We start from the raw sequence: 61,260 nt of genomic DNA on the forward strand, positions 1-61,260 counted from the left end.
AATAAGAATCATCTAAATTTTAATTCTTGAAGATGTTTGTATATATTATTGAATCAGACATACCTTTCTGTCAGTGATATGTACTTTAAACAAATACGCTCCCACAATACTGTTTTCTCCACCTGAAAGAAAAACAGAAACCACAAAGTATCACATTCTTAAATAAACCAGTACTGTATAGATAAATCCCATTTACTTAGACTAATAGAGTTTGATGTAACTGATAGTAATATTGGCAAATAGTTTTATCAGTCAACAGATCAACTGTAGTTTTTCAAAAGCAGTAACTTTACCTTTCTGCTGTACACTCAAACTAGTGATTCAAGTGAATATCATGGCCAAGTTTCTAAAACCTTATTTGAAAAATATGTACATAAAGGAAAAATATATATTGCCAAATAAAATAAATAGTTCCCATATTTGAAGCAAGAATGTTGAATATGAATTATGAATTGGCCCACCAATAAGTGATAAAAGTGTTAACACTTTGGGGTATTTATCCTAATTAAAAATGATTTTTTTAATACTTAGATCTACCTTAATATTTTCCATATTAATATGCCAGGATAGTTATATATGTTCTAACATTTACAAAGATTAGAAACATGGGGTAATAAACAAAATGCAATAGCTTATACAATACCAGACGAAGTTGAAACAGCTCTAAATATTTATTGAAATTTATTTGTCACTACGTTTATTAACATAGATCTAATACAGTTAAATATCGTTAAATATAATTCTGTAGTATGGTAGCCTACGTGGCAACATATGCAGATCGAAAACCGAAAGAATATGGTTGCTATCAATTCCATTGTATTTTTCATTGGTGCACATTGGCTACACCTATCTCACTTTAATAATCAACAAACGATGACCAACTCACTGACAATATATGGTGATATTTAACTTTTGACTATCGACTAGCTTATCATCACCAGAGAGGACAATACCGCAAACACCCCGTTATAGCGCGCGACGAGAGACTCGTTTTACTTTTGCTCGTTTTCATTAGAAAGGAGTCGGACATAGATCTAGTTATCGGAAAATGATGAATTGATTCTTTTTTCGGAAATAATAAAAATACACATGATAAGCACCTTGCTATGATAAACTTTATAGACAGCAGCAACAACCTGACGGTCAACATTTAGGCTACTTCAGTCAGTGCTAATTAGGCCTTTTCGGAAACATCAAGTATGTTTCTGTCTCTTCCCGAAAATACGATTTTTTTCATAACATCATTGATCACTTTAGACTAGGGCTATAACTAGCAGCCTACAGAGAGTCGATCTGAATACTTCCATTGTTTTGATTCCCTCTTTTCGCTGTATAAGAGAAATCTACTTAACCTTTCCCATGGCCTGGATGAGCCACATTGTTGCACAAAAATCAAAGTCAGAAGATTAGTACATGTAAACTTTAAATAGTAATGATTTCAGAAATAACACAGAAGAAATGGCGATAACTGTCAGTGCGGTCAGTAGGCGATGCATAAGTTAGGCCTATTTACAAATCTACACGCTTACGAACGAAACCCGAACATAATATGACGGCCACAAAACGCCACCAGATTGAATTCTGGTCAAAAATATACCGCTTGCCCTTGGCAATTACCCTTGGTATCCATAAAATAATAATATGGAAAAAAGTCTTGGGCCCCCTTCACCTCTATCAACAAGTTCTGTGTATCATATTAATATCAACACTGACGCTCAGTGAAAATGACCGGCGAACTGCATTCTTAACCCTGCCACTTCTGAATAATACGATACATTTAGATCATTTGACGCACTGCATGCACAGAAACATATCAACAAGAGGAGACTATTTTTGAAAAATTAACTTACCTCAATCGAATTCACAGATCATCTGTCCAGTTCCAGTTGCTGCACAATCACTTGCTTGTAATATATTATGTCCAGAGTGAGTTTGAGCTAAGATGGCTGGTGACAACAAATCTTCCGCGACAATGTGACGTCATTCTGACGTCACTTCACGAGGCAACAGGCTAAACTTTTCTGCAGTCGCTCTCACGCCGCAAAAAATACGCGCCAATTGTTTTTAACTGTAATATTGCTTGTGACAACATTTAGTTCGTTAATAGATATATATGTTTAAAAAAAATAACACTAAGAGATGGTAGATCTACAAGTGGTTACCTAAACATCATTTACAAAAAGTACTGTAATGTCCAAAGCACAACGTTGTCACAACGTTAATTTGCAACGTTGTTGTAACGTTGTCACAGATATACGCAATTACGTTCTCGAAATATTAGTATTAAGAGATGAAAATTCAAATGCCGAATATATAGAAAGGTAATGCATTACTAACTTGGTTTTCTGACAAATTCATGTTGATTTTGATAAAGCAGTTCTATTCCTTCTATTCTATTCTATCGAGAAGCAAACTCAATAACGTTTCACCGACGTTTCAGAAACGTAGTTACAAAACGTTGTGTGATGTCCAATGCACAACGTTTTCACAACGTGAATGTGCAACGTTGTTATTACGTTGTGAAATAACGTTGCAGGTCGACGTTAAAATAACGTTGTTACAACGTTATATCACGACGTTACCAATCCACAACCTTTCAACAACGATGGAAGTGCGAATCATGCATGTATGGCGAAAATGTTATTGTCATTGTTTGTTGTTTAATCGCCTCTTACGACAAGCACGGGTTGCTGAAAAGTGAAAACCAAATCTAACATTATTGTAATTTCTGCCAAAATGTAGTTTATTTCGAGTAAACACCTTTGTTTTTACGCTTTTCGCGATGAAGACTATTTGACGTCGCACCAACGTATGAGAAACGTTGTCATCATAACGTTGCATGGCGCCCGATGCACAACGTTTCCACAACGTAATTTTGCTACGTTGTGATTACGTTGTCACATAACGTTGGAGTGACGTGATAATAAGGTGTTTACACAGACTTTAGTTTATTTACGAGATGGAAATCCTGATTCCGAAGATATAGGTAAATAATGAATTACTGCCTTGTTTTTGGCAGAAATTGTGTCGATTTGTATGTAAAACTTTTGTTCATACAATTTTTGTTAAGGCGACAGTTGACGTCGCACCAACGTTTCAGGAACGATGTAACAAGACGTTGGGAAATATTCGATGAACAACGTTTTCACAACGTAAAAATGCAACGTTGTTATTACGTTGTGAAACGACGTTGCACAGTGACGTAATAATAACGTTGTGACAACGTTGTATCACTACGTTACCAATTCACAACTTTACCACAACGTTGTGAAAACGTGGCTATCTATGGTATCTGACCTCGCTTTCGCTCGATCAGCTACCATAGAAAGTCCACTCGTTTCGTAAAAATGGTATCTAACGAGAATTAATGAGTGTAGTATTCTCTATATAGTATATATTTGTTTACGCCGCACTCAGCAATATACAGCATAGGTATATGAATGCCTGCCTGTAAATAAGCGGCTCTGTACCAGACAAACTAGTGATTGATATATGTATTAAATTGCCAACGTCACCGAACCACCGGGGATCTATTTAATCTCTCTTACGACAAACATATATATATAGCTGCATATAGGTTCCTGGGGACCACCCCCTCGGGCGCAGTGATGACTTTACAATACACTATAGGCTGGCCGCATGGAACTGGGTAGGAGAGTGGGTAGTCTGTCTCGCAGTCCCTGAACAATCTTTTCCCCTTTCGCCCAGCCCTTACCGTAATTGTGTGGTCCTATAAAGCAAGTCTAGATTTTCCCCAGGTTCAGGGTCTGTTATCATCTGCAGGCAAACTATTAACTCACTTCAGGGGTCGTGTTACAGAGTAAACACATCAAATTGCCATGACTGGCTGATCGAATCTCCAAACTCACTGGGGCTCCTTTTCAATATAAATGAAGTTGTCACTATCAAAATGATAATTATATTTTCAGAAATTTAGTGTTACAGTCTAGAGAGTGCATGCTGTCAACGATTCTAACCCAGAATCCCCACAGGGTGGGTATAGTGAATATTCATACAAAAACATCGCGTATGTGCGATTAAATACGAGTTTTAGAAACGTTTTTTTTTGTTCGTTTATTATTCTTTAATAACCAGGACGTTTTGACCAAATTTTCTTTATAATGTTGAGGCGGATCAGTTTTGTCTTCCTCAAGGGAGAGCCTGACTCTAAAAATAGTATCAGGGAGACTTTATTGAAAATTGTCGATTATAAAATTAAGAAAGGTAATGATTTAGTTGCTTGAATATTCTTATGCAATGCATGTTGTAAAACGCAATTACCCATGACTTACAGTCATAAAACATATTTGACCTTGACATGTATTTTCAAAATGTCAACACAATGTGACATCATGAAATTAATAATGAGTTATCCTCAAAGAGAGCTCCGCGAACGGACTATCGCTGTGAGGAGCTTGCCAAAGAATGTTTACAAATGGCGCTCAAAACAAATCTGTGGACTTTGGTCTGTGAAGAGACACTTTATAAATCTCTGTATTCATGTGTCAAGCTATGACAGATATGAATCGATTCATTGCATTAACATTCCTTAACATCACCCTTTCATAAACAAAGAACACTTCGCTTTGGCTGACCCACAAGGTTGTATTTAACGAAGTCCAGGATTGCCATGATAGATCTACCGTGAGTCACTGACAAATGAGCGATCACGTGTGTCGTTTTGAGGGTGTGACCTGCGTACTCACATCTGTGTATGTCATGTAAATTTGGCCAACAATGCAGTTTAGCGGGCACAGCTTATAGTTATAGCACTAATTGGCACTAATATAGAAGCTAATCAGGATGCGGGCTGTTGCTCTCGCTTCACTGATCTCGCTGCGATGTTGAGAATTTTCAATATCATTTGTAAACTAATTAGATCCTGCAGCGGCGCCTGTTGTAGCACGTGGCAGTTTATGAAATCATTTTCATTTTCATTATACATTTATTCCGGTTTCAACTGATCTCATGTGATGAATGGATTGTAAATGGAAACTAATAGTTAAGTAATATGCCTATTTTATTTTTTCGCTTCAGTAGTTTTCATTTTGATGCACAGGAATGCTGTTTATTAGGTGTATATTTATTGATGAAGCACTCATCAAAACATCACTGGTCCCAACACAATCTATCCTATGTGGGACTTCATTTGCAAAAAATCAGTGAGATTTGTATTGACAAGGATGGATAGGCCTACAAGTTTTTTTGAGCTGTGAAAGCGTCAAAGGGGGTTCTCCACCTTTCTAATGCATTTTCAAATGCAACCATTTTTCGTCATGATGCCAGTTGTAAGGGATGAGGCGATATGGCGCAATCGGCTCGAGGCGTCAGACGTTAAAGTCATGAGTACGCATGATTTTGTCACAGAAAAGTTTTGGGGTGGGGGGTGGGACTCTAGATCTGTCAGGATAACGAGGATCATAATAAGGAATTGGTAAGGCATAGGCGTGGCTACTGACACCACGAGAGTGAGTCAGCTTTTGAATCATTACTGATGAAGTGTAGTGAGTGAAAGTGGCTTGGGTGGAAATTCCATGAGGGTTTCCTGTAGCCAAAACCACTGACATGAAACTTCATCCTGCTCACTTGATGATTTTGTTAGAAACATAAATGCAACTGAAAGTGTGAAAACAATAAAATAAACAAGAAGATCCTAACAAGTGCATATATTTGCGCTCTTTGTGTCTTCGGCTCAGTAAATTAATGTGATATTCTTTTTGAAGTACCATGTGGAGATCGGGGTGTCCTCAGCACCCTGTTGCTAGTCTTAAGACACCAAAACAACTTATTTTGGTTGTAACAGGCAACTTAAAGGATTGATTGATCAGACTTGGTGACTTGGTTGCTCAGCATATCTCAACAGCTTTGAAGTTACATTGTTGCTTATAGTATCAGTCTTTGGTTTGTCTGGTCCTGACTCAAATAATTTGAGACAGATGCCCTCACACACACTCATTTTGAAGTAGGTATTTTAACTGTATATTTTCTTGACCATTTTTGTGGCTCAAAGTAAAGATGTAATGCTTCAGAATTCAGCACCAGAAAGTTTACATCCTCAAGACAAAAACCTGTGTGACCATGGTTACATTAGTTGGAAAACAATGTGACTCATCAATCTTGACACTAGGGCTGTTACGATTAACTAGCGTATTCCGTAAATCAAACCGTATCCCTTCATGAATTGGATCATCCCAAGGCAAGACAGTTAACTGACGATAAAAGTCCAGTTTCCACCCTTTCCGAACTAGGCTGGGATTATGGAGTTACATTTTGGCTGGGCTAACGAGAGTATGCATAGTCCAAACAAAATCGCGCACTGAAATTGAAATCCGGTTCGTAAACTGTCAGCAGAGTTTGGTCGATTGCAGGATTTGCAAAGCATGTGCATCGCCAACTTGTCAACATATTTTTTTCAAATCTTTTCATGTTTTTAATCAAGGTGCTCATGTGATTTGATGTACTTCGCGAAATAAGAACCGTTTTATCACAAAATTGATCTTGATGGTCGATCAGATCGTCTTGACTGGGCGCCACCATTTTGTTTGAAGCAAATGCATGTGATACGAGAGGTGGAATCTGATTGGTCCATCTGGGAGAGGCATAGAATGGACATAATTCGTAATAGCCACTGGTGGCGCTTCAATCGAGCCAAGGAATTCTAGCCTAGTTCGGCAAGGGTGGAAACTGGACTTGTAAGTCAGTTAACGCTCTTGCCTCGGGAAGATGGAATTGAATTCATCATTCATACTCACTAGAATCGAATATATGCCAAAAGAAATGAAAAAGATTGTGTTTTACTTGAAATTATCTGTTATTTATCAAAGCAAATTATGCAAAATTGAATGTATATTGGTAACTGGCTAAGTGCAGTATAAAAAGTATAATATAGTAATAATAATAATTAACATGGCCAAACCATGTCAAATAAATTATTTTGTTATTGTTATTGTTTAACAGTGGTAAAGCAAATAGTATTTTTAATACACATGTGATACAGTATATCTGTGCAGTCAAAACAAATACAAAACTATGTGCTGAAATTATCTACTAGTCTGGTGGTTAGGGATATATTTCACCGTTTCTCACTGGACAGTAGGCAGGCAGCTATGTGAGACATTGTTGGGGTGCGGTATCAAGCAATGAGCCATCACAGAGCCTGACGACCATCTCCATGTTAGTTGTCTCTTGCAGCAAGCTTGTATCCTGGCTGTCGATTCTGACCCAGATGGGGTTAACATTGTGTTCAAGATTATTGCACTAATACAGCGATATGCATTCACATGCATGTGCGGGCAAACAAGTGCATGTCCGCACTTATCCAAGTCTGGAGTAATGCTACCCCACTGAGATACCATGCCTCGGTTTAACATGGACAGTTTTGAATCAGACAAAATAATTCACCAATATCCAATTTTCCTATGTCTTCGTATGGAATTACTCTATGATAGTGCTGCATTTTCTCCACAAATGTTTAGTGTACCATAGTTTTCACAATATTTTAAAATGCCTATTAGGGCTGGGACGGGTAACTAGGGTACTCAGGTCGGGTGGGTACTGAGTAGGGCCCGGGTCCAACCCGGACTACCCAGACTCATGGTTTGTCATGTGATATATTGTTAAATGCCAAAAATGATCTAGAACTGTTTGGTTACACTACAAGTCACTAATGTTCACATTTCTTTCTGGCTATGCAACCATACCTTCTGACTCTTATATGTTTGAATAAAGTTAAAACTTCAGTCAACTTCAGTGTATGCATGACCAGATTGTTTTATACATGTAGGATAAAACACATCCGAGGGTTGTTAGGATATTTAAAACCCGCATCCCGAGGGATTTTCCAAGGGAAAGGGTTTAAAATATCATAACAGTCCGAGGGGAAGTGTTTTATCTTACTTATAAACCGATTTTGAACCTTAAAACAACATATATCAACATTTTTATGTTTCGAACATACTTTCCATCAACCTTAGGAAACGGGCGTAAAATATCTGTTGCTGGCGTACAGATCTTGAAAAGGACATTCTAAAAAGCAGGGCTTATCAACACCTCTGTAGCCTTGTGGTACACTCACTGGGCTACAGATATGAAGGTTGCGAGTTCGATCCTCGGGAATATAAAGAAAACATTTGTCATTTGATTTTACATTTCATTACATGTTACAACGGAATTTATATTAATAAAATACCCAGGACATTATATAAAATCCCTGGGATATTATAACACATTATATAACAAATATGACTTGAATATCCTATAAAATCCCAGGGGTATTATATAAAATCCCAGGGACATTACAACGTCCCTATTTATAAGATTTAACTCGACTGGAGAACAATAGGATGACGTCACCGGAGGTTTATAAGTGTAGCTAAATACATTTTGTCCAGGGTTACGGTCAAACTATTCCCAATCGGACATTTTGCACCCATCTCTTGAGACCTACAGCAGGTATCCAGATAGGGTCAGGTAATAGTGGGGTGGGTACCCGGGGAGTAAATTTGGACTCGTCCCAGCCCTAATTCCTATATATAATGACAGAAGATGGTACTTAAAAATGTTAAATCGAGGCAACATTAAACACCTTCAACAGGCTCAACGAGATCATGTTGTAGGGATATGTTTTTATACAATGAAGTTTCATGCTCACATTATTAATTTTGATGTTTGCTATTTGAGTTAGATTCTAGAAAGGATGCCTTGCAAGGAGGTCTGAAATTGATGGCAACTAAGAAGCAGGAATGTATATGAAGTTGCTGTAAAACCAACTCTTGATTGATAAATATAAATATGTCCTGTTACTTTGCAGTAAGATGTCTGGAAAATAAAGGATTGAGAGCAGTAGGAATCCAAGTGGAACATGTCGAGGGGCAGTGGTCGTCTGGGTCTGATGGGCGCTCTCCATCGACAGTCCATGTTTGATGATAGGCCCACCGGGTCTGACACAGCCAGTGCCAGTCAAGCCAGACTTGAGAGGGACCTAAAGGTGGCCACTAATACAATATTGTCTTCTTCAGCTGGTTATGTTGTCAGGTGGTTAGGATAATTGATCCCTCTAGGGATTCTGGGTTAGAATAGGTCCCCAGCAACCTATGCTCGTAACGAGAGGCAACCAAATGGACCAGGTGGTCAGACTCAGTGACTTGGTTGACAGCTTGTCCTACCCCAGTGTCATGGATCGTTGCTCACAATATCGACCACTGGACTGTCTGGTTCAGACTTGAGTATATACAGCCTGCCGTCATAGCTGGAATATTGCTGAGTGCAGCGCTAAACAACAAACAAACAAGATAACTGATCTAAGTTTATGTTGGTGGAGAAAGGGGGGATGGGGTAGCCTAGTGGTTAAAGGGTTTCCTCGTCACGCAAAAGACCTGGGTCGATTCCCCACATGGGTACAATGTGTGAAGCTCATTTCTGGTGTCCCCTGCCGTGATATTGCTTGAATATTGCTAAAAGCGGCGTAAAACCATACTCACTCATTTACTTGTTGGAGAAAATGCTCCATCAGTCCATCAATCTCATTAAAATCAGATCTCAGTTCTTGCTAAACAAAGATCTGAGGACATCCCATTACGGGTCATGTCAGAACGACCTTTCATCCGGCCAATCAAAGCGTCGCTTACCAGATCATGAAAGTGACAGTCAGAATGTGTTTTCTAATCATGCAACCTCGAAAATGTTAACATGGGATATTCCAAACGAAAGTTATCACCCCTACGACTGATTCCGTCAAAATTATCATCTATTTCTCGCTTCCGTGGTACAAACATTTGAATGGAGGAGGCATTGCACAGTACATGGGAAGCACTGCCATACAATCTCAACCATATATTACACAATCCAGAATGTTCGTTTGTTCAGTTTTCAAAATTTTAATTGAGACTGTGTCAACATATTTTTCAAGTGTAGTCTGAAATGGAAGTCGCCAGGTTGAAAGGAGTGCTGTAAAGCTCGAGAAAGCTGCTTTCTAATTGGCTGATGTCGACTTCTTGTTAGTCATGCAGTGGTGGGTCAAAGTTCGTGAAAGGTCGTTCTGATGTGACCCGTAATTGGATGTCCTCAGATCTTTGTTTAGCGGCAGCGAGAACTTAGAGATATGATTTTAATGAGATTGTCATATCCATTAAATCTAAATGATGTTTGTGTTGTTATGTATCTTATAGTCATTAATTCCATTCCATCACAATTTTTTCACAGTTGCAATGTTTTGAAAAATGATTTGACAATATGGAATTTTGCCTCACTTCTATTGACAATTTTAAGCAGTCAGTGTTCTTTTGTCAGGAAGCCAAAGATGACAATGTACTTCTCCGAGCACAACTTGAAGAGGCCAGGTGAGTGGTGCATCATTCACAATCTTTCATCAAGGTTTTACTGGATGCACATATAGAATCATATAGATATTATAATGGATGCGAACCGTGAAGATCTTGGGTAGAATAGGTCTTCAGCAACTCAAGCTTGCCGTAAAAGGCGGCTATGCTTGTCGTAAGAGGCGACTAACAGGATCAGGTGGTCACGCTCGCTAACTTGGTTGATGCATGTCATCGTGTCCCAATTGATGCACATCACTCTATCCCAACTGCGTGGATCGATGCTCATGATATCAATCACTGGATTATCTGGTCCAGACTCGATTATTTACAGACTGCCGTAAAAAAGCTGGGATATTGCTGAGTGCAGCGATAAACAACCAAACAAACGATATAATGGATGCAAATAACTTACATTGTGAGTCCTGATTGACGCAAAAAGTATCATTGATGAAAATTGTAGAATCCATGTTACATGTAAGTGACTATTCTGGTAAGATATCTGATCTATTATAGGCTTATGTTTCTGAGCATGTGCAATGTAAATGCAATCAGTAAAATTGTTTGGACCCATGAAGATTCGGGGTAGAATAGGTCTTCAGCAACCCATGCTTGCTGTAAAAAGCAACAGTTTGTCGTAAGAGGCAACCAACGGGATCGGGTGGTCAGGCTTGTTGACTTGGATGATGCATGTCACTCTATCCCAGTTGCGTGGATCGATGCTCATGATGTCAATCACTGATTATTTACAGACAGCTGTCATACCATGCATACAGCTGAAATGCTGCAAAAAAAAAAATTAAAAAAAATAAAATTGTTGGAAATCAAGTGACACATGCCACTTGTCACAAGGCTGGGACCCCCATGTTCTTGCCTTGGACCCCCAAAATGTATTACTGAGCATCCCTTGGATTCAAAAATAGATTGACAGAGTAAATCCCTGTTCATTAAATCATTGTTTAAAGTAACAGGCAGGAGTGGTAAATGTCATAGCCCATAAGCTGTTAAATAAAACATGTTAAACTTTGCATTAAAATCAGACAAGTGCTGAACTGGTGCCTTATGCTTTTCCTGATATTAATAGTTTTTATAGTTTTTGGTTCCATTGCAAAATAATGGACTTCAGGCTAGGGCTTATATATATGTGGAAGATTTCTGGCAGAAATGTCAGTTGAAGGTAGGGTTTGTGTCCAGTGCCCAACTTCTAGACCTTCCAGTATTTATCAAAGGAAATGTATTTGGACATAACCTTAAACAAGGGTAGGTTGGGTTTCATGCAATTCATATGTTTTACCAAGACACAGCCCTTGTCGGGCTGTCGGGTAGCCCAGTGGTTAAAGTGTTTGCTCGTCACGCCGAAGACTAAGGTTCGATTCCTGACATGGGTACAATGTGTGAAGCCCATTTCTGGTGTCCCCTGCCATGATATTGTTGGAATATTGCTAAAAGCGGCATAAAATCACACTCACTCACTCACAGCCCTCGTAGACATGTTTAGAGTGAAGTCTGAGACTGACTGTGATCGTTGTTGGCAGATCTACTCTGGACATGTTGGTGAAGCAGAGTTCCCATGAAAGCTTTGATGAGAGACGAGTCAACCTCCTCAAGTGTCAGCTTATACAGCAGGAGAGACAGGTACTACAGACAGGTGCAACAGACAGGTACTACAGATGGGGAAAACATACAGGTACAACAGACGGGAACAACAGATGAGGAAAACAGACAGGTACAACAAACAGGGAAAACAGACAGATACAACAGACAACAGACAGATGTACAAGAGATGGATATAACACATAGGTACAACAGATGGGTACAACATACAGGTACAACAGACAGGTACAACAGATGGGTACAACATACAGGTACAACAGACAGGTACAACAGATGGGTACAACATACAGGTACAACAGATAGGTGCAACAGACAGGTACAACAGACAGGTACAACAGACAGGTACAACAAACAGGTACAACAGACGGGTAAAGCAGATAGGTACAACAGATGGGTACAACAGACAGGTACAACAGACGGGTAAAGCAGATAGGTACAACAGACGGGTAAAGCAGATAGGTACAACAGACGGGGACAATGGACAGATACAACAAACAGGTACAACAAACGGGTACAACAGACGGGTACAACAAACAGGTACAACAGACGGGTACAACAGGCGGGTTCAACAGTTGGGGAAAACATACAGGTACAACAGACGGGGACAACAGATTTGTCCAAAATAATGTACAATTTGGATTTATGGTGAGGTGCAATAGGAGACAATGTAACACTTGTTGTTGGTTTTGTCCAGATCTTACTCCTCAATGAAGCAGTTGGCAGCCGAGCAGCAACACTAATGGAGGTCGAGAATACCCTGTCCTGGTTGGCTGATAGCTTCAGGTAAACCTACTGATGAAGGTAGAGAATGTCCTGTCCTGGTTGGCTGATAGCTTCAGGTAATATACTGATGGAGGTAGAGTGTGTCCTGTCCTGGCTGGCTGATAGCTTCAGGCAATGTACTGATGGAGGTAGAGAATGTCCTGTCCTTGTTGGCTGATAGCTTCAGGTAATATACTGATGGAGGTAGAGAATGTCCTGTCCTGGTTGGCTGATAGCTTCAGGTAATATACTGATGGAGGTAGAGAATGTCCTGTCCTGGTTGGCTGATAGCTTCAGGTAATGTACTGATGGAGGTAGAGAATGTCCTGTCCTGGTTGGCTGATAGCTTCAGGTAATATACTGATGGAGGTAGAGAATGTCCTGTCATGGCTGGCTGATAGCTTCAGGCAATGTACTGATGGAGGTAGAGAATGTCCTTGTTGGCTGGCTGATAGCTTCAGGCAATGTACTGATGGAGGTAGAGAATGTCCTGTCCTTGTTGGCTGATTGCTTCAGGTAAACCTACTGATGGAGGTAGAGAATGTCCTGTCCTGGTTGGCTGATTGCTTCAGGTAAACCTACTGATGGAGGTAGAGAATGTCCTGTCCTGGCTGGCTGATAGCTTCAGGCAATGTACTGATGGAGGTAGAAAGTGTCCTGTCCTGGTTGGCTGATAGCTTCAGGTAATATACTGATGGAGGTAGAGAATGTCCTGTCCTTGTTGGCTGATTGCTTCAGGTAAACCTACTGATGGAGGTAGAGAATGTCCTGTCCTTGTTGGCTGATTGCTTCAGGTAAACCTACTTATGGAGGTAGAGAATGTCCTGTCCTTGTTGGCTGATTGCTTCAGGTAAACCTACTGATGGAGGTAGAGAATGTCCTGTCCTGGCTGGCTGATAGCTTCAGGCAATGTACTGATGGAGGTAGAAAGTGTCCTGTCCTTGTTGGCTGATTGCTTCAGGTAAACCTACTGATGGAGGTAGAGAATGTCCTGTCCTGGCTGGCTGATAGCTTCAGGCAATGTACTGATGGAGGTAGAGAATGTCCTGTCCTGGTTGGCTGATAGCTTCAGGCAATGTACTGATGGAGGTAGAGAATGTCCTGTCCTGGTTGGCTGATTGCTTCAGGTAAACCTACTGATGGAGGTAGAGAATGTCCTGTCCTTGTTGGCTGATTGCTTCAGGTAAACCTACTGATGGAGGTAGAGAATGTCCTGTCCTGGCTGGCTGATAGCTTCAGGCAATGTACTGATGGAGGTAGAGAATGTCCTGTCCTTGTTGGCTGATTGCTTCAGGTAAACCTACTGATGGAGGTAGAGAATGTCCTGTCCTGGCTGGCTGATAGCTTCAGGCAATGTACTGATGGAGGTAGAGAATGTCCTGTCCTGGCTGGCTGATAGCTTCAGGCAATGTACTGATGGAGGTAGAGAATGTCCTGTCCTGGTTGGCTGATAGCTTCAGGCAATGTACTGATGGAGGTAGAGAATGTCCTGTCCTGGTTGGCTGATAGCTTCAGGCAATGTCCTGATGGAGGTAGAGAATGTTCTGTCCTGGTTGGCTGATAGCTTCAGGTAATATACTGATGGAGGTAGAGAATGTCCTGTCCTTGTTGGCTGATAGCTTCAGGCAATGTACTGATGGAGGTAGAGAATGTCCTGTCCTGGTTGGCTGATAGCTTCAGGCAATGTACTGATGGAGGTAGAGAATGTCCTGTCCTGGTTGGCTGATAGCTTCAGGCAATGTACTGATGGAGGTAGAGAATGTCCTGTCCTTGTTGGCTGATATCGATGGAGGTAGAGAGTGCCCTGTCTGTACTGTTATCATACTGCATTATGCCATTAGCGGCTGTGATGGAGTATAACATATTAGAGTAATCTCCCTTGGCGACCTAGCCGTCCGGACCCCCTGTTTTACCGGATGTAACACCCGTGTATGTATGACAATAAATACAAGACCGAACACAGAATGTCGTTCTCCATTATTTATTCATCGGAGGCAGCAACAGCCTAGGGCTAGTTCAAGTGCTACAAATCATTCCTAAAGCGTGAGAATATTACACTGTCCTGGCTGACTGATAGCTTCAGCCAATGTACTGATGGAGGTAGAGCATGTCTAGAACCTCTATTCCCTCAGGCGTCGTAAGATAATAATTACCTTAACACTTTTCTCTTTTTTCTTACTATGTAATTGGTCTGTTCAGGTCTCACATAGCAGCAGAAGTGAGGGGCACCAATGTTCCAGTGCCACGATCTGACCTTGTCAAGATGGTCGAAACAGCAGAGTCCGCCAGAATCAAACTGTTCAAAAATATCCAGGTATCCATATGGCTTTGAGACAATTGGGTGTCTGATTTTGGACATTTTAACATATAAATGAAGTAGAAATTAGTTGTGTCCTGATTCAAACTCTAAATTAATAAGTCTGTTAAATTTAGCACTAACTGGTTGCTAGCAACAACTGCAATTAATTTTCAGCATGGAACAAGAGAATTTAATATCTAATCTCCACACAAAATCCAACGCCTTACCTCCCCTTCACTGGAATATCAAATGGTCAGTCCTTACCTGGTCAGTTCAGCTAGATGTGAGAAATAAGTGTTTAGTGGTCAGTGAGGTATTACTAGTGTGATTCTGAAGGTGGCGACTAAGCAGCACTTGTCTCAGCATCCAGCTCTGTGAGTGGCTACATATCTCCTGGGAACTGTTGTTAACAAAAACGATATGATGCATGCATAATAAATGTTTTTTGTTTCAGAATTCTTCCCAGGAACACTTGTCAAAGCCGCTTCTGTTGATGAACGACTTCCTCCATCCAGGGCTACAGGAGGACCACACACTGCTGGATGTTGTGTCAGGCAAATTGGAGCACCTCAATCTCAAACGAGTGGTGGGTCTCTGAAAGCATGACTAGAACCTTGGAATGTCCGGTTGTGTCTCGGGCTTTGTAGTGTGTTTACTGTGTCTGAGGAGCACCTCAATCTCAAACGAGTGGTGGGTCTCTGAAAGCATGACTAGAACCTTGGAATGTCCGGTTGTGTCTTGGGGTTTGTTGTGTATTTACTGTGTCAGTTTGTGTATCGTGTGTTTACTGGATGTGGATGTGTATACTTGGTGTGGTTGTATGTTTACTGGCTGGTTGTGTGTTGTGTTTACAGTGTCAGTTTGTGTATCATGTGTTTTCTGGATGTGGTTAAGTGTTCTGATATCCGAGATGTGGCTGTGTTTACTGGCTGTGTTTTGTGTTCACTGGGTGCGGTTCTGTCATGTTTGACTGGATGTGACAGTGGTTCACTGTGTCATGTGTTTACCCGATGCAGTTGTGTGTCAAGTTTAAATGGTTGGGATTGTGTGTTTACTGGATGTGACTGTGTTTTGTGTGTTCACTGGCTGTGGTTGTGTGTCATGTTTTAACGGATCTGGCTGTGTGTTGTGTGTTCACTGGTTGTATGTCATGTGTTCACTGGCTGTGGTTGTGTGTCATGTTTTAACGGATCTGGCTGTGTGTTGTGTGTTCACTGGTTGTATGTCATGTGTGTTCACTGGTTGTATGTCATGTGTTCACTGGTTGTATGTCATGTGTTCACTGGCTGTATGTCATGTGTTTACTGGTTGTATGTCATGTTTTCACTGGTTGTATGTCATGTGTTCACTGGTTTTATGTCATGTGTTCACTGGTTGTATGTCATGTGTTCACTGGTTGTATGTCATGTGTTCACTGGCTGTGGTTGTGTGTCATGTTTTAACGGATCTCGCTGTGTGTTGTGTGTTCACTGGTTGTATGTCATGTGTTTACTGGTTGTATGTCATGTGTTTACTGGTTGTATGTCATGTGTTCACTGGTTGTATGTCATGTGTTCACTGGTTGTATGTCATGTGTTTACTGGTTGTATGTCATGTGTTCACTGGTTGTATGTAATGTGTTCACTGGTTGTATGTCATGTGTTTACTGGTTGTATATCATGAGTTCACTGATTGTATGTCATGTGTTCACTGGTTGTATGTCATGTGTTCACTGGTTGTATGTCGTGTTTACTGGTTGTATATCATGTGTTCACTGGTTGTATGTCATGTGTTCACTGATTGTATGTCATGTGTTCACTGGTTGTATGTCATGTGTTCACTGGTTGTGTGTCATGTTTTAACGGATCTCGCTGTGTGTTTCGTGTTCACTGGTTGTATGTCATGTGTTTACTGGTTGTATGTCATGTGTTCACTGGTTGTATGTCATGTGTTCACTGGTTGTATGTCATGTGTTTACTGGTTGTATGTCATGTGTTCACTGGTTGTATGTCATGTGTTTACTGGTTGTATGTCATGTGTTTACTGGTTGTATGTCATGTGTTCACTGGTTGTATGTCATGTGTTCACTGGTATGTCATGTGTTCACTGGTTGTATGTCATGTGTTCACTGGCTGTGTGTCATGTGTTCACTGGTTGTATGTCATGTGTTCACTGGTTGTATGTCATGTGTTCACTGGTTGTAGGTCATGTGTTTACTGGTTGTATGTCATGTGTTTACTGGTTGTATGTCATGTGTTCACTGGTTGTATGTCATGTGTTCACTGGTTGTATGTCATGTGTTCACTGGTTGTATGTCATGTGTTTACTGGTTGTATGTTATGTGTTCACTGATTGTATGTCATGTGTTTACTGGGTTTGGTTTTGTTGCAGTCTCAGCTGGAGGCCAAATTGAGCAGCCTGTACAAGGAACTGGTCCGGATGCATCATCTAATCTCGGATGACAAATGGACAAGTGAGAGGCTGTGTTCAAGTCACATGACCTCTGCAGTAAAGGAACGACTCAATACGCAAGTGCTCCGATCTTGTGCAATGATGAAAGATTGTGCTGATGACCTCTTGACCCTGTCGCTGCTTGTCCCCAGTGCACCCTGGGTAAGAATGTAAGAAGGATCAAAACATGTTCATTAACATGATCAAATTAATCCTTCACAATGAACCTCTATTGTAGGATTTCTAATTTCAGAGCAATAGCTCCATGTTGTAAGGATCTTTAAATGACAGCATAATCCACTAGTAAAACTATCTTTAGCTTCCTAGTTACTTAAGTTTGTTCAGTTCTTAGTAACCTGATTCACACGAAGCTTTAGTTCCTCAGAGCTGCTTGACCACTGTAGCATGTCTGACACTTTCAGCCAGTTCTGAAGCGACCAGTCTTGAAGGAGGTCAGCGCTGACGAGTTCCTGTCCTGTCTCCCATCTCTGCCTCGTGGCAAGGCACAGGCTGTGCATCGTCTTGTCAACACGCTGCTCAGAGTGTGCAACTACCGGCACCACATCCAGGACAGAGAGGTCAGAAGACATTTTTACAGTGCATCACAGCAACATACTTCTAGGATTGACAAAATGCCATTTCTTGAAGAGCTTTTCTACTTCAGTTTATCTTTTCTTACTGAATTCTTTCTTTAAAGGGACACTGGTTTTGTAAGGAAACCTCTGTAAGCTGATAGACAGTTGATTATCAAGTCCTAGCAGGGTGTAGAGCAATCTCACAGATGAAATCCTTACCTTTTGAACTTGCTGATGGGGTTAACCTCTTTGGTCATGTGGACATGTTCCTGGGCTATCCTTCGTTTGTGCTGTTTCCTTCTGCTGATCCATGTATATGTTCCAGGTGAAAGCTTTGAGAGAGGAAGTGAAGTTCCATCAATCTGTGTATGATCTTCAGTTAGAGTACACCCATTCTCTCCTGGATGCTGTTAGGTACGTAGACTAAATGTAATGGATTGGGTTATCACTCTGGTGACTAAGTTGATTGGATGTCATTGCACCCAAACAGTGTTATCTACCTGAGGAAATGTTGTTAACTGACTATAAAAGATCAGTTTCCATTCTTGCCAAACTAGGGTGGAGAGCCGTGGCTCGCCTGAGTGCCACCAGTGGCTATTTAGAGTTATGTCCCTTCTATGTTCCTCCTGATTCCACCTCTCACATCACTTGCATTTGTTTCAAACAAAATGGCAGCACACAGTCAAGAGGATCTGATCGATAATCAAGATCTATATTTTAATAAAACGGGTCTTTCCTCGCGAAGTGCATCAAATCACTTGAGCACCTTGAAACATGAAAACATTTGGGAAATGTCCAGCTGACAGTACACATGTTTTGCAAATCCTGCATTCGACTGAAATCTGCACATTGAAATCCATGTTGTTTACGAATCTGATGTCTAGTTGCTTGCACGATTTTGATTGGACTATGTATAGACTCATTAGTCCAGCCTAACTGTATCTCCGGAATTCCAGCCTAGTTTTGCAAGGGTGGAAACTGGACTTTTATTGTCGGTTACCACCCTTGTCTTGGGAAGCTGCAACAGCGTGGGATGTTACTCAATCAGTGGTTTGTCTGTTCCAGACTTGATTACTTACAGGCCGTAGTCACATAGCTAGAACATTGCTGTGTGCAGACGAACAATATAGACATACCTTGGGAGTACACCCCTCTCTCCTGCTACTGTCTGTACGTGTTCTTGTATCAGTCACATTGGTGCAGCTGGTTTATGTTGCAGGATCACATCAATGTGGGTGTAAGGTTAGGTAAGACTTGCCCTGGATTGCGTCAGTCAGATATAGCCAGTTTACATCATCCTCTTTCAGATTGTGTTTACTAATGCAGGATAAGTATACAAATATAAAAAAATGTCAAGATTTTACTAGGCTTGTGCAGTCAGGTTTCACAATTTGTGTTGATACTTTTCAGAGAAGGATATCGAGAATTTGAGACATCTGCAAGTGAAGTTATAGTGAAACCACTCACAGGTAAATAATAACAACAGTTCATTCACTTCAGGTGAGTTTAATTTAGGGAGGCAGGATGTTTCATTGAGCAACCCCATGCTTTAAGATTTTGTTTCAATTTAATAAAATATGATTGCCCTACTGCTGTATACCTCCCTATGTACTATATAAAACCTTACACTATATATAACCTCTATAACCTACCTACTGCCATAAACCTACCTAAATACTATATAAAACCTTACACTATATATAACCTCTATAACCTACCTACTGCCATAAACCTACCTAAATACTATATAAAACCTTATACTATATATAGACTCTATAAGCTACCACTGATTTATACATAATACCTATATACTATATAAAATCTTATACCATATATAACCTCTATAACATACCTTTGCTTTAAACCTAACTACAAACTATATAAAACCTTACACTATATGTAGCCTTTATAACCTACCCACTGCTGTAAACCTACCTATATACTATATCAAACCTTACACTCTGTATATAGCCTCTATAACATACCTAGTGCTGTATACCTACCTATGTACTATATAAAACCTTATACTATATATAGACTCTATAACCTACCACTGCTGTATAATACCTATATACTATATCAAACCTTACACTATATATAGCCTCTATAACATACCTAGTGCTGTATACCTACCTATGTACTATATATTGCCTCTACAGTAGTCCTACTTCTGTATGCCTACCATATGAAGTATATTAGTATAAAGGCTACTACTGACATAATTATATAGCAACAAGTGCTGCAGCCTCTATGACATACCTACTGCTGTATATCAACCTTTGTACTGTATATTGCCTCTACAGTAGTCTTACTGCCATATGCCTACTATATGAAGTATACTAGTATAAAGGCTACTACTGACATATATAGCAACAAGTGCTGCAGCAATCAGAATTTGTGATTCATGTGAACAGGGTTATTAATATACCCCGGTATACCTCATATGACATTTTCAGCTGTGCTGGAAGCGTACGCCTTGCTAAAGACCACAACAGATGAAGATGCTCTGAGAACCTTCCTGTCTCTTTTCAAGGAGAATGAGGAACTGGTAGGTAGACTGGACACATTGTAACATGTTTGTATCTGTGTTGACAATGAGGAACTGGTAGGTAGACTGGACACATTGTAACATGTTTGTATCTGTGCTGACAATGAGGAACTGGTACGTAGACTGGACACATTGTAACATGTTTGTATCTGTGTTGACAATGAGGAACTGGTACGTAGACTGGACACATTGTAACATGTTTGTATCTGTGTTGACAATGAGGAACTGGTAGCTAGACTGGACACATTGTAACATGTTTGTATCTGTGCTGACAATGAGGAACTGGTACGTAGACTGGACACATTGTAACATGTTTGTATCTGTGCTGACAATGAGGAACTGGTACGTAGACTGGACACATTGTAACATGTTTGTATCTGTGTTGACAATGAGGAACTGGTACGTAGACTGGACACATTGTAACATGTTTGTATCTGTGCTGACAATGAGGAACTGGTACGTAGACTGGACACATTGTAACATGTTTGTATCTGTGTTGACAATGAGGAACTGGTACGTAGACTGGACACATTGTAACATGTTTGTATCTGTGTTGACAATGAGGAACTGGTAGCTAGACTGGACACATTGTAACATGTTTGTATCTGTGCTGACAATGAGGAACTGGTACGTAGACTGGACACATTGTAACATGTTTGTATCTGTGTTGACAATGAGGAACTGGTACGTAGACTGGACACATTGTAACATGTTTGTATCTGTGTTGACAATGAGGAACTGGTAGCTAGACTGGACACATTGTAACATGTTTGTATCTGTGCTGACAATGAGGAACTGGTACGTAGACTGGACACATTGTAACATGTTTGTATCTGTGCTGACAATGAGGAACTGGTAGGTAGACTGGACACATTGTAACATGTTTGTATCTGTGTTGACAATGAGGAACTGGTACGTAGACTGGACACATTGTAACATGTTTGTATCTGTGCTGACAATGAGGAACTGGTACGTAGACTGGACACATTGTAACATGTTTGTATCTGTGTTGACAATGAGGAACTGGTACGTAGACTGGACACATTGTAACATGTTTGTATCTGTGTTGACAATGAGGAACTGGTAGCTAGACTGGACACATTGTAACATGTTTGTATCTGTGCTGACAATGAGGAACTGGTACGTAGACTGGACACATTGTAACATGTTTGTATCTGTGTTGACAATGAGGAACTGGTAGGTATATTGGACATATTGTAACATGTTTGTATCTGTGTTGACAATGAGGAACTGGTAGGTAGACTGTACACATTGTAACATGTTTGTATCTGTGTTGACAATGAGGAACTGGTAGGTAGACTGGACACATTGTAACATGTTTGTATCTGTGTTGACAATGAGGAACTGGTAGCTAGACTGGACACATTGTAACATGTCTGTATCTGTGTTGACAATGAGGAACTGGTAGGTAGACTGGACACATTGTAACATGTTTGTATCTGTGTTGACAATGAGGAACTGGTACGTAGACTGGACACATTGTAACATGTCTGTATCTGTGTTGACAATGAGGATCTGGTAGGTAGACTGGACATATTGTAACATGTTTGTATCTGTGTTGACAATGAGGAACTGGTAGGTAGACTGGACATATTGTAACATGTTTGTATCTGTGTTGACAATGAGGAACTGGTAGGTAGACTGGACACATTGTAACATGTTTGTATCTGTGTTGACAATGAGGAACTGGTAGGTATATTGGACACATTGTAACATGTTAGTATCTGTGTTGACAATGAGGAACTGGTAGGTATATTGGACACATTGTAACATGTTTGTATCTGTGTTGACAATGAGGAACTGGTAGGTAGACTGGACACATTGTAACATGTTTGTATCTGTGTTGACAATGAGGAACTGGTAGGTAGACTGGACACATTGTAACATGTTTGTATCTGTGCTGACAATGAGGATCTGGTAGGTGTATTGGACACATTGTAACATGTCTGTATCTGTGTTGACAATGAGGAACTGGTAGGTATATTGGACATATTGTAACATGTTTGTATCTGTGTTGACAATGAGGATCTGGTAGGTAGACTGGACACATTGTAACATGTCTCTATCTGTGTTGACAATGAGGATCTGGTAGGTAGACTGGACACATTGTAACATGTTTGTATCTGTGTTGACAATGAGGATCTGGTACGTAGACTGGACACATTGTAACATGTTTGTATCTGTGTTGACAATGAGGATCTGGTAGGTAGACTGGACACATTGTAACATGTTTGTATCTGTGTTGACAATGAGGATCTGGTACGTAGACTGGACACATTGTAACATGTTTGTATCTGTGCTGACAATGAGGAACTGGTAGGTAGACTGGACACATTGTAACATGTTTGTATCTGTGTTGACAATGAGGATCTGGTACGTAGACTGGACACATTGTAACATGTTTGTATCTGTGTTGACAATGAGGATCTGGTAGGTAGACTGTACACATTGTAACATGTTTGTATCTGTGTTGACAATGAGGATCTGGTAGGTAGACTGTACACATTGTAACATGTTAGTATCTGTGTTGACAATGAGGATCTGGTACGTAGACTGGACACATTGTAACATGTTTGTATCTGTGCTGACAATGAGGATCTGGTAGGTAGACTGTACACATTGTAACATGTTAGTATCTGTGTTGACAATGAGGAACTGGTAGGTAGACTGGACACATTGTAACATGTTTGTATCTGTGTTGACAATGAGGAACTGGTAGGTATATTGGACACATTGTAACATGTTTGTATCTGTGTTGACAATGAGGAACTGGTACGTAGACTGGACACATTGTAACATGTTTGTATCTGTGCTGACAATGAGGATCTGGTAGGTAGACTGTACACATTGTAACATGTTAGTATCTGTGTTGACAATGAGGAACTGGTACGTAGACTGGACACATTGTAACATGTTTGTATCTGTGTTGACAATGAGGAACTGGTACGTAGACTGGACACATTGTAACATGTTTGTATCTGTGTTGACAATGAGGATCTGGTACGTAGACTGGACACATTGTAACATGTTTGTATCTGTGTTGACAATGAGGATCTGGTAGGTAGACTGGACATATTGTAACATGTTTGTATCTGTGTTGACAATGAGGAACTGGTAGGTAGACTGGACACATTGTAACATGTTTGTATCTGTGTTGACAATGAGGAACTGGTAGGTAGACTGGACACATTGTAACATGTTTGTATCTGTGTTGACAATGAGGATCTGGTAGGTAGACTGGACACATTGTAACATGTCTGTATCTGTGTTGACAATGAGGAACTGGTAGGTAGACTGGACATATTGTAACATGTTTGTATCTGTGCTGACAATGAGGAACTGGTAGGTAGACTGGACACATTGTAACATGTTTGTATCTGTGTTGACAATGAGGACCTGGTAGGTAGACTGGACACATTGTAACATGTTTGTATCTGTGCTGACAATGAGGAACTGGTAGGTATATTGGACACATTGTAACATGTTTGTATCTGTGTTGACAATGAGGAACTGGTAGGTAGACTGGACACATTGTAACATGTTTGTATCTGTGCTGACAATGAGGAACTGGTAGGTAGACTGTACACATTGTAACATGTTTGTATCTGTGCTGACAATGAGGAACTGGTAGGTAGACTGTACACATTGTAACATGTTTGTATCTGTGTTGACAATGAGGAACTGGTACGTAGACTGGACACATTGTAACATGTTTGTATCTGTGTTGACAATGAGGAACTGGTAGGTAGACTGGACACATTGTAACATGTTTGTATCTGTGCTGACAATGAGGAACTGGTAGGTAGACTGTACACATTGTAACATGTTTGTATCTGTGTTGACAATGAGGAACTGGTACGTAGACTGGACACATTGTAACATGTTTGTATCTGTGTTGACAATGAGGAACTGGTAGGTAGACTGGACACATTGTAACATGTTTGTATCTGTGCTGACAATGAGGAACTGGTAGGTAGACTGTACACATTGTAACATGTTTGTATCTGTGTTGACAATGAGGAACTGGTACGTAGACTGGACACATTGTAACATGTTTGTATCTGTGTTGACAATGAGGAACTGGTAGGTAGACTGTACACATTGTAACATGTTTGTATCTGTGTTGACAATGAGGAACTGGTAGGTAGACTGGACACATTGTAACATGTTTGTATCTGTGCTGACAATGAGGACCTGGTAGGTAGACTGGACACATTGTAACATGTTTGTATCTGTGTTGACAATGAGGAACTGGTAGGTTTATTGGACACATTGTAACATGTTTGTATCTGTGCTGACAATGAGGAACTGGTAGGTAGACTGTACACATTGTAACATGTTTGTATCTGTGTTGACAATGAGGACCTGGTAGGTATATTGGACACATTGTAACATGTTTGTATCTGTGCTGACAATGAGGAACTGGTAGGTAGACTGGACACATTGTAACATGTTTGTATCTGTGTTGACAATGAGGAACTGGTAGGTAGACTGGTCACATTGTAACATGTTTGTATCTGTGTTGACAATGAGGAACTGGTAGGTAGACTGGTCACATTGTAACATGTTTGTATCTGTGTTGACAATGAGGAACTGGTAGGTAGACTGGTCACATTGTAACATGTTTGTATCTGTGTTGACAATGAGGAACTGGTAGGTAGACTGGTCACATTGTAACATGTTTGTATCTGTGTTGACAATGAGGAACTGGTAGGTAGACTGGACACATTGTAACATGTTTGTATCTGTGTTGACAATGAGGAACTGGTAGGTAGACTGGACACATTGTAACATGTTTGTATCTGTGCTGACAATGAGGAACTGGTAGGTAGACTGGACACATTGTAACATGTCTGTATCTGTGTTGACAATGAGGAACTGGTAGGTATATTGGACACATTGTAACATGTTTGTTTCTGTGTTGACAATGAGGAACTGGTAGGTAGACTGGACACATTGTAACATGTTTGTATCTGTGCTGACAATGAGGAACTGGTAGGTAGACTGGTCACATTGTAACATGTTTGTATCTGTGCTGACAATGAGGAACTGGTAGGTAGACTGGACATATTGTAACATGTTTGTATCTGTGCTGACAATGAGGAACTGGTAGGTATATTGGACACATTGTAACATGTTTGTATCTGTGTTGACAATGAGGAACTGGTAGGTAGACTGGACACATTGTAACATGTTTGTATCTGTGTTGACAATGAGGAACTGGTAGGTATATTGGACACATTGTAACATGTTTGTATCTGTGTTGACAATGAGGAACTGGTAGGTAGACTGTACACATTGTAACATGTTTGTATCTGTGCTGACAATGAGGAACTGGTAGGTAGACTGGACACATTGTAACATGTTTGTATCTGTGTTGACAATGAGGAACTGGTAGGTAGACTGGACACATTGTAACATGTTTGTATCTGTGCTGACAATGAGGATCTGGTAGGTATCTGTGTTGACTAGATTGTTTGTTGTTCATGGTTATAAAGCATATTCATCTCTCCAGTTTTCAGATGCAGTAGGGAAACTGTCTTTGGACACCAAGAGCAGCAGAGATGAAAGTAGGTCACCTTATTAAACATCACTCATAGTTATAACTCCCATGTGGATCCCACCTTAAAACAAGTCGGGGCGGTCGGGTAGCCTAATGGTTAAAGCGTTCGCTCGTCACGCCGAAGACCCGGGTTCGATTCCCGACATGGGTACAATGTGTGAAGCCCATTTCTGGTGTCCCCCGCTGTGATATTGCTGGAATATTGCTAAAAGCGGCGTAAAACCATACCCACTCACTCACTCACTTAAAACAAGTCCCCAGAGGCTGGTCGGTAGAGGACACATAATGAATCAGGTTGTCAGACTTGTAGTCTTGGTTCATAGCATGCCATCGTACCTTAACGGCGTGGTAGATGCTCATAATATCAAACACTGGATTGTCTGGTCACGACTTGATTGTTTACAGGTTGCCATCATAACAATCATAAAATGAATATTGCTAAGTGTGGCGTTAAACAACCACACACACTTCTTAGTCTTTCTGCAGTGCTGAAAAGCTATAATGACACATAGATATGCCTGTGCAATACTTCAATGACTCCCTAGTCACCAGATGGGATTCCTTATCAGTTTTGCTGGTTGACGTTATTTGAACAGCCACATGTAAATAGGATGTTTTGAGGTTTTGTCACAATGTGTCTGGTACAAGTATATCTCCTTTTTTGTCATTGGATATTTTTGTGTGAAAGAAACAATGTCAAGGGTCAAGGTGGTGTTCAAGGTCATGCCCAAGGTCATAGCCAGGAAAAATGTTTGCTCGAGAAGCATTCACTGTGGGTCCACGAAACTTGGCACATGTTATCCTTAGGGTGGGCCTGCGGATGGGAGAGGACATGCATATCATTGTTTTGTGATAGTAACATGTTTCTTGTTTAAAATGTGTCATTAGGCTGGAAATGGTGTCATAGGAGCAGAATTTCATATAGTTCTCTTATTTAACTAGTGTTAGGAATGGCCGATACAGGATTTCAGATCTTGTATGAGCACTATTGTCATTAGACTAGAAACGTAGTTAGGTATCTTTATGCTAGACAAGGTACTTTAATTTGATTAGGGTTGTAGTATTCATGTATGTCCCCAAACGAAAGGTAATGGTATCACATTGGAATGAGTCAGTGAGTTTGGTTTTACACCGCTTTTAGCAATATTCCAGCAATATCACAGCAATATTGTACCCATGTCAGGAATCGAACCCGGGTCTCTGTCGTGACGAGCAAACACTTTAACCACCAGGCTAACCGACAGCCCCATATCAGATTGGAAATGCAATGTGGTATGAAAGATTTCTTGGGTCTTCTGGAAATGCTTGACAAGGGGTTCTGAAGGGGTTCAAGGTGGGACTTGAACTTGCGTATACATTTCCAGTTATCCCTGTGATGGTTATTATTTTTTTTCCTTTATATTTGGATTTTGAAAAGGTGACCTTGGCATAGACTATTTTTAGTAATGTTTTCATTCTGAAATGTAAAAAGAAAAAGTGCATACAATTATTTTTTTTCTTTTCAGAAAATGCTTCCCTTACAGCCTTTGGGGAAGATTTCATGACTATGTTGGACCAGCATGTCCTGACTCAACAGAGGAAGCGAGAGAGAGGTGTTCGGGAGAGGCAAGACTTGAAGGTAGAACAGGAGAAGCTAGATGAGGAACTCCGCACACTGCTCAAGGACATTGAATATGAGAAAGAAAATGTGAAAGATATCAGCCATACAAACAACTCCAATTGCCAAACAAGGACAGGTGATGAAAGTGTTAGAGCTTCACCAAAACCTAGCTCAAATATTGGATTACGAAAAAGTAAATCAGACTTGAATATTGAGAAACATGACTCTTCTCCAGAGAAAGACGACTCTTTTGAAAATGAGAAGACAGAAGCTGTGGACGAGAGGGAGGGAATGTCAAGCAGAACCCCCCAGAGTAGGCTGGGCAAGGGGGCCAGGAAACCTCCCCTCAAGCACAACACTGATTCCACACCATCACCCCACAGACCCTCCTACAAACCTCAACTGTATGTGCCAAATAGAACTCTCAAACTCCGCAGGTCAGGCAGCTTAACTCGAATTTCTAACGATACATCGAGTCCTCATGCCAGGCCTGCAGAGGTTGCAGGGAGGGGGGAACAAGAAGGGGAGGACACTCGTGTCTGTAGGGACGAGGGTCAGGACAGGCGCCACTCGGATCTCCCAAAACTCTCACGCTTACCACAGCGGAAAGCTCCATTCAAGTGACCCCATGTTCTGTGGTGCCACGAGAGCTGCATGTTTTATGGTTGTGATATAAGAGGAGGCTCCCACTTGCCTTTTACCAGTAAGACAGCTACATGAACAATTAAACGGAGATGACTTTTTATAATCAGGGATTGCAGGTGTAACTCCATGTGCCTCTCCTACAGGAATCAAGGCAGAGAACCCAAGATGTCCATGATCCTTTTATAACTGGCCATTGGCCACATTGTATTAAGAGGGCATAAGTCAACTACTTGTCAGTAAGAGTGGATGAATTCTTTCACGCATTCCAGTATTTTTGAAGGCGATAGAATATTTCTTGTGTAAATGCAACAACAGATGGCAATACCGATACACAGTTTATGTGCAAGTGTTAGTTTGATTGCTCAATTGTTTATTTACTGCCAACACCAATAAAATACAACGAATTCAAGTGTTGTAGGTTTATGTGATTTCAGCAATGTTAAGGAGATACACTGTAATTTCACAGACAACTTGTACCATACGTCAGAGTAACTTTTGCAGTCATCCATCCATCCATCCATCCCTTGTCTGCATCCATCATCTGCGGGTTAACTCAAACTGTGTGTAGGGATGAACCTAAAGTTAAGTCTTACACCATCATAGGACATTGTTCCTGTGATGACACCTAAATGTGAAAGTCATTTTAAAAAACCCAACTACTAATCAATAACTGGCCTTATGAAGATCACTCTCTAGATCCATTCAGCAATATGATGTCTGGCTTTTGTGTGCTATACTTACAATCCTTGGAGGGATCAGTGGGGTATCTTAGTGGTTAAGTCATTGGATTGTCACGCCGAAGACTACATGTTATTGCACTTATATAACGATGTGCATGCACACTTGTGTGTGTCACATTGTGTGCATCTGCTTGTACTAGTCCGGACTAATGCTGATTTTAAAGTGCTTGTCCACTGAGATACCATGACAGTTTAACATAAATACCCCACTCAGACAGAGACTCCGAGGAACCAGTCCTTGTTTTAGCCCTTAAATACTGAGCGCCAGGCAGGGTACCACCTTTTAACATCTTTATGTTTGAAGTGGCCGGGATAGAAGACCTGACCTTCCGCTCTTCAGGCAGATGCTCTACCACCATACTACAGAGGCAGTCCTTCGTAATATAGAACAAAAGCTGATATGAATTATTCCTTTATTCTTCTCTTCTGCTCCTCTCTACCATAACAACATTTACATATCCACCAACACATGGGAACAACCATTTATCTTTACAAGATGGACGGTTAAAGGCTGGTCTACTGAACTGAAAAACTTTGCTCCAAGTTAGGACAATAAACTTTCAAATATGTAGAAGAAAGAATATATCTGCTAGTCAGTGTAAAAATAAATTATTCAAATCCCACCTTGTCAGTAAATTAAATAAATATCCCATCTCTGCCACCAAACCACCCCTTACTCCACCTCAATAGAACAAATGGTTGGTCCCTAACCTTAAGCTTATGTATGTCTGTCAACCTACATAGGAAGCTAGATGTAAAGCTGGCATGGGTGTCAGCCAAATCTTTATTAAAAAAATCTGATACTTTGACAAAAAAATTCTCACATAAGTTATATGAATGTCAACAAAGATTTTGATTTCATGCATCATTGTTTTCATGACAACACTTCATCTTGGTTTGACTTCAGTTCATCCCTTATCCTGCCAACTCCAGGAAAGAATTTCATTGCCCATAAACTATTGGACTATTCATGTTGGACTATTCATGTTGTCCTTGCAAACGTGGTACTTTAGGACCAGGAATAGCGTTGCTTTCACAGACCTTTTTGATTAAAACAACAACGATTATACTCGGATGGTAAAAGACGTTCCATTTCATGCAAATGATGTGACTTACATTTCAGTGTATCTCACCTCAATTATTGTGTGAGCCACACAAATATCAAGAAACAAACTCATTCTGGACAACACAGCATAGAACACACTTCTTCTGAGAAACAACCAGGACAAAATTCATTTGAACCAAGACAACTGTCAAGCATGTTTGGTAGAAGAACAAAGTAAATCAACATAGTTTTGATTTGTCAAAATGGCTACATTTGTAACCTGGTGACATCTCAAAGGCTTTACATCAGTTGACATCGTGACCAGATCTGGCGCTGTCATGTTCTATCACAGCATAAATAAAGATTACCACATCCTAACAAGCCAACAACAAATCTCGGTATATAAGCAAGCTGATCTACAGATCTTCCTATCTCAGCAGGCTGATCCACTGATCTCGGTTTTGTAAGCTAGCTGATCTACAGATCACGGTATGAAAGCAAGCTGATCTATAGATCTCGGTATGTAAGCACACTGATCTACGGATCTCAGTATGTTAGCAAGCTGATCTACAGATCTTGGTATCTCAGCAGGCTGATCTACGGATATCGGGTATGTAAGCAAGCTGATCTACGGATCTCTGTATGTAAGCAAGCTGATCTACAGATCTCGGTATAGCCATATTGCACAAATAGCCACATCTCATTAAAATCAGATCTTAGTTCTCGCTATCGCTCAACAAAGATCTGAGGACATCCCATTATGGGTCACGTCAGAACGACCTTACATCCGACCAATCAAAGCGTCGCTTATCAGATCATGAAAGTGATGGTCGGAATGTGTTTTCTAATCATGCAACCTTGAAAACGTTAACACAGGGTATTCCTAACGACAGCTACGGCCAGTACGAATGATTCCATCAAAATTATTGTCTATCTCTCGCTTCCATGGGATAAACGTTTGAACGAAGGAGGCATTGCACAGTACGTGAGAAGCACTGCCATACAATCTCAACCATATATTAGACATTCCGGAATGTTCGTTTGTTCAGTTTTCAAAATTTTAATCGAGAACTGTGTCAACATATATTTTCAAGCATAGTCTGAAATGGAAGTCGCCAGGTTGAAACGAGTGCCGTAAAGCTCGAGAAAGCTGCTTTCTAATTGGCTGATGTCAACTTCTTTTTAGTCATTTCAGCGGTCGGTCAAACTTCACGAAAGGTCGTTCTGACGTGACCCGTAATGGGATGTCCTCAGATCTTTATTTAGCAGTAGCGATAACTCCGATCTGATTGTAATGAGATTGAAGCAAATCACAGATCACCAAAACATTGCCATATTGTCACAGATTGCAAAACCTGTGCCCTGACTATATGGTGTTTATATATTTGGGGAATCTGACATTACCGGGAGCTTGGTAAGCATGACGCCTACACATGCACACTCTACTGTGCACTGTGCGCCTTCTGGCCACATCCTCCATTATCCAGGGTACTGTATCTCCATTCTATTACAACACTATTTCATATGTCCAGTCTATCCTGAAACCATTTGTGAATTATGGCCGCAAATGGGTACTCTAGGTATTGATTATTGATCCAGGTTTAATCTTTAGGAAACATTAAGACATTACAGGAACATAATCAGATTTATGTACAAGGTAATAATATATTACTTCTCAGATCATTATATACAGGCTGTATACTCAACAATCATACATAGTTACACCTGCATACTGCCAGGTGGACAACATGAACAATGTCTGTGGTGGTACAGTTACTTCTTGCTCACTTATACAGCTCACCACAGAATACTTCATTGCAAATTGTAGGTGGATTTCCATCTAACCTGCAGTTAAGTTCTGATGGAAGGTCTCCAGTCCTGCAAGGGACGTTCAGTCCTGCACAAGTGTGTGTTCAGTCCTGCAAGTGTGTTTAGTCCTGCAAGTGTGTTTAGTCCTGCAAGTACAAGTGTGTTCAGTCCTGCAAGTGTGTGTTTAGTCCTGCAAGTGTGTTCAGTCCTGCAAGTGTGTTCAGTCCTGCAAGTGTGTGTTCAGTCCTGCAAGTGTGTGTTCAGTCCTGCAAGTGTGTGTTCAGTCCTGCAAGTGTGTGTTCAGTCCTGCAAGTGTGTTTAGTCCTGCAAGTGTGTGTTCAGTCCTGCAAGTGTGTTCAGTCCTGCAAGTGTGTTTAGTCCTGCAAGTACAAGTGTGTTCAGTCCTGCAAGTGTGTGTTCAGTCCTGCAAGTGTGTTCAGTCCTGCAAGTGTGTGTTTAGTCCTGCAAGTGTGTTCAGTCCTGCAAGTGTGTGTTTAGTCCTGCAAGTGTGTTCAGTCCTGCAAGTGTGTGTTCAGTCCTGCAAGTGTGTGTTCAGTCCTGCAAGTGTGTGTTCAGTCCTGCAAGTGTGTGTTCAGTCCTGCAAGTGTGTTTAGTCCTGCAAGTACAAGTGTGTTTAGTCCTGCAAGTGTGTTCAGTCCTGCAAGTACAAGTGTGTTCAGTCCTGCAAGTGTGTTCAGTCCTGCAAGTGTGTGTTCAGTCCTGCAAGTGTGTGTTCAGTCCTGCAAGTGTGTGTTCAGCCCTGCAAGTGTGTTTAGTCCTGCAAGTACAAGTGTGTTTAGTCCTGCAAGTGTGTTCAGTCCTGCAAGTACAAGTGTGTTCAGTCCTGCAAGTGTGTTCAGTCCTGCAAGTGTGTGTTCAGTCCTGCAAGTGTGTTCAGTCCTGCAAGTGTGTGTTCAGTCCTGCAAGTGTGTTTAGTCCTGCAAGTACAAGTGTGTTTAGTCCTGCAAGTACAAGTGTGTTTAGTCCTGCAAGTGTGTGTTTAGTCCTGCAAGTACAAGTGTGATCAGTCCTGCAAGTGTGTGTTCAGTCCAATATTCAGTATCATCAGGAAGCAAGAACACTGAGCAGACATATACCACAAGAATCAGTATCACAGAAAACAAATCCTCGGCTCATACCTAGCTCATACCTATATATACCTGGAGTGCAGACTATGTTTGTTTACTGCAGCATGACCCTCCAGGCAGAGCCTAGGTTACGCAATGTGACAGCTTACGTCAGGGATGAGGCAGGTTATGCCAGGTATCTGGTTGTCCAAGAATGGGTCAGTAGGGAGGAACCCAAGATCCAACCAGACTAATAATGAGAGCTGGGTACCTTGTGAATAGTCCTTCTACCTAGATGTGCACAGTTGGTCGGAGAGGTCACAGTCAACTCCCTTTTGATAGGTACAACTTCCTTCATAGCACATTCAGTTCAGTGCACAAACATGTATTCCTCATTTTACTCATAACAACAGCAGGGTCATAAAAATCAATCTAAAGTTACAATTTCATTTTCAGTTCCATATCCTGACCATGACTTGATTTGAACTTTCTCCCTGAGGAACGATGTCACATCTTCTAACAGGAAATCTTTTGACTTTGACATCTGTTGACAGCTTTTTCCATTCAGGTCCATGGGTGAGATGATACTGTGACAGAGGCAACTAAGGCTGGTACTTGGAGGTAGCTGAAGGACAACAGGATGACATAATTAGACTGGGGAAACATACTAAGGATGGTTCTTGGAGGTAGCTGAAGGACAACAGGATGACATAATTAGACTGGGGAAACATACTAAGGATTGTACTTGGAGGTGGCTGAAGGCCAATAGGATGACATCATGAGACTGGGGAAACATACTAAGGATGGTACTTGGAGGTAGCTGAAGGGCAATAGGATGACATCATTAGACTGGGGAAACATACTAAGGATTGGTACTTGGAGGTAGCTGAAGGACAATAGGATGATATCATTAGACTGGGGAAACATACAAAGGATGGTACTTGGAGGTAGCTGAAGGACAATAGGATGACATCATTAGACTGGGGAACATACTAAGGCTGGTACTTGGAGGTAGCTGAAGGACAATAGGATGACATCATGAAACTGGGGAAACATACTAAGGTTGGTACTTGGAGGTGGCTGAAGGACAATAGGATGACATCATTAGACTGGGGAAACATACTAAGGATGGTACTTGGAGGTGGCTGAAGGACAATAGGATGACATCATTTGACTGGGGAAACATACTAAGGCTGGTACTTGGAGGTGGCTGAAGGACAATAGGATGACATCATTAGACTGGGGAAACATACTAAGGATTGGTACTTGGAGGTAGCTGAAGGACAATAGGATGATATCATTAGACTGGGGAAACATACTAAGGATGGTACTTGGAGGTAGCTGAAGGACAATAGGATGACATCATTAGACTGGGGAAACATACTAAGGATGGTACTTGGAGGTGGCTGAAGGACAATAGGATGACATCATTAGACTGGGGAAACATACTAAGGATTGGTACTTGGAGGTAGCTGAAGGACAATAGGATGACATCATTAGACTGGGGAAACATACTAAGGCTGGTACTTGGAGGTGGCTGAAGGACAATAGGATGACATCATTAGACTGGGGAAACATACTAAGGATGGTACTTGGAGGTGGCTGAAGGACAATAGGATGACATCATTAGACTGGGGAAACATACTAAGGATGGTACTTGGAGGTAGCTGAAGGACAATAGGATGATATCATTAGACTGGGGAAACATACTAAGGATGGTACTTGGAGGTAGCTGAAGGACAATAGGATGACATCATTAGACTGGGGAAACATACTAAGGCTGGTACTTGGAGGTGGCTGAAGGACAATAGGATGACATCATTAGACTGGGGAAACATACTAAGGATGGTACTTGGAGGTGGCTGAAGGACAATAGGATGACATCATTAGACTGGGGAAACATACTAAGGATGGTACTTGGAGGTAGCTGAAGGACAATAGGATGACATCATTAGACTGGGGAAACATACTAAGGATGGTACTTGGAGGTAGCTGAAGGACAATAGGATGACATCATTAGACTGGGAAACATACTAAGGCTGGTACTTGGAGGTAGCTGAAGGACAATAGGATGACATCATTAGACTGGGGAAACATACTAAGGCTGGTACTTGGAGGTAGCTGAAGGACAATAGGATGACATCATTAGACTGGGAAACATACTAAGGCTGGTACTTGGAGGTAGCTGAAGGACAATAGGATGACATCATTAGACTGGGAAACATACTAAGGCTGGTACTTGGAGGTAGCTGAAGGACAATAGGATGACATCATTAGACTGGGAAACATACTAAGGATGGTACTTGGAGGTAGCTGAAGGACAATAGGATGACATCATTAGACTGGGAAACATACTAAGGCTGGTACTTGGAGGTAGCTGAAGGACAATAGGATGACATCATTAGACTGGGGAAACATACTAAGGATGGTACTTGGAGGTAGCTGAAGGACAATAGGATGATATCATTAGACTGGGGAAACATGCTGAGGATGGTACTTGGAGGTAGCTGAAGGACAATAGGATGACATCATTAGACTGGGAAACATACTAAGGCTGGTACTTGGAGGTAGCTGAAGGACAATAGGATGACATCATTAGACTGGGGAAACATACTAGCGCTAGTACTTGGAGGTGGCTGAAGGACAATAGGATGACATCATTAGACTGGGGAAACATGCTGAGGATGGTACTTGGAGGTAGCTGAAGGACAATAGGATGACACCATTAGACTGGGAAACATACTAAGGCTGGTACTTGGAGGTAGCTGAAGGACAATAGGATGACACCATTAGACTGGGAAACATACTAAGGCTGGTACTTGGAGGTAGCTGAAGGACAATAGGATGATATCATTAGACTGGGAAACATACTAAGGCTGGTACTTGGAGGTAGCTGAAGGACAATAGGATGACATCATTAGACTGGGGAAACATACTGAGGATGGTACTTGGAGGTAGCTGAAGGACAATAGGATGACACCATTAGACTGGGAAACATACTAAGGATGGTACTTGGAGGTGGCTGAAGGACAATAGGATGACACCACTAGACTGGGAAACATACTAAGGATGGTACTTGGAGGTAGCTGAAGGACAATAGGATGACATCATTAGACTGGGGAAACATACTAAGGTTAGTACTTGGAGGTGGCTGAAGGACAATAGGATGACATCATTAGACTGGGGAAACATACTACGGATGGTACTTGGAGGTAGCTGAAGGACAATAGGATGACATCATTAGACTGGGGAAACATACTAAGGCTAGTACTTGGAGGTGGCTGAAGGACAATAGGATGACATCATTAGACTGGGGAAACATACTAAGGATGGTACTTGGAGGTAGCTGAAGGACAATAGGATGACACCATTAGACTGGGGAAACATACTAAGGATGGCACTTTGAGGTGGCTGAAGGACAATAGGATGACATCCTAATTTGTCAATCTTAGACCCGATCATTGCAGCAGTCCCAGTTAATCAATTCAACACCACCTCACACAAAAGTTCAACACAAACCTTGATAAGTCAGCTCAAGGCCCCCTCCAGCATTCCGGTCACATCTCCTCACCTAGCATGCAGGCACCCAACCCACCTAGCACGCAGGCACCCATCTCATCTAGCACGCAGGCACCCACCCCACCTAGCATGCAGGCACCCAACCCACCTAGCACGCAGGCACCCATCTCATCTAGCAAGCAGGCACCCACCCCACCTAGCATGCAGGCACCCACCCCACCCTAGCACGCAAGCACCCACCCCACCCTAGCACGCAGGCACCCACCCCACCCTAGCACGCAAGCACCCACCCCACCCTAGCACGCAGGCACCCACCCCACCCTAGCATGCAGGCAACCCCTCTCACCCTTTTAAGCCGTGAGTCACTTCTGTACCAACTCCCACTCGACTCAGTGCTGGTCTGTCAGGCAAAATTTTTCATAATGCCCTGCATGTTAGTAATATAACACCCACCACACACAATTAAACAAGGATAAACATGATGTCTAAAACGTTCCTTCATTCTGTTAATATGGGGTCATCACTTTGTTCAAAGTCTAGAAACCATATTCAACAAATCCTCGAGAAAGACAAAGAATAAATTATTTTATTTTAATATTTCTCCTACCATGATTATGGCATGTCATGTAACCATGGTAACAGTGTTTACACTGTTGTTACCATGGTTGCTATAGCTGCATTAGCCTGTTTCCATGGTTACATGCATCAGTTAGTCTACATCCACCAGTCGCAACATGACTGAATACATTGGAGCAATGTTACTTTCTAAGTCACCACTACATCTACCAGCTTCAGTTGGTATTCTCTTGACACAAAAATGTTGCAATTTCAAGTCAATGAAGAAATTTACTTTCATCTGATGCCAAACTGGTGTCCAAAAAAAAGTAAAAATAAACCTCCAACGTGTCAGTAGAGGGTTAATAAGCTGTAATGCTCTCACAGCCTGGTGTATTCTGTGGCCAAAAAAAAAGATATATAATTCTGCCGTAAAAATATTTTAAACTCTGCACCCAAACTTTGATAATTCTGCAAACAATTCTGCAATTTTTTAAGCTTTATTTCTGTGAACTTCGTAGTATTGCACCTGTTTGACTTGTGACAGGCATTTTAATGATAATCTTTTCCATGGCCAGAACAGCTTATTGAAGTGAATCTGGAGGTCACTAGTGTAAACATACATACATGCACTTTTGGTAAACAATAATACAAAGGTCGACTTCACAAGAAATATCCGTTTACATGTTGAAAACCAGCTTTCGACTCACATGCAAAAATAATATTCGAAACGAGTTCTGCACAAAATGTGATTTTCTGCAAGATTGGTACACTTGGAATTTCAGCAAAACATTCAGCGACCTCGGAATACCGCAGGGACTGCTCTGAGTAAAGGTTCACTTCGGAAAATCTGGTGTCCACTAGTGACACATGAGACAAATTCATCTCTACATGTAAGTTACAAATATTTCTTAGTACATTATGGCATGGACCTAAGATCTAGCTTTTGGTCCTTTTTGATCTGTTTTTCAACTCTCAAACAACATCTTTTGTGATGTGGCAATTTACAACACATCAAATAATATGTCATCATTAACGACAACTGCCGAATCAGTAGCACCATTTCATAAGTAATGACAAGTGAAACATCTCTACGACCGCTACTACAATTGACACTGCGAATTAGTTGATCTCAAAACTCAATACAAAGTGAAACTGGTAGCACTGCAACTTTCTGAGGACATCACATGTGAAACTATTCACCAACACACCAGAACCATGGGAACACAGTGTTAACGATATGAAACATTACAAACTCCACACTGTATCTCTATGTGTCATGTCACAGATTTGGGTCTTTATCAAGTGATTTACATACTGATAATATTTTACATTAGGGCTTTAGGCCAGAATTTGTTTCAACTTGTTTTATGAATGTTGATTAAAAAAAACCTGAAATATGAAAAATAAAAATATGAAAAGTGATGTTTTTTCCATTCCACTAAGTAAAATGTTTGAAAAACCTCATTTCCTTTTGCTAAATCATTTATAATGCATGTATTATGTTTAAGAGCTATCATAAATTGATCTTAAACTTCAAAACACAACAAACTATGACCAATTACAACAGATTCATATCCATATCCATTATAAACGGGAGGTACCGTATTCGACGTAATAAGCGCCCTGGGCGCTCTCAAAATTAGAAATAGGGGGCTCTTATTAGAATCTAATTTTGGTGAGAAAAAAACATCGTAAATTTCATGGTTTATCAAAAGAAAGGTATTAAACATGGTAAAGGAAGATCTCATGTACATACTCTGTAAATTTGAAAAACCATGTTCAGTGGTTCCTGAGAAGAGGTTGCGAAAGGCTAGTCATGGTTCACTAACATGAGCTGTTGTGGCACTTATTTTGATTTTTTTTTTTAAGAAGTTTACATCGTTGTAGCTACGTTCAGTAGATTTGAGGAAGATATTTCAAATTTCAGTGCTAAGTGACGGACAGATAACTCACATGAACAATGTCAAGGTGGGCTAAAAATCAGGTTTTTCTCTAAAAAAATTCATATCAAATTATGAATACAATTTAATGATATTTAGGAGTTTGTGATATATATCATATTGCTAACAAAGTATCTCGTTACACATCGTGACCTGGTGTATTGTTTCAGGTCTACTATCAAGTACAAATGGTGGGACTAGCTATGGACACTGTCATACCCCGAGTGTAGCGTCTCTGGCCATATAGAGTATATGGCGCTTCATAGGAGGCTGCAAGCAGAAGATGTTTAGCAATACACATGGCAATCAACATCAACTCTTGTCCTTGACCAACATGTTACCATGGTTACCTGCAGCACAGATGGGGAAGCAATGGTGAGGTATGCTACAGGTAATGTCAGTTGGTACCTGCCTCATACCCCAACTCAGAGTGTTTAACACACAGTTTGTCAACCACTTTGTTACAGAGGTGCCACATTGTTAAAACAGTGTACCACATTGTTATAACAGTAGGCAACATTGCTATAACAATCTACCACATTGTTATTATGTTATAACAACCTACCACTTTGTTATAACAATCTTCCTGAGGCAAAAGTGTCCACCAGCCTATCCTAGCACTCATTTCCACCCTTGCTAATTCAAGCCTACTTTTCCTGGGTCGATCGTGGCGCCACCCTGTGTATTAATAACCCTTGTGATGAAAATGAGATATGTCAATCAGATTGCTGTTCTTATTTCAAATGGCTTCAAAAATATGACAACCATAGCAGACAAGCTGGTCATTCAGATTTGAGATTTGATCCCAGAAGAACAGCATGACAGATTACCACAGTGAAAATACTTATTACTTCCTCTCTTGAGGCATGGAGGCATACAGACTACACAGTATCTACTAACACTGCATATCGGGGGAACATGAAATGCTCAGCAGGGGTCGTCTGAAAATTGCACTGCATCTCAGTCACTGCGATAAGCATTGGAGTTAAAAAAAACCAATGAAGTCTTCACTCAGATATATAATATAAAAGTACTTGGGCGAGTTGACTGAAAACTTTGAAGCACTTTGGAAATATTCGTCTTCGTTTAATTTTTATAACACTTTCAGTGCAAATTCGACATGCAATGGCTGTGGCCATAACAGCGACAATGTTTTCGGAACCTGGATGTTGATTTTGTAAAATATTCTCTGATTGGACTATCAATATGTGCAAAAGTCCTCTCTCGAGCGATTCTGTTTTAGACAAAAAGGTAGGCTGGAAAGGGCAAGGGTGAAAACTAGACTTTGATGTAGGCTAGTGGACACACTTGCCTTGGGCAACATGTTTTAACAGTCTATCAAATTGTCACAACAGTCTATCACACTGTGATAAAAGTCTACCATGGTGTAATAACAGTCTACCAAATTGTTATAATAGTCAGACACATTGTCATAATAGTCAGACAAATTATAATAACAGTTGGGCACATTGCTATAATCATGATGACAGTATACCACATTGCAATCAGCCTGCTTATCAGCCTGCATCCGAAAAATGAGAATTTTTTAAAAGGGTATCGTTCCCGAACTTTACACAATGAATTCTACATGAAAACCAAGTCAGAGAAATGGGTATCACTATCATTTCAAGAAATATTTAGAAAACCACATTCATTTTCCAGTGGAAACAGGTGGATCTGAAACAATACTTACACATTCTTTGAGGTGTCTGGTGGCGTCTTCTTGGAGAGAGCTCATGGGACAGTTTTTCAAATAAATACTTAGCCATTTTCAAAATGGCAGCATGGAGAGCATATTGCAGAACAAGTGCACCAAAACCTTTGTAAAATCCAAAAGGTCCTTCTTCTAATAATATGCACTTGAAACAGTCTACAAAGCCCTCATATCCCGTGCTGATTGGTAGTACACCAATGCCGATGTCTGTGTTGTCAATGATGGTGCGTGTTCCCTGTACGTACATGCGATGCAACACCGTCTCCAGTGGGTAGAGCATCAGGTCAGCCAACAGGCTGCCTGTGAATGTTGCCAGGAGGTCGGGGAAGTAGATCTCATAAACTGATCTCCCTGTGTCCCCAACATCAACACTGTGGTCCTGTCAACAAACATACAGACTATGTATTCCCTGTTATAACCAAGCCACCAAATCTGACAACCAAGTCATCAAGCCTGACAACCAAGGCACCAAGCTTGACAACCAAGTCACCAAGCCTGACAACAAAGGCACCAAGCCTGACAACCAAGTCACCAAGCCTGACAAGCAAGTCATCAAGCCTGACAAGCAAGTCACTTAGCCTGACAACCAAGTAATCAAGCCTGACAGCTAAGTCATCACACCTGACAACCAAGGCATCAAGCCTGACAACCAAGTCACCAAGCCTGACAACCATGTCACCAAGCCTGATAACCAAGTCACTAAGCCTGACAACCAAGTCACCAAGCCTGACAAGCAAGTCACTTAGCCTGACAACCAAGTAATCAAGCCTGACAACCAAGGCATCAAGCCTGACAACCAAGGCACCAAGCCTGACAAACAAGGCATCAAGTCTGACAACCAAGGCACCAAGTCACCAAGCCTGACAACCAAGTCACCAGTTTGACAACCAAGTCATCAAGCCTGACAACAAAGTCACCAAGCCTGACAACCAAGTCGCCAATTTGACAACCAAGTCACCAAGCCTGATAACCAAGTCACCAAGCCTGACAACCAAGTCATCTAGCCTGACAAGTAAGTCACCAAGCCTGACAAGTAAGTCACCAAGCCTGACAAGTTAGTCATCAAGCCTGACAACCAAGTCACCAAGCCTGGCAAATCAAATCCGGTTAAGCTGCCTCTTACACAAGCTATAGAGTACTCGCGGGCCAAAAAAAATGAAGCAGACGTCAATCTGGTGCTGATGTTGATGTGGTGCAAGTACTGACCCGGAGCTCCTGCTGCTCTGACCGAATGGTGGATGTCACGGTGAACTGCGCTAAAGACGTGATGACGTAGTGGGACAACTGGTAGGCAACTGTGGGCAAGATGAGGCGCCACACCGGCAGCAGGCGTGTAGTCTGGGGCATGCCCCACCCAAACACCCTTGTCAGACCTTCCTTCACAGAGTCCAGGATCCCCGGCTTCTCGCTGGCTATGTCACTCTGCATACAACACGTCATTGAAACATCAAAACAAAGTGTGGTATAGGTGGTAGTCAAATTATTACTCAAATGAGGCTTGACTGACGGACATGGGAAGAGTTTAAGATAAATCCAGAACAAATGCCAGCTCGAAGTGTCCTACCATTTCAGCAACTAGAATATGGACACTGATTGTAGCTGTCGAACAATTCAACAACAAAGCAAAGTGAGTTGGAGAAGGCTCATCCTTCAGTTTGGGAGAAGATATAAGATGGGATACACAAGACACTACCTGAATTGTCTCTATGAGGCTGTATTAGATCTCAATTAGATGTGTGTGTGATGGGAAACTAGAGATACACAAGACACTACCTGAATTGTCTCTATGAGGCTGTATGAGATCTCAATTAGATGTGTGTGTGATGGATAACTAGAGATACACAAGACACTACCTGAATTGTCTCTATGAGGCTGTATGAGATCTCAATTAGATGTGTGTGTGATGGGAAACTAGAGATACACAAGACACTACCTGAATTGTCTCTATGAGGCTGTATGAGATCTCAATTAGATGTGTGTGTGATGGGAAACTAGAGATACACAAGACACTACCTGAATTGTCTCTATGAGGCTGTATGAGATCTCAATTAGATGTGTGTGTGATGGGAAACTAGAGATACACAAGACACTACCTGAATTGTCTCTATGAGGCTGTATTAGATCTCAGTTAGATGTGTGTGTGATGGGAAACTAGAGATACACAAGACACTACCTGAATTGTCTCTATGAGGCTGTATGAGATCTCAATTAGATGTGTGTGTGATGGGAAACTAGAGATACACAAGACACTACCTGAATTGTCTCTATGAGGCTGTATGAGATCTCAATTAGATGTGTGTGTGATGGGAAACTAGAGATACACAAGACACTACCTGAATTGTCTCTATGAGGCTGTAGGAGATCTCAATTAGATGTGTGTGTGTGATGGGAAACTAGAGATACACAAGACACTACCTGAATTGTCTCTATGAGGCTGTATGAGATCTCAATTAGATGTGTGTGTGATGGGAAACTAGAGATACACAAGACACTACCTGAATTGTCTCTATGAGGCTGTATGAGATCTCAATTAGATGTGTGTGTGATGGGAAACTAGAGATACACAAGACACTACCTGAATTGTCTCTATGAGGCTGTATGAGATCTCAATTAGATGTGTGTGTGATGGGAAACTAGAGATACACAAGACACTACCTGAATTGTCTCTATGAGGCTGTAGGAGATCTCAATTAGATGTGTGTGTGATGGGAAACTAGAGATACACAAGACACTACCTGAATTGTCTCTATGAGGCTGTATTAGATCTCAATTAGATCTGTGTGTGATGGGAAACTAGAGATACACAAGACACTACCTGAATTGTCTCTATGAGGCTGTATGAGATCTCAATTAGAAGTGTGTGTGATGGGAAACTAGAGATACACAAGACACTACCTGAATTGTCTCTATGAGGCTGTATTAGATCTCAATTAGATGTGTGTGTGTGATGGGAAACTAGAGATACACAAGACACTATCTGAATTGTCTCTATGAGGCTGTATTAGATCTCAATTAGATGTGTGTGTGTGATGGGAAACTAGAGATACACAATACACTACCTGAATTGTCTCTATGAGGCTGTATTAGATCTCAATTAGATGTGTGTGTGTGATGGGAAACTAGAGATACACAAGACACTACCTGAATTGTCTCTATGAGGCTGTATTAGATCTCAATTAGATGTGTGTGTGATGGGAAACTAGAGATACACAAGACACTACCTGAATTGTCTCTATGAGGATGTATGAGATCTCAATTAGATGTGTGTGTGATGGGAAACTAGAGATACACAAGACACTACCTGAATTGTCTCTATGAGGCTGTATTAGATCTCAATTAGATGTGTGTGTGATGGGAAACTAGAGATACACAATACACTACCTGAATTGTCTCTATGAGGCTGTATGAGATCTCAATTAGATGTGTGTGTGATGGGAAACTAGAGATACACAAGACACTACCTGAATTGTCTCTATGAGGCTGTAGGAGATCTCAATTAGATGTGTGTGTGATGGGAAACTAGAGATACACAAGACACTACCTGAATTGTCTCTATGAGGCTGTATGAGATCTCAATTAGATGTGTTTGTGATGGGAAACTAGAGATACACAAGACATTACCTGAATTGTCTCTATGAGGCTGTATGAGATCTCAATTAGAAGTGTGTGTGATGGGAAACTAGAGATACACAATACACTACCTGAATTGTCTCTATGAGGCTGTATTAGATCTCAATTAGAAGTGTGTGTGATGGGAAACTAGAGATACACAAGACACTACCTGAATTGTCTCTATGAGGCTGTATGAGATCTCAATTAGATGTGTGTGTGTGATGGGAAACTAGAGATACACAAGACATTACCTGAATTGTCTCTATGAGGATGTATGAGATCTCAATTAGATGTGTGTGTGATGGGAAACTAGAGATACACAAGACACTACCTGAATTGTCTCTATGAGGCTGTATGAGATCTCAATTAGATGTGTGTGTGATGGGAAACTAGAGATACACAAGACACTACCTGAATTGTCTCTATGAGGCTGTATTAGATCTCAATTAGAAGTGTGTGTGATGGGAAACTAGAGATACACAAGACACTACCTGAATTGTCTCTATGAGGCTGTATGAGATCTCAATTAGATGTGTGTGTGTGATGGGAAACTAGAGATACACAAGACACTACCTGAATTGTCTCTATGAGGCTGTATGAGATCTCAATTAGATGTGTGTGTGATGGGAAACTAGAGATACACAAGACACTACCTGAATTGTCTCTATGAGGCTGTATGAGATCTCAATTAGATGTGTGTGTGATGGGAAACTAGAGATACACAAGACACTACCTGAATTGTCTCTATGAGGCTGTATGAGATCTCAATTAGATGTGTGTGTGATGGGAAACTAGAGATACACAAGACACTACCTGAATTGTCTCTATGAGGCTGTATTAGATCTCAATTAGATGTGTGTGTGTGATGGGAAACTAGAGATACACAATACACTACCTGAATTGTCTCTATGAGGCTGTATTAGATCTCAATTAGATGTGTGTGTGTGATGGGAAACTAGAGATACACAAGACACTACCTGAATTGTCTCTATGAGGCTGTATTAGATCTCAATTAGATGTGTGTGTGATGGGAAACTAGAGATACACAAGACACTACCTGAATTGTCTCTATGAGGATGTATGAGATCTCAATTAGATGTGTGTGTGATGGGAAACTAGAGATACACAAGACACTACCTGAATTGTCTCTATGAGGCTGTATGAGATCTCAATTAGATGTGTGTGTGATGGGAAACTAGAGATACACAAGACACTACCTGAATTGTCTCTATGAGGCTGTATGAGATCTCAATTAGATGTGTGTGTGATGGGAAACTAGAGATACACAAGACACTACCTGAATTGTCTCTATGAGGCTGTATGAGATCTCAATTAGATGTGTGTGTGATGGGAAACTAGAGATACACAAGACACTACCTGAATTGTCTCTATGAGGCTGTATGAGATCTCAATTAGATGTGTGTGTGATGGGAAACTAGAGATACACAAGACATTACCTGAATTGTCTCTATGAGGCTGTATGAGATCTCAATTAGAAGTGTGTGTGATGGGAAACTAGAGATACACAAGACACTACCTGAATTGTCTCTATGAGGCTGTATTAGATCTCAATTAGAAGTGTGTGTGATGGGAAACTAGAGATACACAAGACACTACCTGAATTGTCTCTATGAGGCTGTATGAGATCTCAATTAGATGTGTGTGTGTGATGGGAAACTAGAGATACACAAGACACTACCTGAATTGTCTCTATGAGGCTGTATGAGATCTCAATTAGATGTGTGTGTGATGGGAAACTAGAGATACACAAGACACTACCTGAATTGTCTCTATGAGGCTGTATGAGATCTCAATTAGATGTGTGTGTGATGGGAAACTAGAGATACACAAGACACTACCTGAATTGTCTCTATGAGGCTGTATTAGATCTCAGTTAGATGTGTGTGTGATGGGAAATTAGAGATACACAAGACACTACCTGAATTGTCTCTATGAGGCTGGCAGCAAAGAAGGGTGTGGTCACCACAGTGGACAGGCTGAAGGAGAGATGGACATTCCATTACAACACCAGAAATACCATGTCAATATCATTAACAATAACATTTGCCACAATTTAATGCATGAACTACAATTATCATAGGTAATACAAACACAATAATGATTTTATCATACTTAATATCTGGTTTATCCCCAAAATACAAATGTTAAACAGGCACATTATTTCACCTGTGTACCTCTGCAGCTACTTCTGCTGTTACCAGGCAATGACACTGCATGCATTGGCAGTTTATTGTCTTCAATGATAAGATTAAACAAGCAGGCTTTGGCGGGGTAGCTTGGATTGAAAACATCGCTGACGTGTGTGATGCTTCAGCTGCATCCTGGTATGACGTGTATATTGTGGGGTCTGCCTTTCTCCAGGTCAAACGTTTTCAAAGGTCAAGCTTGGGGGTCATCCTATATCTAGTGTTGGCAAACACCTAATTATACGGTTTTATCACTCTCGCTCGGGAAATACAAGAATTCTGACACTGACAATTAGTGTGACACACATGCTCCTATAATATTTCTTTATTACCTATTATCTCTTCATTCTCATGAACTCTTCTTTAGAAAAATGCACTGATTATGACCGCTGTCTTAGATGTCAAATGACATCAACAATCTTCAGCTATGACGTTGTTTCTAGAGTGATGTCATTCTCTCTTTACGTCACAATAACATTCCACGTCATCCGGGTGACGTACACAATACCCTGGTGTTTGTAACCCTTTACATTAATGCACAGGAAGTGATATCTGCACTGGTGCACAAACGATTTTTATTAACTCGGTTACTTCTAACCCTGTGGGTAATAAATACTGTTATCTGGCTGTAGATGTTATAAGTTTTTTACACATGATTGTTAGTGGCAGCAAAAAGAAACGCTCATAAATTGTCATTAGTTGTTGTGGTAAGGTTTTTCTGTTAGTTGCATCCCCTTGGCAGCTAAGGTTGAGATTGTACAGACTTTTGTCATTGTAACCTAGACCTGTGTGTTTCAATATTTGTCATTTATTCATTGATCTTGTGTGGATCTTTACTGATTTCACAGGTTTTTTCAATTTGGAAATCACCTTGTAACAACACTCAAATAAGCCATCATTATGTTCAGGAACTGTACCTGAATCCTTCCTAATACAGTCCACAAAAGGTTGCAGAGAGATTCATTGATCTAAGGACACAGTCATCTGTCAGTGGGTCCTACCTAACATTGTGCAAGCCACGTTCTGTCTCTAAGACTGTACCCAAAGAGATGACATTCCGTCCCCTAGGAGTAACACAATGCAGCCATTTGTCAGATAGAGAAGAGACCTGACCTACACACAAACCACACAATGCACTTTAGCAACTCACGCTTTTAGAAGGAGATGTTCACCATATTTCTTCAAGGAACTGTGTCGAGAAATTTCCCTGAAGAAAGAAAGAAATTTCTATTAGAGCAGTCTACTACAGCCTTATAACTATTGTGTTTGGTTGTGGTTTAACACCACAAAATTCCAGCTATATGATGGCGCCTGTAAAGAAATAAGTGATTGATATATTCTCTGCTGTGGGGGTCTGCACGTTCAATGAATACAAACTGTCTGCACGTTAAAAAAACACAAACTGCCTTCAATAAACACGTTCATAAAAAACATAAAATAATAACCATGATAAAACGCTCTCCAAATCAGTTGAAATTTATCCTATACTAGCAACAGCTTGAGAAATGTACATATGCAGAATCTTACTTTGGGAAAGGAGTGAGTTCACTGATGACCGTCTCGCTGACCATGAAGATTCCTCGCACCACAAACACACTCCCAATCCCCTTCCACATTGTTGTCATGCCCTGCAACACGGACATCGGCCATCAATGTCAAGCACGATATTAACTTTGGACACCAGAAAGCTACCATCTTTATTTTTTATGTACCATCTTTTCGCATCTTTTGGTATGAAACAGCTTGGCTTTGAACTACCAAACTTCTGCTCCCTGGGCGAACACTCTAGCCACTAGACCAAGGTGCCAACTAGGTGTGATTCCATGCTCAGCAATGTCTGTGAGTATGAGTAGGTGGGTTCACATTTAACATCACATCAGCAATATTTCAACCACATAGGGACTTCACACCATGGACATCAATGTCAAGGCTCCATATTAACTCTAACATCAACCAGGGGTGGTCGGGTAGCCTAGTGGTAAAAGCGTTCACTTGTCACGCTGAAGACCCGGGTTTGATTCCTGACATGGGTACAATGTGTGAAGCCCATTTCTGGTGATATTGCTGGAGTAATGCTAAAAGCGGCGTACAATCAAACTCACATCAACCATGAGGTGTTGTAACTTACTTCAGAAATAATGCACTCACATGTTGCCCTGAAGATTCCAGGATCATCTAAAAAATCCAGTGTACCCATTACTAATACCTAAGGCTAAAAAAAATAATAGTCTTGGTCCAGGCACTGCCCACATCATCCTGAAGTTCAGTGCACTTTTCGTATTTGTTTCCATTTTCAATTTGTTTTGTGCATTGTGTTAAAGTATTAGGATTTTTATATTTTGTTTAAAATGGAAAAAAATACAAAACGTGCGGCAGACTTTATGATTATGCGGGTGGTGCCTGAGAACCAACACTAATATCTTTTTTAGCCTAAGGACCAGGGCCCCGTTCCACAAAGCGATCGTAGCGCTACAACTGTCGTAAGTCTAAGTTAAAGTATGGGAGTTACAATCATCTTAGCGCTACAATCACTTTGTGTAACAGGACCCAGGACTCAATTTAGCTATATAAAACATGCACCAGTGCAACAAATTATTGCAAAACACAACCTAATATTTATGTGCACATGCACCAAGCCGCATGTAAAAAAAATTCAAATTTGTGTCTTGACTAACCCTTTGAACACAACATAATAATACCGGTAAGATTTATTTACAATACTACATCCTAATCCCTAAGTTGTGTGTAAATTGACATGCTTCCCTGAGCTTGACATCATCACCTAGTTGGTTCTTCACGATTATGTTCTATACTGTAGCTTCATCTATCACTGAAGTTGACCACTGTGTCACATTATGATATTTACATTATCCAACTAATGCTGATAATTAGGCCTTACATGACTGTTGCCAATGATGACATTGCCACATCATTACTGGAACAGCAAGCAGTATAACTGTATAAAAGTCAGGACACAATCATCAGAGATCTTAAATTTTATTTATTTAGACAAGTTTGTGCATCTCACATTTCAATTTCGATAAATTTATGTGACCAGGGTGCAACCTGGTTTTGTCTGGTGCAACTAAGTTTTGATATCAACATGCACCTGGTGCTAGTTAAATCAAGTTCCTTAAATTGAGCCCTGGGAGTTTTTCAAACTTGGAATGATATGAAATATTGTGAGGACCCCTTATGTCAGAGGTAGAACCTGAGGAACCTTTCAGAGCTGTGTGTTTTGGGGTGTTTTTTTACATTTTTTATTCCTTTCAAAGGGTTGTACATCAGGTTCCAAGGTTGTACAGTAGGTTTAATCAATTGTAGTGAACTCAGAGCTGAGTGTTACCATAGTTACCTGATGTCTCTGGAGGTTGATGAGAACCTGGAAGAGCGTGAACGGGGTCACATGGTACCACTCTCCATTGTGGTGCACCTGCAACAACCAATGGGACAACTCAAGTCTCAAAGAGAACTGGACATCAAATTAAAAAAAAATGTTTTAAAAAGCATACCAGTACTGCAAGCCCATATTGACTGCCATTATATAGTTCACATTTCACACATACTCAACCATGTAATCTGCCTGCAACTTGTGACTGTGTCCTAGCAATCCACACATATCACACATGGTAGAGGACTGACCATTTACTATTCTAGTGGGGGCTGGGATTTGAGACAAAACATTTTCCACAACATAGTATTTTTTCAGACAAATTATTTCTTTAAAAAAATGCCAGTACCTATTCAGTCTGCAATTTGTGTCCATGCTTTACATTTCAATCATACTAATCAGTCAGCAACTGGTGTCCGTGCTTCACATTTCAATCATACTAATGCTTCACATTTCAATCATACTAATCAGTCTGCAACTTGTGTCCATGCTTCACATTTCAATCATACTAATCAGTCAGCAACTTGTGTCTGTGCTTCACATTTCACTCATACTAATCAGTCAGCAACTTGTGTCTGTGCTTCACATTTCAATCATACTAATCAGTCAGCAACTTGTGTCTGTGCTTCACATTTCAATCATACTAATCAGTCTGCAACTTGTGTGACAGTGTCCGTGCTTCACATTTCAATCATACTAATCAGTCTGCAACTTGTGACTGTGCTTCACATTTCACTCATACTAATCAGTCAGCAACTGGTGTCCGTGCTTCACATTTCAATCATACTAATGCTTCACATTTCAATCATACTAATCAGTCTGCAACTTGTGTCCATGCTTCACATTTCAATCATACTAATCAGTCAGCAACTTGTGTCTGTGCTTCACATTTCACTCATACTAATCAGTCAGCAACTTGTGTCAGTGCTTCACATTTCAATCATACTAATCAGTCAGCAACTTGTGTCTGTGCTTCACTATTTCAATCATACTAATCAGTCTGCAACTTGTGTGACAGTGTCCGTGCTTCACATTTCAATCATACTAATCAGTCTGCAACTTGTGTCTGTGCTTCATATTGCACTCATACTAATCAGTCAGCAACTGGTGTCCGTGCTTCAAATTTCAATCATACTAATGCTTCACATTTCAATCATACTAATCAGTCTGCAACTTGTGTCCATGCTTCACATTTCAATCATACTAATCAGTCAGCAACTTGTGTCTGTGCTTCACATTTCACTCATACTAATCAGTCAGCAACTTGTGTCAGTGCTTCACATTTCAATCATACTAATCAGTCAGCAACTTGTGTCAGTGCTTCACATTTCAATCATACTAATCAGTCAGCAACTTGTGTCAGTGCTTCACATTTCAATCATACTAATCAGTCAGCAACTTGTGTCTGTGCTTCACTATTTCAATCATACTAATCAGTCTGCAACTTATGTGACAGTGTCCGTGCTTCACATTTCAATCATACTAATCAGTCAGCAACTGGTGTCTGTGCTTCACATTTCAATCATACTAATCAGTCTGCAACTTGTGTCTGTGCTTCACATTTCAATCATACTAATCAGTCTGCAACTTGTGTCTGTGCTTCACATTTCACTCATACTAATCAGTCAGCAACCTGTGTCTGTGCGCCACATTTCAATCATACTAATCAGTCTGAAACTTGTGTCTGTGCTTCACATTTCAATCATACTAATGCTTCACATTTCAATCATACTAATCAGTCTGCAACTTGTGTCCATGCTTCACATTTCAATCATACTAACCAGTCCGCAACTTGTGTCTGTGCTTCACATTTCACTCATACTAATCAGTCAGCAACCTGTGTCCATGCTTCACATTTCAATCATACTAACCAGTCCGCAACTTGTGTCTGTGCTTCACATTTCACTCATACTAATCAGTCAGCAACCTGTGTCTGTGCTTCACATTTCACTCATACTAATCATAGTGCAACTTGTGTCTGTGCTTCACATGTCACTCATACTAATCAGTCTGCAACTTTTGTCTGTGCTTCACATTTCAATCATACTAATCAGTCTGCAACTTGTGTCTGTGCTTCACATTTCACTCATACTAATCAGTCTGCAACTTGTGTCTGTGCTTCACATTTCACTCTTACTAATCTTCCTTTATGCGTTCCCCAGTGACAATACTGAGCACCTCACCTGACACTGTCTTCTCAACACAATACATGGATGTGCCAGGACCTGCTCTGCAAATATACTGTAACAAACAAATCATACATGTGTTCAAATATGTAAACTATATATGATGGAAACAAGACTCTAAGGCCATATTACTATTCAGTGTATTAGTATTCCATGTTGAATCCAAAAGATCAATCTCATTCAAATCAGATCTTTTACTCTGACGTGACACCTCTCTGCGTGAAGATCTGAGGTCACCTTCATAGGAGATCCCATCAGTTGAACTTTTACATCAGCCAATCAGCGTTTAGTTTTCTGAATTCTTGGCAGAAGAGAGCAAAGCATTCAGACAAGCATATCTGATTTCTGTATCTCAAAAACAAATATAATCACAGAATTGCGATTGCCAAAAACATTTTGTGGATATTTTATACATCCCTCTGATGATGAGCAGCATGATGATCATAGTACCTACACCAAAAGGGTGTGCTATCAAGGTATAATTGTGTTTTATCAAGGTATAATTGTGTTCTGTGGCCGCTTTCATTAGCAGGTTTAGCTAAGATTGAATTTCAGTATCAAGGCCGAAAAGAAATGAAGCTTAATCATTTTAGAAAGCTGACCTCTCATTGGCTCAAAGACCCATTCATCCATTTTGATTGGGTAATTAAAGTTTGCTCAGGGTCACCTGATGCGACCTTCTATGGAGGTGTCATCAGATTTTGACACAGAGAGGCATCCATCACTGTAAAAGATCTTATTTTAATGAGATTGATACAGTACTGTATTTTCTTGAGTATACTCCGCACTTTTTTTCCAAAAAAACCCACAGCTGTGTAGAGTGAGTGAGTGAGTGAGTATGGTTTTACGCCGCTTTTAGCAATATTCCAGCAATATCACGGCAGGGGACACCAGAAATGGGCTTCACACAATGTACCCATGTCTGGAATCTAACCCGGGTCTTCAGCATGACGAGCAAATGCTTTAACCACTAGGCTACCCGACCGCCCCTACAGCTGTGTAGAAGGGGGTGTGCATTATACATGCCATAATGAGTTTTGATGTTTTTTCCCCAAACACAAAGACATTACCGTGAGCATGTAACACCGGAAATACCATGTCAACAAATCCGTACTGAAGAATGCAAGTTAATCACGTAATTACACTGTCTGGTTACAAAAAGTGTTCATTGTATATCTAGACTTATGTTTGTAACCTATTTCATTAAATGCTATTGAACAAACTTTAGTTGACAGAGAATGGAAACATATATCACAAAGTCATATTTGTTGTAGATTGATGACTCTGTGTCCATGCAACTGCTGCCCCGGAGACAGTAGTCATGCTGAAATACTAGTATGTGTGTGACATGGGGAACTAATATTACTTGCATGGTTAATTCCAGAATGTTAAACACATCCATGTCTTCACTCTTCAAAGCACCATGCTTGTAATCACCTGGTAATGTCTTAAGTTATGAAGAAGGGATTAACATGTTGTGGAGTCCTCTCACACAAAACACAGCCATACATAACAAGCTCCAGAACCTGCCTGTCGTGTGTATAGTGAGTGAGTGAGTATGGTTTTACGCCGCTTTTAGCAATATTCCAGCAATATCCCGGCGGGGGACACCAGAAATGGGCTTCACACATTGTACCCATGTCGGGAATCGAACCCGGGTGTTCGGCGTGACGAGCGAACACTTTAACCACTAGGCTACCCGACCGCTCCTCGTGTGTACAGGAATACCTACCTTGACAGTCCAATACTGAAACCAGCAAACTTCTGGATCTGATCTGAAAAACAACAGTTTCTCTCTAAAACAGTACATAGGTTGGGAAGCTCAACTTATCATGCTTATCAGATGTGTTAGATAACATAAAACATAATGGTGTGCAACCACATAGTTTGTTTCTCTTCTTCACTCTTTTCAGTACTTGTAGGCCACGGACCTTTTTGTACAACGAATACGATTTAGGTGAAAACAGTATAAAAATACAACACATTATTTTTTCTTAGCTTTTTTTAACAAAAGCAGTTTTAACATAATTGCATATTATCAAAGTTGGAGTATTTGTGTTCTTACCGCATTAGCATAAACAAGTATTTTTCTGCATTCATATTGATAATCATGATAGGGTCTTGCAATGACAGTCGTGTACTATTAAACTTCAGAATATTTGGAAAGATGTAAACTTTAGATTTTATGTAGCTTTTCCTAAGATGGCTGTAAGCAGGACAAATTAACAAAAAGTGATATTCATTTTCAATAAGGTTTAAGTTACAAACTTTACATTTTATAAATTCACAAGGAATATTCTCTTCTATCCACATGATCTTAGGATGGAAGATACTGCTATTACTTAGGCTGTAATGATTCAACAAAATATTGGTACAAGTTGCATGTTATACAAGTACTTCAAAGGAAACATTGGAATTGTCACTTCACAAACACGATTTTCTCTTGAGCTTGATGTGTAAATAGACGATTTAGAATAACTGTAAAGTCAGTTTTAGCTACGCAAGATTTTCTTGTAATCAATTAGCCCCCAATTTGTTTTTTTCAATATTTTTAATCAGCAATACAGAAGCTATATGACAGTGACTTAAAGACAATCAATCTGGGCCAGGCAAACCAGCGCCAACGCATGTTTGCTTGGCAAGTTTATAAGAAAAAGGAGTAATCTCCCTTGCCCAACCCTGGCTCGTTTCTTGTTCGTCTGCATGTTCTTTTCTACATGTGTGTGCCAATAAATCCTATAATGAAGAGTTCTCTTTTGTCCTGTTTAATCATAAGTTATACAGTTCCTTCAACATAAACTGGCATAGTGGTTGACAGTATGAACAACAATTCTAAGTGTAAGGGCACATTGACACACAATAACACAAGTCACCCATTGTTTGTTGTTTGTTTGTTTGTTGTTTAATGCCACACTCACCAATATCCCATCTATATGACAGCAGTCTGTGAATAATTAAGTCTGGACCAGACAATCCAGTGATTGATATCATGAGCACTGATCTTTGCGAATTAGGATACGATGACATGCATCAACCAAGAAACGAGCCTGACCACCCGATCCAGTTAGTCGCCTCTTACAACAAGTAAAGTCGCCTTTAACTGCAAGCCTCCTAATGGGTCCTCACCAATTGTAATCATCTGATCATTATTTGTATCGTATGAGTAAAATAGTGTGAGGACTATAATTTGACAAATATTCATATTTTGTGAGAAGGTTTCACACTTTCAATTACTTTTTGAGTTTTAAAGCCGACCTGCAAGAATTATGTTGAGAACTGTGCACCAAAACATGTCTGTTCATTCATGAAAACCCCGCTAAAGTATGAAACCAATCAGTTGTTCAAAAATAGGAGACATCACTTGAGTGCAGCGGAAGTTTACAGACGAGGTAATAAAGGTCATGCCTTTGTCGAGGATTTTTATTTTATTTTGGAATGTAGCTGAAATTCTATTGTTGAAGACATCACCTACTGGTATGAAGCAGAATTTGAGTTTTGATTCACTCATCCCTCAAAATATCAGCAATGCCATTTTAACTGCTTGAAAATAGGGTACATCAGGATACATCATGTACATTAGTGAAGTTGAACGCTGATCACTTGCCACTGAGAAGCTATCGGCTACCAGACTTTTTAGGGCCTATGTATCCCTAGCTGTGTTATGGGTTTTCCAAAGCTTAAGAAAAAATCGTAATTTTCTCTCTAATCGCATGAAGAACTGAAAAACATCTCATTCACACATGAAAACAAGCCATCATCTGAGTAAATACAATGTCTGTGTGATGATACACGTCCCGTTATAGCGCGAGTAGATAAACATGACCGTCCGAAAAAATATGATCCGACGATATCATTCTGATGCTAATCTAGAAATGATCCAATTGTAAATAAGCTAAGTATCATGTTTGTTCTTTTAATAAAAATCCGTAAGACAAGGTCTTATTCTGACTGTTGGGCCCCTTCTAGATTGTCGGCTATCTGTGTCCTGGAAAATGAACGGCTCTGCACCCTGACATATATCCTCGTTATCTCTCTTTAGTGTGCGTTTACTTTGCGCCAGGGCCTCCGTCACCAAACGTAGATGTAAAAAAAACTAACATTAGTAACATAAAAAAACCGTGTTCAGATGTAAATCATAAGATGTTGATCTTGACGAAATTTCAATGTCACAATATCCCGTTTGTCATGAACATGATTAGGCATTACCTATCTGGGTTTTAACGCTTTCACCAGCATCTCTTTCGTCTGTATCCTCATCTTCATATCCTCGCCGTCTGTCCCTACTAGCGGCATTCGAAGGGCTCGAAAATGGCCTGTCAGTCATTATATGTGTACCCATCGAAATTTACACAATTCCAAAATTTTCATCTTTTCCTCAAACGGTTTAGAGTTATTTCCCTTAGATTAAAATACGGAAATTATGTGAATGTTTATAGTCGGAACGATCCACCAAAATATATAAATTTATTTATAACGGTACAACATTGCTACAAACTAATTGCTTTTTCCATCCAAAACTAATGGATTTCACACAATCGTATACCTGTTACACAAAATGGAGCTACTAAACGTCAAATGAAAAGAATGCACTTCACTAAAAATATTGAAACTGGTACGCGTGTGTAGCGACCAGAACTGGGATACGACCAGAACTGGGATAAACAGTCCACAATTTCGCAAAACCACATTTACTGCGGTAATGCTTTCGGTTAGCTCTAAAACACATGGCGATATATATGCGGAATATGATTTAGTTTATATTTTTGGGGGGACCGTACTGAATATGATCTTTTGTATATTTCCATGTCCCATTCCAAATAAATAACGCACATTAAATTCTTCACTATAAATTGGAAACATCTTTAGTTATTATTATTTTTTTGTTATTTTGTACTTGACAAATATTCACACGCCTTTCTGTGCGGCAATTCACATTTATGCAGAAATGTCACAGTGTCTGTGCGATATTTCTTTTAACAAATTTTGTTATAATTAGATCAATAATTGAAATCAAGGATGTGTTTCTACATCACATTGTGGTCACAATAGTGTATAGAATGTAATGGAATCGGCCATATTACAAAAGTAAAAGCGGTAACTCGAGGGGTTTCTGAAATATTTCGGATTGTGGCCGTTAAATAAAAGAGCCCCGACACATTATGCATTCCATTTAGATTTTGTTTTGTTTGTAACTGTAAACAATTTTCCGTATTCTGTTTAATTTAACGTGCGGTCTCCTCCAATCCCACGATCTGAATAGAAATGCAAAACATGTATCCTCATTAATTTATTTAATGTAACTGTGCTGAAGGGAATCCTTGTAATTCACACATGAGTAGATGTGAGAAATCATATTTATATAATTTCAAAACAATTATTTCACTTGCCTCTGTATTTAGACAAGCTCTTTCCACTTCTTTTAATTAGTTCGATGGGTTAATTGTATATGGTTTGCCAGAAGATTGAGGCGAAAATTACACAAGATGAAAGTGTTTTATAATTCTTCTTTACAAAGTTACGGGGAAGTACACAGGTACATCGGACATAAAATAAACATTACTCAGAATGAAACGCGGGGTGTTGTATATCAGACATGTTATATACATCATTATAAATGAAAGACGCGGGGGATCGAGTATGTATATCGGATATAAACTATACATCACTCAGAACGATAGATAACGATAGAGGGTTTGTATCGGATGTATTATATTTTACATACTTCAGACCAATGTAAGCTTTGAAACATGCTAAGAAGTATCCAAGCTGGATATTGACGATTGTTTCAGAATGGCATTCTACCCACATATACAAGTTAGTGGTAACCTCAAATACCTCCTTAACTTAACCCTATCACATATACATGATGCAGGTAATGCAAGCTCAGAAGTTTGGTGTGCAAATTTATAATAAATGTATAAATATAAATGTATAACTAACAGATATAAGCGGTAAGACGGATATGACTCATCATGCATGCATGCATGCATGCACCGGTAAACCAGACCTAACAGAAAGGAGTATATAGTTACTCTATAGTATTTTAGGAACCAGGCAGCTTCAATTTGAAATAAAGGAAAGATATATTGAAGCAAGTCGAAATACTATATTTATATATCTAGCCTAAAATCACGATGATCCATGGACAGTGCATTGTGTATGTCTATGTTGGGCATTGCTTAAAATATACACACCGCTTCGCTTGTCATGTTAGGCGACAATCGATGGTTGGTTGGTTGTTTAACGCCGCACTGAGCAATATTCCAGCTATATGACGGCGGTCTGTAAATAATCGAGTCTGGACCAGACAACACGGACAATCCAGTGATAGACATCATGAGCATTTGGGATACGATGACATGCATCAACCAAGTCAGTGAGCCAGACCACCCGATCCCGTTAGTTGCCTTTTACGAGAAGCATAGTCGCCTTTTAGGGCAAGCATGGATTGCTGAAAAGACCTATTCTACCCCGGGTCTTCACGGGCACCACAATCGATGGACCGGGTGGGCATGCTTGTATAGTGACTTCGTTAATTGTGTGTCATGTACCCCAATATAAATACATGTAAATAAACGATTGGTTTAAGTATGAACAACGTCCCACGCCGACATGTACGATGTCTCGCAATCAACCAAATAACGAACCTGACTACCCGAGGCTCGTTAGTCGCCTCTCATTATACGATTCTAAGCTGGACTCCCCATCCGATCAAGGGAATATTACCTGCATGGTCAGCTTTGCTGTTACGGGTTCTTGCAGTAAAATGTTGGTCCACATGGGCAGAGAGCAAAATAGTGATTGTTATTATAAGCAAACATCCAGCACGTCGGAGGACGTTGAACCTCCGATCCATGAAGTCACCTAGTAAGACAATTAAAATTAAGCATGTGTTGCTGGGGACCCCTTCTACACGAAATCAACTGCCTGAGTGGTCTAGTGGATAGACGTCTGCAGAAGGAGTGAGTAAGTGGGTGAATATGTATTTACACTGCTTTTAGCAGCATTCCTGGAGTATCATGGCACGGGACACCAGAAATAGGGTTTACTCATTGAACACATGATGGGAATCGAACCCGGGCCTTCGACGTGACGAGCGAACGCTTTGACCAATAGGCTAACCAATCGCACCCCTGACAGCGGAAGATAAAATACACGAATAAGATAGTACCCGTGCTTGGCGATTGGCATTACGTGGATAAACGTGGATAAACACAGTACATATTCTGTTTTACAAAACTCATGTAAGAATCCATGTATTACCTTCACCCTCACTCGGTAAATACAAGAATTTCTGAATTCTGACACTCCTTGTGTAACACACTTACTGGTATAATATTCCCTATAAAAGTACCAATCATGACCTCCCTCAATATTTGCTAAGTTTGTGGTCCTAATCACTTTCAAAAGCTAAAATTAATTATGAATATTCAACAGTTAATAAATTTTAAAGGTGTTATGCCGCTTCTGCACGGCTTAATTACGGTAATACAAGGGTAAATATCTAATCGATAATTAATAAAAATCAGCTACAAGTATTCCATTATTTGTACATGTGAAAGGGCTATCCCATTTCTGGTCAAAGGGACATGAGTGATAATATAGTAAAAGGTCTCTTATAAATAGCAGTATTGACCCATTACATTAAGATTCTGCTCATAAGTGTGAAATATTATTTACTATCATCAACCGACAAGAAATCTTAAGATTCCATTAAATGTAGATTTTAAAGGCATTATCACATTTCTGGTCAAGGTGATAGGAGTCATAATATAGTAGAAAATCTCTTAAAATTAGAAATATTGTCCTATTACATTAAGATTCAGTCCACAAGTGTGAAATATTATTTACTATCATCAACCGAGAAGAAATCTTTAGATTCCATTAATTGTAGATTTTAAAGGCATTATCCCACTTCTGGTCAAGGTGATATGAGTCATGATATAGTAAAAAATCTCTTAAAATTAGAAATACTGACCAATCACATTTAGACCTTTGTTCATAGGTTTGAAATGTTATTGACTATCATCAACCGCCAAGAAATTAGAAATCTTGACTCAAAGTATTCAGGCTCTGCTCACAGGCTAGATTTTTTGCTATTTTATTACTCATATCCCCTCGACCAGAAATGGGATAACACCTATAAAATCTACAGTTAACGGAATCTGAAGATTTTCTTTTGGCTGCGGATAGTAAATCACATTTCTAGCTTGTGAGCAGATTCTGAATGCTATGGGTTAATATTTCTAAGTTTAAGAGATTTTTTACAATATCATTACTCATCTCCCCTCAGCCAGAAATGGGATAAAGTCTATAAACTCGACAAATAATGGAATCTTAAGATTTCTTCTTGGCTGATGATAGTAAATAACATTTCTAGCCTGTGAGCAGAGCCTGAATACTTTGAGTCAAGATTTCTAATTTCTTGTCGGTTGATGATAGTAAATAACATTTCAAACCTATGAACAAAGGTCTAAATGTAATGGGTCAGTATTTCTAATTTTAGGAGATTTTTGACTATATTATGACTCATATCACCTTGACAAGAAGTGGGATAATGCCTTTAAAATCTACAATTAATGGAATCTAAAGATTTCTTCTCGGTTGATGATAGTAAATAATATTTCACACTTGTGGACTGAATCTTAATGTAATAGGACAATATTTCTAATTTTAAGAGATTTTCTACTATATTAATACTCATATCACCTTGACCAGAAATGGGATAATGCCTTTAAAATCTGCAATTAATGGAATCTTAAGATTTCTTCTTGGTTGGTGATAGTAAATAATATTTCACACTTCTGAGCAGAATCTTAATGTAATGGGTCAATAATACTAATTTTAAGAGATTTTTGACTATATTATACTCATATCACCTTGACCAGAAGTGGGATAATGCCTTTAAAATCTACAATTAATGAAATCTTAAGATTTGTTCTTGGCTGATGATAGTAAATAACATTTCAAACCTGTGAGCAAAGCCTCAACACTTTGAGTCAAGATTTCTAATTTTAAAAGATTTTTGACTATATAATGACTCATATCACCTTGACCAGAAGTGGGATAATGCCTTTAAAATCAACAATTAATGGAATC

General features: G+C 40.1%; 2 protein-coding genes and 1 long non-coding RNA gene across 10 annotated transcripts in view; 1 reads left to right on the forward strand and 2 right to left on the reverse strand.

Annotated features, from left to right (window-relative positions):
- LOC125381674 overlaps positions 1-380 on the reverse strand; it is a 780-nt gene extending 400 nt beyond the window's left edge. The window contains exon 1 of the long non-coding RNA XR_007221971.1: positions 64-380. This is a non-coding gene — a long non-coding RNA (uncharacterized LOC125381674). The remainder of the gene's footprint in view (positions 1-63) is intronic.
- Positions 381-4,412: 4,032 nt separating this feature from the next.
- On the forward strand, positions 4,413-28,782 carry LOC124145025. 5 transcript variants are annotated; one of them, XM_048399110.1, is made up of 14 exons: positions 4,413-4,712; positions 8,810-8,986; positions 10,288-10,337; positions 11,852-11,951; positions 12,625-12,713; positions 14,892-15,006; positions 15,446-15,577; positions 17,362-17,583; positions 17,844-17,999; positions 18,322-18,410; positions 19,407-19,465; positions 20,453-20,544; positions 26,081-26,135; positions 27,634-28,782. In XM_048399110.1, exons 2-14 carry the CDS (start codon positions 8,861-8,863, stop codon positions 28,350-28,352), a joined length of 2,004 nt encoding a protein of 667 aa, XP_048255067.1. In that variant the 5' UTR covers positions 4,413-4,712; positions 8,810-8,860; the 3' UTR covers positions 28,353-28,782. The 5 variants fall into 5 exon arrangements, with proteins under 5 accessions (XP_048255067.1, XP_048255058.1, XP_048255060.1 ...); XM_048399101.1 differs by having other exon boundaries at positions 4,413-4,644; XM_048399103.1 differs by lacking the exon at positions 4,413-4,712 and adding an exon at positions 4,745-5,001.
- A 732-nt stretch (positions 28,783-29,514) lies between these two features.
- LOC125381691 (mitochondrial outer membrane protein SLC25A46-like) lies at positions 29,515-56,715 on the reverse strand. 4 transcript variants are annotated; one of them, XM_048399132.1, is made up of 11 exons: positions 56,368-56,715; positions 53,894-53,936; positions 52,159-52,216; positions 49,940-50,017; positions 48,112-48,212; positions 47,735-47,791; positions 46,317-46,374; positions 41,972-42,187; positions 40,745-41,144; positions 39,271-39,321; positions 29,515-33,659 (listed from the first exon to the last, which is right to left on the reverse strand). In XM_048399132.1, exons 1-11 carry the CDS (start codon positions 56,498-56,500, stop codon positions 33,637-33,639), a joined length of 1,218 nt encoding a protein of 405 aa, XP_048255089.1. In that variant the 5' UTR covers positions 56,501-56,715; the 3' UTR covers positions 29,515-33,636. The 4 variants fall into 4 exon arrangements, with proteins under 4 accessions (XP_048255089.1, XP_048255093.1, XP_048255104.1 ...); XM_048399136.1 differs by lacking the exon at positions 39,271-39,321 and having other exon boundaries at positions 56,368-56,710; XM_048399147.1 differs by lacking the exons at positions 29,515-33,659; positions 39,271-39,321 and adding an exon at positions 35,824-35,927 and having other exon boundaries at positions 56,368-56,713.
- Positions 56,716-61,260: the final 4,545 nt, after the last annotated feature.

The sequence above is a fragment of the Haliotis rufescens genome, unplaced genomic scaffold (genome assembly GCF_023055435.1).
Source record: "Haliotis rufescens isolate VD_foot unplaced genomic scaffold, xgHalRufe1.0.p SCAF_1, whole genome shotgun sequence".
Lineage (NCBI taxonomy): Eukaryota > Metazoa > Mollusca > Gastropoda > Lepetellida > Haliotidae > Haliotis > Haliotis rufescens.

Coding starts and splice junctions, on each gene's coding strand:
- LOC124145025 (XM_048399110.1), top strand. CDS start 8,861: ATGTCGAGGGGCAGTGGTCGTCTGGGTCTGATGGGCGCTCTCCATCGA. Junction 15,578..17,361: donor ACCTCAATCTCAAACGAGTG/GTGGGTCTCTGA, acceptor GTTTTGTTGCAG/TCTCAGCTGGAGGCCAAATT. Junction 17,584..17,843: donor TTGTCCCCAGTGCACCCTGG/GTAAGAATGTAA, acceptor TGACACTTTCAG/CCAGTTCTGAAGCGACCAGT.
- LOC125381691 (XM_048399132.1), bottom strand. CDS start 56,500: ATGGGTACACATATAATGACTGACAGGCCATTTTCGAGCCCTTCGAAT. Junction 48,213..49,939: donor TCAACCTCCAGAGACATCAG/GTAACTATGGTA, acceptor TCCGTGTTGCAG/GGCATGACAACAATGTGGAA. Junction 47,792..48,111: donor GAACTCACTCCTTTCCCAAA/GTAAGATTCTGC, acceptor TTCTTTCTTCAG/GGAAATTTCTCGACACAGTT.